This window comes from Camellia sinensis, chromosome 9 (assembly GCF_055761805.1).
Source record: "Camellia sinensis isolate YWXY chromosome 9, ASM5576180v1, whole genome shotgun sequence".
NCBI lineage: Eukaryota > Viridiplantae > Streptophyta > Magnoliopsida > Ericales > Theaceae > Camellia > Camellia sinensis.
Genome location: NC_138969.1, coordinates 76,819,957 through 76,892,045, shown reverse-complemented (window position 1 = coordinate 76,892,045; position 72,089 = coordinate 76,819,957). Strand labels below are relative to the sequence as shown.

The window sequence follows — 72,089 nt, the reverse complement described above, 5'->3', positions numbered from 1 at the left end:
ACAGATTTCCACAATGATAATGATATGCCACATGGAAAATAGTGAGGATAGACGACATGGAACAACTAGGTTATAAATTATAATGCATAAACAAGAATGATTACACATTGGCCTCATAAACTTGCAGATATGAATCATATGGTAAATAAAAATGCTTAATTGCCTTTTAAACTACTTTATCTCTTATCAATTGGAAGTGTGAATTGAGGAATTAGGCTACAACACAATACATATACACACATACATATACTAAGTGATTGTCGAGGCAAAGCTCTTCACATGTCAAAACAAAACCTGGTGGAACTTTCATTACAGTCAACAACTAACAAATACACGGAATCAGAGTGTCGACAATAAATGAAAAATTGTCATAAACTACATTTCTTAGCATAAAAACCTATTCGATGGTTACAATTTTTTTCAACTAAAAGTTTGAAGGTATGGAAATCCCACGGTGATCAATGATTCACTTCAAGAAAGAACTGATGGAACATAGAGAATTGGGATCTCATATCAGACATTCACTTGCCAGTTTGAGACTGACAAAGTCATCAATCTTTATGCAGGTGGTGGCTCCATTACCCATATCAACAATACAAGAAGTTAATGAGAAACATATTTGGCATGAAAATTTTATTTAACCATTGAGAGAAATTCTGCAAGGAAGCAATAGGAGGTGCAACACTTCCAATATATACTCTAATGCCTAATTAGTTGTTCACTAAATCATTTTCTACCCAACAAAGATAATAAATTAAACTATGAGAGAGAATAGCATACCATCACGAGTCCAATTAATTCTACATCTTGAACAATGTATCAAGTCAATAGCTTGATAGGGTTTAAGATCTGTTCGGATTATAAAACTACATCATTGTTGTTCCAAGGACACACAGTCACATAGAGATATAGAGGAACCATTTCAACCCAGTCATTAGAGGAACCGACTGGAATGAGAGAGTCGAAAGAAGAGTCAAAAGAAGCGTACCGTCTCGCCGCCGAACTAGTCTTGCCGCTGCTGAACCAGTCTCGCCGCTGACTGAAACCTTTCCCCTTCAACCCCAGTCTCTCTTCAAACCCTCTATCTTCTCTCTCTCAGATTAAGGTTTGCTCACTATTTTGAAACATTGTGAAATTAAGGGCTCTACAAACCTGTGTAAAATTTAATGTATAAAGAGAAATAGAGAATTGTATAGATATTGATTGTATTATTGATTGATATTATGTAAATGGTTGGTCTCCTTTATATAGGAGATGTGGGTGGAGAGTAGGTGTAGTGGAGTAGGTGGAGTAGGTGGAGTTGTGTAGTGGAGTAGGTGAAGTGGAGTAGGAGTAGGTGGAGTTGTGTAGTGGAGTACGTGAAGTGGAGTAGTTTTAACAGCCCCCCTCAAACTCAAGGAGGATAGGTAAGAACCAACTTGAGTTTGGAGAGAGTAACAAAACAGGAAAGTAAACTGATAAATAAAATAAAATAGAATAGGAGACACTGTATGGTCGTGTCAGACCGTTATTGAAGATAATGTCTGGACAGTTGACGAGGTCACACTGGACCGTTGTAGAAGCTAACCGGAATCAATGTCGGGACAGTTTATGGGGTCATGCCGGACCGTTGTAAAAGCTAACCGGAATCAATGTCGGGACAGTTTATGGGGTCATGCCGGATCGTTGGAAAAGCTAACCGGAATCAATGTCGGGACAGTTTATGGGGTCATGCCGAATCGTTGTAAAATACACTGTATGATGGTGTATATAGGCTGCCCAAATATATACACATGGATATATATATATATCGAGCCCTCAAAAATCGCACCCTCAAAAGGCGCGCCCACTTCATCAAAAGGCGTGCCCGACAGAAAGCGTCGAGCCATCAAAAGGGGCGCCGGACACGCGGCGATGCACGTGACCGACAGAGTGTCGTGTCATCCTCTTCGGCATTGGCTATATAAACCAAAGAGAAGCCTGAGGCTTGGAAGCAGAACAAACTAGTTGAAACCTCTTCGTTCTCTGAGAGCTTTTCTCTAAGAGCTGCAAACCCTGAAACACTCTGTAACCAACCTTTTCTGACAGTACCAGTCGGAAATCCAGTCGGAAATCGCTGCTTCTCTAAAACACTCAGCAACCCAAAACATGGCCTCTTCTTCCCGTGGTCTGCTCACGCTCTTTCCAGACCTCAACGAGTCCACAAGAGAGATAATCGGTGCGGTTGCCCTTGAACCTCAACCAAGCGCCTCTGGTTTTGCTCCGTTGAACTTTCCTATGCGGTCTGTAGAGCAAAAAATGGCAGTGCAATCAGATATTGAGGCCAATCAGTATGCATTGAAGTCATGCGTGGAGACCATGACTGCGGTCACAAACTTGTCGCACCGGCTTCAGAGTAGGACAAATGAGGTGCAGCAGTTAAACGCCCAACTGGCTCTGCTCCAGCGCATGTATAAGGATGTGCGAGCAGAGATATGTGTGCTAAAAGCGGAAAACAAGGAGCTGAAGCGGAAGGCCACCGTGATGTTCCGATTTGGAGGTCCGCCATATGCTGTAGTGGAGGAGCAGGGGGGAGTGAACGTGCTCAGCGGCGTGGGAAACACGGAGGCAGCACCGTCAAGGGCCGCCCAGGACAGAGGCAAGAAGAAGAGACCGGCGACAGAGTAGAGAAGAAAAATCCCGCCTGTGGATGTGGTTGTTTGTTTGTTTTTTTTTTTTGTGTTTTTTTTTTTTTTTTTTTTTTGTTGGTGTAAAATTGTGACCGGGGTTGATCCCGGCATGAAAAAATGACAAGTTTGTGGAATGAAAACCGAGTTGGTTGTGAATGGATTTTTTTTTTTTGGAAGAAAAAAAAGAATAAGATAATGAAAAAGGGGTTGAGGCGCACCAACTGAGGTGTATAATAACGAAATATTGATGGAAAAAAGAAAGATAGAAAAAATAAAATAAAATAAAATGAAGGTAGTGGGAACAGGAATCGGTGAGTGGGGTGCAAAAGGTGAAGGAAAGGGTTGGAAAGTTGACAAAGTGGTGGATGTCCTTGAGTAGAGAGAGAGAAAAAGGGACCAGAGAGAGAGGGAGTGGGTTGATTAAAAAAAGGATTGTGGGTTTGAAAGTGGAAATACGAGATGAATCTATTTTTTTTTTTTTTTTTTTAATGGGTGGGTGGTAAGAGCTTAGTCCATTTTCATTGGAACACGATGAGAGAGACAGGGAGCGAGAGCCGAGAAGGAGCCTGTTTTTAACTTAAAGAGTAGCCCCCTGTTTTGGTTGTTCTTCTCTTTCAACTAAAGAGAGAGCCCATCCGAGCCCGAGAGAGCACAGGCCGCCGTTGCATGCTTCCTCTGTCATTTTCCGTTCCAACACCAGCGGCGAGTAGGGATTGGCCTGGGCACCAGATCGACAATTGTAGTAGAAGGCGCCACGTCTGGAGCAGGGTACAGTGTTCCTCTGAAGCGCACCATAGTTGATGTAGCGTGTTGAGGCTAGGATGCGCCTGCTGACCTCAGAATCGAGCCCGAACTCCTCGTCGTCGGCGAGGCACTCGGCGATGGTCCCCCTGCATCCGGATCTAGTGGTGGGTAGAACCCCCCACCCGACCACCAACTGGTGCTCGTGATCCACACTCGCAACAACGCCGTATGATGAGAAGAAGATCAGAGTGGTGATGAAGCATAGTGTCAAGATCTTGGAAGAGGTAGCCATTGTTGTCGTTGAAGCTTTTTTTGTTGCTTTGGTAACCCTTTGCTATGTGCTGTGCTGTGCTATGAGAGAGAGGTTGGTTCAGTCATTCCGAGAGCAAGCTCGAGTGGGTGTTGCTGGGTTGCCTCCGAGAGAGAGAGGATTTGGGCAATGATGGGAAGGTATGTGTAGAAAATAAGCGGAATAGATTGACGTCCGGCGGACGGCTAAGGTGAGGTTGCCGCCCGCCGGTGAAGCGAAAAATGCTAGGTTCTAAACCTGCTCTGATACCATGTAAAATTTAATGTATAAAGAGAAATAGAGAATTGTATAGATATTGATTGTATTATTGATTGATATTAAGTACATGGTTGGTCTCCTTTATATAGGAGATGTGGGTGGAGAGTAGGTGTAGTGGAGTAGGTGGAGTATGTGGAGTTGTGTAGTGGAGTAGGTGGAGTTGTGGAGTAGGAGTAGGTGGAGTTGTGTAGTGGAGTAGGTGAAGTGGAGTAGTTTTAACAACCTGAAAGGAAATGAAAAAAAATGGGGGGAAAAGGCAGAGGGAAAAAAAAGGGGGAAATTAAGGCCTTGTTTGGTTTGTGTTTCCCAAAAATTTTTAGAAAAAATTCTCTACAAATAAGTTTTCAAAAGTAATCAAACCAAACAAATTTTCTCAAAAAAATTTCTCAAAACTTGTTTGGTTTACAATTTTTCCAAACAAATCTCTCTCTCATACACATCAAATCAATCACTTTTTCCAAAACTCTCTCTCAAAATAATTTTTCAAAACATCTTTTGAAAAAAACCAAACCAAACAATTTTTCGTACTTTTTATCTCTAAAACTCATCTCCCAAACTCAAACCAAACATACCCTAAGTTTGGGCGGGCGGAAAAAGAGAAGGGGGAAATAGTTTTATTTTTATTTTAATTAATTTTTTTTATTTGATAGAAGTAGGGATAATATTTTAATGAAAAATATTTTTCGTTAAAATAAAGTTAATTTTTTATGGTCGATGAATAATATTTTTTGTGACCCATTTTTTTTTGGGGGGGGGGAATAGTTTTATTTTTATTTTTATTATTTTTTTTATTTGATAGAAGTAGGGGTAATATTTTAATGAAAAATATTTTTCATTAAAATAAAGTTAATTTTTTATGGTCGATGAAAAATATTTATTGTGACCCTTTTTTTTTTTGTTACTAAAAATCAAGAGCTAATTTTTTGTGGTAGAGGAGAGGGAGCGGCAGTAGTGGTGAAGGTGGTGGATAAGAGGTGAGGTGGTGGTGGTGGTGATGGCGAAGGAGATTAGTGGTGAAGTTGTGGTCATGATTGAGGAGATAAAGTAGCGGTGGTGAAGGAAAGGTAATAGTAGTAGTAGTAGTGGTGGTAGCAGTGGTGGTAGTGGAGTGGTAGCGATGGTGGTAGTAATGGCAGTCGTAGAGATGGAGTTGCAACAGTGGTAATAATGGTGGTAGTGAAATGACATTTGCAGTAGTGGTGAAGGTGGTAGAGGAGATGGGTGGTGAGAGAGAGATGAGTGAGAGACAGATAGAGAAGAGAGATAGAGAGACAGAGTGATGAACGAGAGAGAGACACACAAAATGGTCGCTAAAAGTGCATTTTCTTGTAGTGGAGAGCTCGATAAATAGAGAAGAGTGGAGAGAAAGAATGAGCAAGATGAACATAATGGGGGAGAGAGACAGACAGGCACAGAGAGAGAAAGAAAGAGAGATGAGTGATGAGTGAGAGACAGACAGACAGACACAGAGAGAGAAAGAGAGAGAGAAGAGTAATGAGTGAGAGAGTGACAGAGAGAGAAAGAGGTATATATATAGAGAGAGAGATAGAGAGACAGACAGATAGAAAAAGAGAGAGAAACAAAAGATGAGCGAGAGATAGACAAAGAGAGAGAGAGAGAAAGAGAGCAAAAAGAGATAATCGAGAGAAAGACAGAGAGAGAGAGAGAGAGAGAGAGAGAGAAGAAAGATGAGCGAGAGAGACAGAGACAGAGATAGAGAGATGAGCAAGAGAGATAGAGAAAGAAGAGAGATAGAGAAAGAAGAGAGATAGAGAGAGATAGAGAGAAGAGAGATGAGCAAGAGACAAATAAAGAAAGAGATAGAGACAGAGACAAAGACAGATAGACAGACAGAAAAGAGTGATGAGTAAGAGAGAGAAAGAGAAGAGAGAGAGAGAGAGAGACAAAGAGAGAAAGAGAGAGAGAGAGTGAGAGACAAAAAAAAATTAAACATGAACTAAAATTGGGCAGTATGTGTTCCCACAAAAAACAATGAGTTTTATTGCCGACTAAATGTGTTTTAGTCACTAAAAATGTATATTTGCCGACCAAATGAGGTAGTTACCAAAGATTAAAAATAAAATTATACTAGCTATTTGGCGACTAAATTTCTTTTAGTCGGCAAAAGTTGGTATATGACGACTAAAATTTATTTAGTTGCCGAAAATAAATTTTTACCGACCAAACTTTTAGTCGCCAAAAATAAAAGTAAATTTTTGTTTTCCATTCAGCGACTTAAATAAATTTAGTGGCCAAAAGTAACTATACAATGACTAAAATACTTACTAGTCGCTGAAAATAAATTTTTGGTGACCAAACTTCTGGTCGCCAAAGATAAAAAGTAAATTTTTATTTTTCAATCAGCGACTAAATTATTTTAGTTGCCAAAACTATCTACAGAGTGACTAAAATAATTTTTAGTCGCTGAAATTAAATCTTTGCTGACCAAAATTTTGGTCGCTAAAGATAAAAAGAAAATTTTTATTTTTCATTCGGCGACTAAATAATTTTAGTTGCCAAAACTATCTATACAGCGACTAAAATATATTTTAGTCGTTGAAATTTAATTTTTGCCGACCAAACTTTTGGTCGCCAAAGATAAAAAGTAAATTTTTATTTTTGATTCCGCGACTATATTATTTTAGTTGGCAAAACTATCTATACAACGACTAAAATATTTTTTAGTCGCTAAAATTAAATTTTTGCCGACCAAACTTTTGGTCGCCAAAGATAAAAAGTAAATTTTTATTTTTGATTCCGCGACTATATTATTTTAGTTGGCAAAACTATCTATACAACGACTAAAATATTTTTTAGTCGCTAAAATTAAATTTTTGCCGACCAAACTTTTGGTCGCCAAAGATAAAAAGTAAATTTTTATTTTTGATTCCGCGACTATATTATTTTAGTTGGCAAAACTATCTATACAACGACTAAAATATTTTTTAGTCGCTAAAATTAAATTTTTGCCGACCAAACTTTTGGTCGCCAAAGATAAAAAGTAAATTTTTATTTTTTATTCTGCGACTATATTATTTTAGTTGGCAAAACTATCTATACAGCGACTAAAATATTTTTTAGTCGCTAAAATTAAATTTTTGCCGACCAAACTTTTGATTGCCAAAGATAAAAAGTAAATTTTTATTTTTGATTCCGCGACTATATTATTTTAGTTGGCAAAACTATCTATACATCGACTAAAATATTTTTTAGTCGCTAAAATTAAATTTTTGCCGACCAAACTTTTGATTGCCAAAGATAAAAAGTAAATTTTTATTTTTGATTCCGCGACTATATTATTTTAGTTGGCAAAACTATCTATACAGACCAAACTTTTGGTCGCCAAAGATAAAAAGTAAATTTTTATTTTTGATTCTGCGACTATATTATTTTAGTTGGCAAAACTATCTATACAGCGACTAAAAAATATTTTAGTCGCTAAAATTAAATTTTTGCCGACCAAACTTTTGGTCGCCAAAGATAAAAAATAAAATTTTATTTTTCATTCAGCGACTAAATTATTTTAGTTGCCAAAACTATCTATACAGCGACTAAAATATTTTTTAGTGGCTGAAATTAAATTTTTGTCGACCAAACTTTTGGTCGCCAAAGATAAACAATAATTTTTTACTTTTCATTTAGTGATTAAATTATTTTAGTTGCCAAAACTATCTATACAACGACTAAAATATTTTTTTGTCGCTGAAATTAAATTTTTGCCGACCAAACTTTTGGTCGCCATAGATAAACAATAATTTTTTATTTTTCATTCAGCGACTAAATTATTTTAGTTGCCAAAACTATCTATACGGCGACTATTTTAGTCGCTGAAATTACATTTTTGCCGACCAAACTTTTTGTCGCCAAAGATAAAAAGTAAATTTTTATTTTTCTTTCAGCGACTAAATTATTTTAGTTGCCAAAACTATCTATACAGCGACAAAAATATTTTTTTAATCGCCAATTGTGTCAAATTTAGCGACTAAATTGTTTTAGTCGCCAAAAATTAATAAACCCTAACTAAAAAAAATTCGTAGCTAAATGTTGTACTTTTACCGACTAACATAATTTTTGGTTGCCAATTCCACAACTTTTGGCAACCAAAATATTTTTAGTCGGCAAAAGTGGTCACCAAAACTGTATTTTCTTGTAGTGTGTATAATTGACTTGATTTTTAATTATTTATAATAATGTGTGGGATTTAGATGGGGAAAAAAATAAAGAAACTGAATTTTTGTGTTTTTGTTTTGAAAGTGTACTTTTGACTTTGTTAGAAAGTGTATATTAAATCACTTTTCGATAGTTTGGATGAATTTTTTAATAAAATAGACCATAGAGTTAAAAAGTCAAAATCACACTGAGACTTTTTGTATATTAATTGAAGTGAAGGGGATGAAATGTAATGTTACTTATGTAGTCGTTTGACAGGCAATGAGCCAATACAAGTCGTTTGACACTATAGAAGGTGCATTTTAAGCAATTAGAATTTAAATTCACCATCTTATACAGAAGAGAAAATAAACCTCAAAGTTGAGTGACTCGCACTTTTGTTAGCACAGCTTTCATCACATGAATGTTCCTTATCATTATTAACATCAGAATAATTCAGCTCCACCTTTTTTTGGAATTTCTCCTGGGCGAACTCTTCTCAGACTGAGAATTTGCAGCAACAACCTTTGTGACGTCAATCAGATGCTGAATGCTTCGCATTGGCCCACATCCAAATTGGCTTGTGAGGTTGTAGTTCTAACTGAAGCTTTTCATTTTCTTTTTAAAGTGCCTCATTAAAAGGCAAGTTTGGGTAGGAACAAGATAGAGTTTTCTTCAAGACCATGGTGTCATTATTTGAGGGATCTGGTCTGAGGATCACATCCTGCACCTTCCTGTCCTCATCATCCATTGTGTATTCACGCTGATCCATTTGAATATACTTCAATTTTTCCTGCCAATTTGAGGGAACTGAAGATTAAAAAACTTAGAAAAGGGTTACATTGACAAATTAACATATACATCCTAAAGCAAATTACAACTAACAGTAAACAGGACATTCAGGTTCCATCAACCCAAAATAAACACGTACATTATATCCAGGTTCCATTAACCCAAAATAAATAAATAAACAAAATCCAGGTTCGATTCTGAATATTTTGGCCACCAAGTCTAGTAGAGTTGACTGTGTGTGTAACACAATATAGCAATATATTCCACGATTGAATCAACAACATGAAAAATATAAGCCATCTTTTTCAAGAAGTCCAAACAAATATTAGAATCCAGAAATTGCAGTTTACAAGAATTGCCACTGTGAAGAACAAAAAATAATATGGTGGTCATGGAGGGGAACACATGGGAAAAGGGGAAAAAAAAAATAGCAAATACGTAGCACTGTTGGCTACCGTGACCATATACCACAGCAAGGGTAAAGTATCAAAACTTAACTATTGGTTCCATCCATTTTCTCCAAAACTTAACCCTTCTTTCCATCCATTTTCTAAAGAGAGGGTGTGCACACCAGCAGATAGATAATAGTAAAATAGTAGTTCATAGTTCACATCTTCCTTGCACCACAGAAAGCGTGCATAAGCCCAGTCCCCAGCAGTTTTAAAAAACACATGCACACTCAAAAAAAAAAAGAAAAGAAGATAATAAGAGTTATCTGGGCAACAGCATGAAATGTGATGCAGCTGTCAAGCCCACTTTATGTAACTCATCAACACTGCCCAAACAAAGGATTGTACCAATGACCATCAAATCAATGCTTTTCCAGCAACAAAAGACCTCATTTCAAGCTTTGCAATGCTGCTGTTTAACCCAATTTGGAACCACCATTTTGGCAACACAATGTGACTCCAATAATTCCAGAGTTAAGCTTAGCACAATAAGCTTAAACAAGTTATTTGAGTCTTCTTTTTCTTCTTCTTCTTCTTCATAAGTTTTATTTTTTATTTTTTTAATTCATATATGATATTATCATGAAGCCCAACGAATTAAAATCATAATTATCACTAACTTGGCCTGCAATGTATGGTTCTGAAGGTTTCTTTCGGGGATGGGGGAATTTTGGGACTTGAAGTTCTAGATACCTGGTTTTCAAGAATTGGGGAATTGAGTTCAACAAGCTCAGTGAGATTTCTTTCTTTTCGTTTTTTTTTTTCCTCAAGATTCTCTACCAATGAAATATCTAAATTTCGAATTTATTAATGTTCTTCTCGTTTCCTACACTTTCTCAGTAACCAAACAAGCATATTAGAAAACAATGACATAATCACACTGTAAAGTTAGTTTCTTTTTTGTTCCTGCATTTTTCCAGCAACCAAACAAAGCATTAAATAGACCACACTCAGAGAGAGAGAGAGAGAGAGAGTTTACTGGGCCTTTGGCAATAGATTCGTCAAACATCCACCGTTGTTCCAAGGGCGCAATGGCTTGGTCTTGGCAATGAATCTGAAATGTCTGATTAGTACTAATGATGAGGGATGTAGGTCGAATGGACGGCTTGGATGATGCTGCGACTGGGAACCCAAGAAATCCACCGTTGCACATTGTTCGCCGCCGTCGCACGCTGCTCGCTGCCGTCGCTCGACACCGTCGATTCGATGCTCGCCGTCATTTGCTGCTACTCACAGTCGAGAGAGAGAGAGAGAGAGAGAGAGAGAGAGTCGTGAGAAGAGAGAGACAGGGAGAGAGAGAGATACAGTTTTTGGTTCAAAAGGTTAGGGATTTTTGAGACTGGGGATTTTTGGTTGAAGGGTAGAAAAACAAGCGCGAAGGGCAAAAAAAGCTGAGTTCAGATATATATATATTTTTTTTTGCGACGTCAAATTTCACCGTCACAAATTAAAATTTAAAGAATAAAACGACGTCATTTAACTAATTTTGTATTTGTGACAGGGGGATTGTGGTCACAAACAATGGCTTTATTTGTGACAGTAGGGGTTGTCGTCGCCAAAAACGTGCATTATTTCCGATTGTTGTTGTTGTTGTCACAAAAACTTGCTTTTTTGTAACAGGGAGTGGTACCATCGTTGAAACTTGATTTATTGGAGATGGCAAGTGGTGCGGTTGCAAAAACTCACTTTTTGCGACTGTAAGTTGTGCCGTCACAAATACTTTCGTGTTATATGCCCCCGTTTCTTGTAGTGATATATCCTTCAAAAAAACAAGTAACTTGTCTAGTTTGGTCAGATTATATGCAATAAATTCCTTGTATCCGAACTAGAATTTTTCAAAACACACACACACACACACACACACACACAAAAAAAAAAATTAAATGCAATTTTAGTTTAAAAGCTAAACAATATTTCCTTCGAAATCAGGTTTGGTCCAATGATATGTATCTCATTGGTAAATTGGTGTGTATCCGAACTGCAAGCATTCCAAACTATGTATCCGAACCAGATTTTTCCAAATCCGACATTGAAAGGTATGTTGTATCAACTAATCTGCGGAGAAGTTTTTCCTCTACACAAGGGTACAACAATTTCTTTACTGCAAATGTTGGTAAGGAAAAAGGAAAAATGAAGGGAAGGAAATATCGTGAAAAGATAACTAATTTTCATATTATAATTGTCCATACAAAGAAATTTCAAATTGGCCTAATTAAAACATAACAACTAAGCATTATGTTTGTTGTCGTTGGCCAAGGTTTGTCCTTGTCATATGCATCCTTCCTCACCCATCCATTAAACTTTGCATGGGAACATGAAAAATCTTTAACACAAAACAAAATCTAGAGATCTTTCTACAATAAGTAATATCAGAAAACGGAACAAAGCAGAAAAGGACTAATATCGTGTAAATCTTTCAACACATCTTTCACAACTCAGGTTAATTTGTTGAAATCACGATAGTCTAGTGACATAGATAAACAAATAGTTAACATAAAGTGAGTAACAATCCTCCTGCTGAAGGTTCAGCAGGAGGATTGTTATGCATTTGGGATTCAGATATTTTCCAGATGTTAGATTGTTGCAGTAATAGAAGGTTTATCATTATCTCAGGTACCTCTTTCAAGTCCTTTGAATGTACCTTGTTGAATATTTATGCACCTAACGAATTGGGTGCAAGGGGAGAATTATGGGAGAGATAGGTAAATTTGAAAGAGAAGATCCCTAAGCCTTGGTGCCTAGCTAGGGATTTTAATGAGATTAGAAGTATGAGTGAAAGAAAGGGGTGCACTAGAAGAGATAGGGGTATGCAAGAGTTGAATGAGTTCATAGACAAATGTGAGGCATCTGATCTACCTCTATTGGGCAGAAAGTTTGCATGGTGCAATCAAGAGATGGGGAAACGTGGAGTAGAATAGATAGGGTCTTAGTTGATCCAAAATGGTTTGAGATGTTTAATTTGAAACTGTGGGGGTTACCTAGAGTGATCTCAGATCATTGCCCTTTATTATTAATGGAGGATGAGAGGGACTGGGGCCCTAGACCATTTCGGGTGCTAAATGCATGGTTTTTACATAGAGACTTTCAAGCTTTTGTGGAAAGTAGGTGGAAAGAGGCTAATGTAGTGGGTTGGGCTGGGTATGTATTGCTAAATAAGTTAAAGACTCTGAAATTATGACTAAAAAAATGGAATGTGGAGATATTTGGGAATGTGACTAACAAATTGAAGACTGCAGAGTCAGATTTGCATAATTTTGATCTCTTGGCTGAGACTAGAGACCTTACTGACTCAGAAAAAGCAACAAGGAGAGAAGTTCGAGAAAAGGTGTGAAGATTGACTAGAATGGTGGAATGGATGTGGCTTCAAAAATCAAGACTTAATTGGACAATGAAAGGTGATAGAAATACAAGACTTTTTCATGTAATGACAAAATGTAGGCAAGTAAGAAATGAGATTAGCTCTATTACAGTGAGGGAGGTGGTGATTGAAGATCCTAGTCATGTGAAGGCTAAGGTACTTGAGCATGTGAATTATGTAGTTTATATTATTCATTAAGGATAGTTTAGTACTTTAGATTATTAGGGATTATTAGGGTTTCGTTTTCATTCTATTGCTTATATATTTTGTAATTCTTTTGATTAATCAATATACACAAGTTTTGTCATCTGTTATCATGGTATGAGAGCAAGGTTACAAACAGTAGCATACCTCGCAGGTCATCATCGACCATCGCAGCTCTGTCTCTCATCGCACATCGCAGCTCTCTCTCCTTCAATCGCAAGGCCATCGCAGCTCTGTCTCTCTCTTCGCAAGGTCATCGAAGCAGCTCTTCTCGCAGCTCTGCCTCTCTCTTCGCAAGGTCATCATCGAAACAGCTCGTCTCACTTGCTGGTTTTGGTTCTGGTTCATTCGGAGACCTAGGTTGGGTATCTCGCTGATCTTCTCTCTATTTTGACCTAGCTCTCGTAAACGGTGAACCTCCATCACTGCTCTCTGGTTTATAGGTTGCCGTGGTTATGAGAAGAGTGCATTGCTACTCTTGACAGGTCATTCATCTCTCTCTCTCTCTCTCTCTTCTCTGCTGCCTTTCACTCTGTTTTGAATGCACTGTAGTTTGGGTATACAATATGGCTGATGATAAATTGCAAGCTATTACTACTAAATTAGATGGTACCAATTATTCTTATTGGTCTCATGTGATGAAAAATTTTATAATAGGTAAAGGTATGTGGAATTATGTTATTGGTATGGCTATTAGACCTGTGGAATCTCAAGAAACTGAGGCCGATGTTGCTAAATGGGATAAGGAAAATGCACAAATTCTTACTTGGTTTCATAATTCAGTTCAAACTACCATTGGTATGAATTTTTCCAAGTATTCTACTTCTAAACAAGTTTGGGACTATTTGAAGACTATGTACCTTGAGTCTAACTTTGCAAAGCAGTATGAACTTGAGATGTCTATTCGCAGTGCTAGTCAGAAAGATAAGTCCATTCAGGAGTTCTACAATGAGATGACTACTTATTGGGATCAGCTTGCTTTGATGGAATCGTCCGATTTGCAGTTACTTGACAGTTATATCAAGTATCGGGAGAAACAACATCTTGTTCAATTTCTCATGGCCCTTCGTGATCAGTTTGAGCCACTTCGGCGAGCTATTCTTCATCGGTCTCCCTTGCCTTCTGTGGATGGTGCTGTCCGTGAGCTTATTGCGGAAGAAACTCGGTTTAAGGTGGCTCATGGTACTCCTGCTTCCCAGTCAGTTTTTGCCACTCCTCCGCTTTTTCCCACCCCATCTTCTCATTTATTTCAAGTTACTGGTAATCCCAAGCCTCGGGTTTCCATGGATGAGTGCAGCTTCTGTCATCAGAAAGGCCATTGGAAACATGCATGTCCTAAACTTTTGCAGCCCAAGGGTCGTTCATCTGGTTCACCATTCGCTAAGCCGACATTTTCAGGATCTCGCTCATCTGCCCCCTTTTCTGCACCAGTTTCTGAGAATGATCCATCTTCCAATATGCAGTCTATGTTTGAGCAGTTCAAGTCTTTCATGGTGGCCAATCCAAATCTTTCGTCCCAAGCCTCCGCTATGACTACCACTCAGTTCGGTTTGTCTGGTTCATCCTCTTCAGGTAATATCCATACTTCGTGGATCTTTGATTCTAGTTGTTCACATCATATGACCCCTGTTGCATCTCTCTTCAGTAATTGTGTCTCTCATTCTTCTATCACTATTGCTACTGCTAATGGTTCTTCTATGCCTGTACACTCTATTGGTTCTATTTCCTGTTCCCATTTGTCTCTTTCTCCTGTATTTTGTGTGCCTCACCTCTCACTCAGTCTTATTTCTATTAGTCAATTATCTGATTCCGGTTTTGATGTTGTTTTCTCTTCTTCTCATTGTGTTGTACAAGACCGAGTATCCAAGAGGCAGATTGGGATCGGGCGTAGAGTTGGAGAACTATATATCTTGGAGAGCTTGCATGTTCCTCTAGAAGTGTCTTCTACTGCATTGTCTTCTTTTTGTTTAAACAATAAGTCATCTTTGTTTTATATTTGGCATTCTAGGTTAGGTCATCTGTCGAGTGATCGGTTGAGGATGTTAGTTAGGTCTGGACATTTAGGCAATTTTCCCATTAGTGATATTTCTGAGTGTCGTGGTTGTAAACTGGCTAAAATGTCTGCTCTTCTTTTTAATAAAAGTAGTTCTATTTCATCTTCTCCTTTTCAATTGGTCCATACTGATGTTTGGGGTCCTTTCCCTATAGTTACCAAAGGTGGTTCGCAATATTATGTAGCTTTTGTGGATGATTACAGTCGGTTTACTTGGGTTTATTTGATGACTCGAAAATCTGATTTTTACAAAATATATTCTAATTTTCACTCCATGATTCGCACTCAATTTTCTACCACCATTAAAATTCTTCGTTCTGATTTGGGGGGTGAGTATTACTTGTCTGAGTTTGAGGAGTATTTAGCTACTCATGGAACTATTCATCAGTCTTCGTGTTCTGACACTCCTGCACAAAATGGTTGAGCTGAGCGCAAACGTCGCCATCTCCTTGATACAGCTCACTCTTTGTTGCTCTCATCTTTTGTCCCTTCTGTTTTCTGGAGAGAAGCTGTGCTCACTGCTGCATATCTTCTCAATCGGATGCCTACTCCTCTTCTCTTAGGCTCATCTCCGTATGAGCGTCTTTTTGGTGTTACTCCCAATTATTCTCTTCAAAGTATTTTTGGTTCTGCATACTTTGTGCTCCTTCCTAAACGGGCGCGCTCCAAGCTTAGTTCTCGTTGTGTCCTATGTGTCTTTTTAGGGTATGGCATTAATCAGAAAGGTTATCGGTGCTATGATCCTGCTACCAAAAAGCTATATATGTCTAGGCATGTCACTTTTTTAGAAAAACTACCCTACTATACTATACCTTCCACCCCTATTCCTATTACTAAGGATGAATTGGTTCATGTTGACCCATTTCCTCCTAATGTCTCTCCTGATGAGTTTGTTTCTGACCTTGAGGTCTCTACTTTGCCTCTTACTAGCACTTCTAATACCTCTCCAGCTACCTCATCTCCAGCTCCCGCTTCTCCTGCTCCTCTTATTGTTTATCAACGCTGCAAAGCACTTCCGAGCTCACCTGTCTCTAGCTCTACTGTCCCTCCAGTTGTTTCTTTGGATCCTGCTCCTTCTGCACATCGCTTCCCAAAGCGAAATCGTCATCCTCCGAACTGGTATGGTTTTGGTAATACACGTTTTTCCCTTTCCTATCAGTCTTTTCTTTCTTGTCTTCATACATATTTTGAGCCCAGGTCTTACAAGGAAGCTTGCCATGATCCCAATTGGATTGCTTCCATGAATGATGAGTTAACTGCTTTGGCTAACACTCAGACTTGGGATTTGGTTCCACTACCTGCTGACAAGAATGTTGTAGGCTGTAAATGGGTCTATAAGGTCAAAACCCTTTCTGATGGGTCTTTAGAACGGTACAAAGCTCGTCTAGTTGCCCAAGGCTTTTCTCAGGAGTATGGAATTGATTACGATGAGACTTTTGCCCCCGTTGCCAAGATGACTACTGTTCGTACTCTTATCTCTGTTGCTGCTGCCCATCATTGGCTCCTGTTTCAACTAGATGTCAAAAATGCTTTTCTGAATGGGCATCTTGTTGAAGAAGTGTATATGCGCCCTCCACCGGGTCTCTCTCACCCTCCTGGTGTTGTTTGTCGTCTTCGCCGTGCTCTATATGGTCTCAAGCAGTCTCCTCGTGCTTGGTATGAACGATTTCACTTTGTTGCCCTTCAGCTTGGTTTTCGCCCTAGTCATCATGATTGCGCTCTCTTTGCTCGACGCACTTCTGTTGGGCTTGTTCTCCTTCTCTTATATGTGGATGATATGATCATCACTGGCTCTGATTATATTACTATTGAGGAGGTTAAGCATCAGTTGTTTCAGGAGTTCGAGATGAAGGATTTGGGGTTTCTTCGGTATTTTCTTGGTATTGAGGTTGCTACTTCTCCTACTGGTTATCTTCTCTCTAAGACTAAATATGCCCGTGATATTCTTTCTCGTGCCAATCTCACTGATGAGAAAATTGTTGACACTCCTCTTGAGTTGCATGCTAAGTTTTTTGCTTCTGATGGCATTCCTCTTAAGGATCCCACTTTGTATCGCGAGTTGGTTGGGTGCCTTGTTTATCTCACCGTTACTCGTCCGGATATCTCCTATGTTGTGCACATTCTCAGTCAGTTGGTTTCTGCTCCTCGTTCCACACACTGGGCTGCCTTACTTCGTACTTTGCACTACCTTCGTGGTACTTTGTTGCAATATTTGCTGCTATCTGCCTCTTCGGACTTGACTCTCCGTGCCTATGCTGACGCTGATTGGGCAGGTGACATCTCTGATCGCAAATCCACTTCTGGTCTTTGTGTTTTCCTTGGCGATTCCCTCATATCTTGGAAGAGTAAGAAACAATCTATTGTTGCTCGTTTCACCGCTGAGGCTGAGTATCGTGCCATGGCTTATGCTACTTCCGAGATCGTTTGGCTTCGCTGGCTTCTTTCTGATATGGGTGTCTCTCTTTCTGATCCGACTCAGTTGTATTGTGATAATCAGAGTGCTGTCCAGATTGCCCATAATTCAGTCTTTCATGAGCGGACAAAGCATGTTGAAATAGATTGTCACTTTCTCAGACAGCATCTTTAGGCTGGCACTATTACTCTCCCTTTTGTTCCCTCATCTCTTCAGTTGGCCGATTTTTTTACGAAGACTCATACTGTTGCTCATTTTCGTTTTCTTCTTGGCAAACTTTCGATGCTTTCTACGCTCACATCCTCAGTTTGAGGGGGGGTGTGAATTATGTAGTTTATATTATTCATTAAGGATAGTTTAGTACTTTAGATTATTAGGGATTATTAGGGTTTCGTTTTCATTCTATTGGTTATATATTTTGTAATTCTTTTGATTAATCAATATACACAAGTTTTGTCATCTGTTATCAGAGCATTTTACAAACCAGTATTCAGAACATCGGGCATCAAGACCTCAATTACGAGGGTCTTTCAAATCGGTGGAAGGAACCATGGAGTATGTTTTTCTAGAAAAAGAGTTCACAGAAGTTGAAATAAGAGCAATAGTAAAGAAATGTGATGGAAATAAAGCACCTGGGCCAGATGGCTTCAATATGTTTTGCTTTCAAAGTTCTGGAAAATTATGAAGGAGGTGATAAACTTTAAATGAATTTCATAAGAATGGGAAATTGGTAAAAGGGATCAATAGCTCCTTCATAACTCTTATACCTAAGAAGGACAACCCAATAGAGCTATCTGATTATAGGCCTATAAGTTTGGCGGGATCAATTTATAAGATCATAGCCAAATTATTGGCAAATAGATTGAAAGCAGTATTGCCCCACATAATCAGTGAAACTCAGTCAGCATTTATGAGTGGAAGGAGCATACTAGATGGTGTATTAATTGCTAATGAGGTTGTTGATGGGTGGAAGTTAACTAAGAAGAAAGGGGTGGTTTTAAAACTAGATTTTGAAAAGGCTTTTGATTCCATTAACTAGGGCAACTTATTCTCTATGTTATCAAAGTTTGGGTTTGGTTCTAAATGGACCAGCTGGATTAAAGAGTGTGTTTCAACTGCAAGGATATCAATGCTTGTCAATGGATCACCAACTGAAGAATTTAGTCCTCAAAGGGGGCTAAGGCAAGGGGACCCTTTGTCCACCTTCTTGTTCAATTTAGCAATTGAAGGACTCCATATTCTTTTAACCAGAGCCCAAGATCTTGGACTGATTAATGGAGTGAAGGTAGGTTCAAATGGTGTTATGCTTTCCCATCTCCAGTTTGCAGATGACTCATTGTTATTTTGTGAAGCCAAGGAGGCAGAGGTAAGAAACTTGAAAAGAGTGCTAAGATGCTTTGAGATCATGTTTGGTCTGAAAATAAATTATCATAAAAGTGTTGTATGTGGGGTAGGTGTATCAGAAGATGTTTTGAAAGGTTTTGCTTCATTACTCAATTGCAAAATCAAATCCTTGCCCTTCACTTATCTTGGGCTGCCTTTAGGGGCTAACCGAAGGAGGAAAGCTACATGGAAACTTGTTTTGGATAAAGTTAGAAGTAGGTTGGCTGGCTGGAAAAAGGAAGTTGTAGTCTTTTGCAGGAAGGTTAACACTTGTAAAAGCAGTAACATCTGCACTACCAGTGTACTACTTGTCTCTATTCAAGATGCTTAAGGGGGTAGCCAAAGAATTTGATAAACTTCAAGCTTCATTTTTGTGGGGTGGGTCAGAACTTAAGAGGAATATTCATATGATCAAATGGGAGGAACTATCCAAAAGGGTGGATCAAGGAGGCTAGGCATTAGGAAAGTTAAGGAAGTGAATAATTGCTTGTTAATTAAATGGTGGTGGAGGTTTGGTTATGAGGATGAAGCTTTGTGGAAGAGAGTGATCTGTAGCAATTACAAGTTAGAGGTTAGAAGCTGGTTCCCATCTTTTGCCTTTTCTGGTAGACACTCTGCTGTATGGAAAGGAATCCTATCTATTGTTGAGCATAACATCTCCTTAAAAGAGTTCTATATGATGAATTGTCATTTAAAGGTTGGGGATGGTAGAATGATCAATTTTTGGACTGATATTTGGTGTCAGGCAGCAAGTTTCAAGGATCTGTTCCCAAGTCTTTATAGGTTGTCCTTAGAAAAGAGTGTATCTTTAAGAACAATCTATGATAGGAAAGCTTTGTCTGGAGAATGGAATCTTGCATTTAGAAGAAGGTTATATGATTGGGAGGAGGTGGATCTTGCAAGACTGTTAAATCATCTTATATTAGGCCCTGAAGTGAGATTAGGGCATACCGATAAGATTGTCTGGTCAGCATCTCCCTCTGGTGAGCTTTCTGTATCATCAGTGTATAAATCTGTTGTGAATAGCCTTGGACCATCTCTGAAAATCAGCAAATTGGTTTGGCTAAATTACATTCCTCCCAAGGTACAAGTATTTGGGTGGTTAGCTTGGAAAAAGAAAGTCAAGACAAAAGAGTTCCTTCATAAAGTAGGGGTACTCAATAGGAATATCTCCACTGTATGTGTGTTCTGTAATAGAGCTAGTGAATCTGTGGATCATGTGCTAATTTACTGCCCTTTTGTTTGGCAGATTTGGGCTAATATGATGAATTTGTGGGATGTTCAGGGTGCTATACCAAGTTCGGTGGATCAACTATTGGTTTGGTGGGCTGGAGGGATAATGAAGAAGTTGGAGTGGAAGATCTGGAGTGCTGTTCCGTTAGTTGTACTTTGGTCTGTCTAGAAGCATCGAAATGAATATGTGTTCAGAGCTGCTAATCCAAATATGAGTGAGCTTTGTGAGTTGATTAAGATTAGGATTGCTTTGTGGATGAAACCAGTATTGAAGGATTTCAACTTTTCAATACAAGATTTTATTTTCAATCTAAGACAAATCAGGAAGTGCTTGGGGAATTGGCAAATTGGTTGAGTGCCCAATTCAGTAGGTGTTCTGTTTTTTATCCTTTATGCTGCTGTTTGGTGCAGGGGAAGAAGGCATATTCTAGGTGAAGTATTGTATCAGTAATGGTGAATGAATGCTATGGTTTAAGTCTGGTGCTTTATTTAGTTATGTATGAAATTGAGAAGGTGAAGTATTGTATTAGTTATTGTGGTTGAATGTTATAGCCTAGTTTGGTGTCCATCATCAGAAGCTATTGGTGATTGAGAATGGTTTGCTGCTGCGGAGTTGAATTCAATCAGCAATATGTGCTGTGGTATTTGAGAGGAACATATCAGAATGGGATCCTCATTGTTGCTGCTATTGGTGTCGTTTTAATATACATAGTTTTGATATACTTAGTTTTGTTGTTGCTAATGCATTGGTGATAAATGATGCTTGGTGAGATGCTGCTTTTGCTGCTGCAGACTACTACTAATGCCAGCTTCATGAATCTGTTCTGATCTGTTCTGTTTAGCTGGGGACTGTTATATGCTGAACTAATGCACCAGCAGAGGGGTTTATGGAGAAATGGTCTTCAAGGGGTGTGTTCTGTTTGGCTGATCTGTTTGTTTTGCTGGGTGTGTTATGTTAGGATGATCTGTTTGTTAGGTCGATCTGTGTTATGGAGGAATGGTCTTCAAGGGCTGCTGTGATTGTTTGTTTATAAATGAATGATTTGTTTGTTTTGCTAATCTGTTCTGCTACTAATGCCAGCCAGCTTCATGAATCTGTTTCTGTGCTTTGCTGAAATAGCAGCTTTATGATCTGTTGGTCTTCAAGGGGTGTGTTATGGTTATGTTAGGCCGGGATGCTGTTTGTTTGATTATGAATTAATGATTTGTTTGTTTTGTTTTCGTCTTTGCTCCTCATGTTGGTTACTCACTAACTTGGAACTTGGAGTTTGTGCTAGTAGATGATTTGGTGTGCATCCAGGTGCCAACCTAGTTGGGATCTGAATGTTTTACTATGATGCTTTTTGCACCCTCCTCCTTATTGATATATGTTTTCATACTCAGTATATTTTTCCATCAATAAAGCTTCTTCTTTTTCGCTGATCAAAAAAAAAAAAAACGTACGGAATTGTGCTGCAATCAATAGTAAAGCCAATGGTTATTCCGCGAAGATCAATTTTACAAAGATCGGGAAATTTCTTAGCTCTACCAACGTTAACCCTAAAGATGGTCCAACTTGTTTAAAACACGCACAAACAGCCCAGCGATCTGCTGTAGAATTAGCCATCTGGTTCAGGTTTTGAGCTCCCTGACAGCACGTCACAGTGATGTCGCTGTTGCCCAACAGGTATTGTTCGCATGGAAGTATTTTCACTATCGCATCTTGGCAAGTGATTGTTGCACACACTAACCCGCCCATATCGTTTCCTTTTTCAAAAGCTTTAAGAACAAGGCTTGGTTTTGATATGTTTCTTGGGACTACAATGTTGAGGAACACACCCTATTTATAATACATTTGGGTGGTGGTTTTTCTAATCAGTGTGAACGCATAATATCAATGAAGTTCACATTTTTTGAACGAAAGTAATGAATTTGATTTAATGCAATGACCCGTTAATTTGTTGGTATAACTGCCAATCATTTGAGGTAATTAACAAAAATAATTAAATGCTAGCATTAAATGCTAATTAAGAATATATAAATGTTAGGAACACACAAATTACAAAATTGAAATACTATTTACACAGAAAATCTATGCATATAATACACAAAAGCTCGCACATGAGGGTGGGTTCCCACATGAAACCTTTGCAAGGTACCTATCTTTATAGGCACAATATCGTGTTATGAGTTCATGGAGGTATTTTCTCAATCTGTTAATAATCCGACCGTTCATATTATAGGATTTATCGGGAAGAAATACCCAAAAAAAGTTTATCGAGTTGAGCGTCCTTGAAAAAAAATCAAGGCAGTTAAACATCTAAAACCCATAAAAATAAAAATTAAAAATTAAAAAAAATTAAAAAAACAATAAATTTGTGTTAAAAAAAATAAATGATTAACATAAATTTTATAATTTTTTTAAAAGCAATTATGGTCCGATTATAGGGACATGCATGTCCGATTAATCTCATTTTTTATATGAATAATATACTCAACAAATCATATAATATGAACAGTTCGGATCATCAAAATAAAATCAAAATGAACCTCAATCAGGGGCTTTACAACGGAGGTGCTATGACAATACCCGCACTGTGCCTGTCCCACATGAGCCTAACATAGGTGAATCCTACCTTCATGTGAAAATTTCTGTATATTCTATGCACAAATTTTCAATGTAACATTGCTAATTACAAAAATGCTAAAAAATGTTATACCACTTAATGAGTTGTAATTAAGCGTATAAATATATATAAATGAACCCCTAACTCTATCAGAGTTGTGAAAGTTTAGCATGGAAAGTACATAAAAAAATTTCACATCAGGTGTAACCCATGCTACACCGAAGATAATTTTCACTCAAATAAAAAATGGGAAAATATTATTCTCTTCGAAATATTTATAATGAAAACTAATTTAAGACATTAATTGTTGCAATTAATACAATATCAAATATTTTATCTCAACGGTTATAAACTTTTATTACAAAATTATTCAATATAATTTATAGTTTATTGTGTTTCCATTTTAATTTTTATATAACTGTTAGTCATTATTCTATTATTATGTGGCTTGATTCAAGGACACACATATATATATACCTACATTACTCTCTTTCCAGCTTTGAACTATTAAAATTACTTTCCATTGTATCCACACACAAAAAAAAAACCCACTAAAATTCTTTCTTTATTTGTCAACAGTAAGTTATACCGAAAATGCTTATAATATCCCGAAACATTTTGATTATATGGTAAGTAAATAGAAAGAGATTTATGAATAAATATTCTTAAATATTTTGAAACATCATTTCTAAATTGGGTTTAGCTTCTTTTTTGTTCACAAAACAACACGAGAGAACTTAAAGGGTGTTGAGCCCAACACATGTCCCATTTCAATTATCCAAACAATTCACTTTTGAGAATTCATGCAGTATAATATTCTTATAAAAAATAAGATGATCGGATATCGGCACCTATATGTTTGAATCAAATTTGTATTACAAAAAATGAATTGTTATTCTTGAAATTATATTTGTCGTCCATTTTTTTTAAAACAAATATGATTTAAAAATATAATTACTAATATCCAATCATCTTAATTTTTTTGTATGAATATTTTACTTAATGAGTCAAAAAAATTAAACAGCTTGGATTACTGAAATTTGTTCCAAAATGGGTTTACCAAACTCAAACACTCTTAAAAGTTAAGATGACAACTTGAGAGAAATCAAACCCTTCTAAATTTACCTCAATGACATGATGTAAAGGTAAAAGCTATCCAGTAAGAGTTTGTGAGGAACATGTCCTGGTGCCAAGGAATGGTGTTCATAAATGCTCTGCTATGGATTGCTGTAGTTCCAACAATTCAGAGGTTAAGCAAGGCAGCCATGGGAGACTAGAACTGGAAGTAGTGGCTGAAGTGGAAGCCACAATGCAGAATGAGGTGGCCATTCATGATGAGGTGGCCTCTCTTTGTAGGAAGGGTGGGGCAATTAGGGATGGTAGTTGAGGTGTGGAGAAGCTGGACGTTTTTTCTCTTTCTGTAGTGGGAGACTCATTTAATACATGCATGGGGAGTCAGAAGGAATTAATAGTATGTAATAGAGGTATTTCCAATGATAGTATAACTGTTTGTCAGAGGAATATTATTGAGAGGAGTGGTAAGGAGGAATGGTTGGTTACAGCTGGTTATCTAAGAAGCCTTAGTGGTAATGGGCCTGATAGGCCAGGCATTAAGATTCAAATTGTATTGGATGAGGCTATTAGAGCAAAGGGTGTGGTTAAGCCCAGTGAAGTTAATACGGGTGTGGGCCTATGCTCTAATGGCAAGGATGTGATTCAGGCCTATGCTAGTGAAAGTTCTCATTTACCTTCTTCACAGCCCATATCTATTTTGGGTAGGGCTGCGGGAGGATTTGGGGTGCCGCACAAACAGATTTGCAAATTAATTGGGAAAAAAAAAGATTTAGCTTATGAAAAGGTATCAAGTTGGGGAAGAAAAGATCCGAAAGGAGGAAAGGGAGCTGTTCGTTGTTGTGGTTCATCTTCAAGGGGAAGTTGGCACAAAGGACCTGTTTTTCAAGTGGCAGCGGCTGTGCTGTCAAGATCAAGTTTGGGTGGTCAGTCTAATCGGGGAAGGGCTCGGGTTACGAAGGAAGCAAAGGAGACTTTGAAGGTGGGTAAATCCTTAGAGATTGACTTCGGCAGCAATGAACATGAAGTATTACAGAGAATCGTGGAGTTAGAGGAGGATGATGCGAGGAGGGTGGCATAGAAGGATGGTGTTATTCACCACTGAATAACATTATCAGGTGGCCTTTGTGTCTTGATTTGTGTTCAGATGAAGCTACTGTTTTTGAATATCAGGGGTTTTGGGAAACCAGGGAAAAGAAGGAAAATTAGGGAGTTACTTAAGGAGTGCAGAGTTGATCTAGCGTTTTTTTAAGAAACTAAGAAGGGTGGCTGTCTAGAGAGTTGGTACACTCGGTTTGGCCTGATGATAATTTTGAATTTTTGAGTGTGGATGCTGGTGGTTCGGCTGGTGGGCTGTTGTGTGTATGGAGACTGAAGGCTTTTGTAATGTCCCATTACTACAGCTCTAGGTGTTTCGTTTTGTTGTCTGGTACTGTCTTCCCTGATTTTCATTGTGTCTTTATAAATATTTATGCACCAAATGATGCTTCACGGAGGGGCCTTTTATGGAATGTCATTAAGAATTTAAGGTCATAATTTCCTGGCCCATGGTGTTTGGGGGGTGACTTTAATGAGATTAGGAGTTTAGGGGAAAGGAAACGTTGTATAATAAGGGATAGAGGCATGTTAGAGTTTAACAACTTTATTGAAGAATTAGAACTGTTTGACGTGCCAATGCATGGATGACAATTTACTTGGAGTAATTCAGAAGATGGGGGCAGGTGGAGTCGGATTGACAGAGTATTGCTGTTCTCTGAATGGATAGAGAAGTTCAAGCTGAAATTGTGGGCTTGCCTAGGGGTGTGTCGGATCACTGCCCTTTGCTTTTGATGGAGGATGAGAGGGATTGGGGACCAAAACTGTTCAGGTTTATCAATGCCTGGCTCTTACATCCAGATTTTATGTCATTTATTAAGAAGTCTTGGGGGGAATCAATAGTTTGTGGGTGGGCGGGGTTTGTGATTGTCATGAAGCTTAGACATCTGAGATTGGTTCTGAATAAGTGGAATAGAGAGGTGTTTGGGAATGTATCTTGTTCATTAAAAAATGCACAAGAGGAGTTGCACGAATTGGATTTGGTGGCTGAATCCGGAGAATTGGGTGATGATGAAGTAGCTAGGCAAAGAGAGGTTAGGAAGCTAGTATGGTCTTTGTCTAAAAGGGAGGAATGGATGTGGCTTTAGAAATCCAAATTAGATTGGACCTTGAAAGGTGACAAAAATGCAAGGTTTTTTCATACTATAGCTTCGAGTAGGCAGTGCAGGAATTTCCTTATGGTGAGTGTCTTGAGGAGCCAAACCTGGTGAAAGGAGAGGTGTTAAGGCACTTTAAACAAGTGTTTACTGAAGATTGGGGGAGTAGTCCACAACTGAGAGGGCAATTTAGATTTATTGGTCAAGATCAACTTGTGGATGGCTTGGATGCTTTTTTTCGGAAGATGAAGTTTGGGCTACTATTAAAAGTAGTGATGGGAATAGAGCTCCGAGACCGGATGGATTTAACTTGGCGTGCTTCCAAAAATGTTGGAGGGTGTTTAAGCCAGAGGTTATGCAATTTTTCAAGGAGTTTTATGACAATGGGAAGTTGGCTTCGGGGTTAAACAACTCTTTTATTACTCTTATACCCAAGGTTGATTGTCCAATTAGTATTTTTGATTACAGGCCAATAAGTCTAATTGGGTCTATATATAAGATTCTAGCCAAAGTGTTAGCTAATAGGTAGAAGAAGGTGGTGCCAAGGGTTATTGGCGAGGCACAATTAGCATTTTTGGGCGGCAGGAATATACTTGACGGGGTTTTAATAGCTAATGAGATTGTTGATTGGTGGGAGGTTAATAGAAAGAAGTGAGTGATTCTCAAGCTTGATTTCCAAAAGGCGTACGATTCAGTTAATTGGGGTTGTCTCTTATCTATGGTGAATGAGTTTGGCTTTGGGGTTAGGTGGAGGGGTTGGATTCAGGAGTGCCTCCAATCTTCCAGATGTTCTGTTCTTGTCAATAGATCTCCAACAGATGAATTTAAGCCTAGTAAAGGTCTTCGACAAGGTGACCCTTTATCTCCCTTCCTGTTTAACATAGTGGGGGAATGGCTTAATACGTTGATGCTTAAGGCCAAGTCTTTGGGTCTACTTTCAGGGGCTATGGTGGGTCATGATGTTACGATATCACATCTTTACTTCGTGGACGATATGATTATTTTCTGTGAGGTTGAGTTGGAAGTGGTAATGGTAGTTAAAAGGATTTTGAGGTGCTTCGAACTGGTCTCTGGCTTGAAAATTAATTTTCATAAAAGCTCTATATGTGGTATAGGTGTGCCTGAGAACGAGATGGAGGTGTTTTGTGATAACCCTGCTCCGTATTATGCTAATTAATCTTAATTGCGTATGTGATTATGTGTTTGATATGATTTTGAGTGCCATTTATATGTGGTTTTGAATTTCTATATGTTCACCGTAGGAATATCTATTCAACTTACTGTTATAAACTGAAAATTGAAGGCCTTATCGGCCATAGAAACTGAAATTAACTACACCATTGTGATTGGCGTAATTTTTAGAGCCTACTGTGAAATTTAATTGAAAATTGATTCGGATCAGATTAATTAGATTAAATTGATGGTGTAGTGCTCAAATTATTTAATATTGATAATTATGATTAATGGGACTTATATAAAAAGGGGCACTATACACTCAACTCCTCTCTTTTATTCATTTTGGCTGAAATCACTCTAAGGAAAGAGAGAGAGGGTCGGCTAGAGAGGGAAAGAGAAAGAATTGGGCAATTTTGGCTTAAGTCTTGAGAATTGGAGGTTGAACTCAAAGAATTAGCTAGAATTTGGGTGTTTAAAGCTCCTAGGTGAGTAAATTCATGGATATTAGCTTGTAACTTTGGGAATTCAAAGTTGAATGATGATAAGGAACATGAATTGAATTGATTATGATGAAAATGAGTTAGTTTTGATAAATTAGAACTCAATATACACATGCATGTAGGAAATTGCCGTGAATTTGTATGTTAGAGCTTGAAATACATGATCCGTGTTGAATCTTTGATTGAAGTTCATGTTCTTAACCATCTCTTCATCAGCTAAGTTGAGAATGAGGGTTATATCTCACATGAATGTACAATTCATAAGAGTATGAGTTTTGAATGCATGAATTTGTTATGTTGGAAATAAGTTTGGTGTAAATTGGGACATGCATGTGATTAATTTGTGAAATTGAGCCTCATAATGTAATAAATTTGGTGTTGGATCATGTGGATACATGTATATGTGAAGTTTGAGCCATAATATGCAAGATATGTTAAGTTGAATGCAAGTTTGAAGCTCAAGAACAATTCTGGATTTTCCAGAATTTGGGATGTCCGCTCGAGTGGGGAAAGCGCCGCTCGAGCGGGAAATACGAGCTCCCAGAAGTTTTGTAGACATGGGTGTCCGCTCGAGCGGGGACATTCACGCTCGAGCGAGGAGCCATGTAGTGGGACTTCCAGCTCGAGCGTCCGAGTTCACGATCGAGCGTAATAATGAGGCAACCAGTACTTTTGCAGACTTAATGGGTCCGTTTGAGCGGGAAAGTCCACGCTCGAGTGGGCACCCCTGTTTCTGAAATTTTGTAAATGTGTTCTGTGTTCCATTTTCCGTTCTCTTTCACTTCTAAGTACTCTTAGGCATGCATTAAACATTGTAAATGAGTTAAAAGGATAAGAATGAAGCCCAAAGATGAATATGTGAATTAAGAACGGATTGAATTGTTTGTGACCCATTGTGTTCATGGAATGTGTAGGGCCGAGCTCCAGGGCAAATCATCCTGCCGATCACTGTGAGTAATATCTTAATAAAGATGTCTGGAGTATGTTATTTGTCCAATTTCTTATTTCCATATAAGTCTTACAAGTTTGTTACATTGAATTGGGGACAAATATTTGTATGACACGAATGAATGGGCCAGAGGCCGTATGACATAAATGAATGATAGTCTGATACGAATGATAGTAAGAAATATGAATGGTTGGGCCAAAGGCTAGTTTGACATGAATAAAAGAATGGTTGGGCCAAAGGCCAATTCGACATGACTGAAAGAATGGTTGGACCAAAGGCCAGTTTGACATGAATGAAAGAATGGTTGGGCCAAAGGCCAGTTCGACATGAATGAAAGAATGGTTGGGCCAAAGGCCAGTCTGACATAAATGAAAAAATGGATGGGTCAAAGGCCGTTTGACATGAGTGAAAGATAAATGGGCCAAAGGCCGGTTTGACATAAATGGATTGGGCCCGAGGCCGTTCGATGTGTTTGGAACCGCAGTCACTTGATCTATATATATATATGCTAGATAGAAATATGAATTGGGCCCAAGGCCGTCTGATGTATGTTCTTCTAATGTATCTTCTTTATTTGATATTATTCACTGGGCTTTTGCTCACGCTCATTCATGTGTTTGTAGGTGAGCCAAGAGAGGTTCAAACCCAGCCTCAGTGAAGTTTGTGTGGAACAACCAAAGTTTTGAAGAGTCAGCCCTTACGTCTCACGCATGAGACTCGTCTTCACCCTTTTTCTACCTTGTTATATTTTGTCATGTTGGCGAGGACTTTGGATTGCAATTGTATATAGTTTTGATTGGCTGACCTATACTTGAATGATCCTGTATGTACAGAGCTTTGTGTTAGTACATATTTTGATGTGAGTTATTAACATGTATATGTATGGTTTGTTATGACGTGCCATATAACCACGGCTCTAAGGACAAAGTTTAAATTTGCTTCCGTTTGGCCCTTTTACTCTGATGAGTTATGTCTTATTTGGTTTGAGGCCATAGGTAATCTCGTGATTACTGGCCAGTTATGTCCTTAACCCATGGGGGCGGGTTCGGGTCATGACATGTTTGCATCTAGATTATATTGTAGGGTTCAGAAATTACCAATGTCTTATCTTGGGTTACCATTAGGGGCAAGCCCTAGGCTTAAGAAGACTTGGAAGCCTATTCTTGATAAATGCAAAGCTAGACTTGCTTCTTGGAAGAGGAAGCTTCTATCTTTTGGAGGGAGGTTAACACTCATTAAGTCAGTGTTGTCTAGTCTGCCTTCATATTATTTATCTCTTTTCAAGATTCCCTCTTCTGTGGCTAAGGCATTTGATAGAATCCGAGAAAACTTTCTGTGGGGGAGGGGAGAGATCTGACATGAAGAGGAAGGTTCATCTTGTTAGTTGGGATGAAGTAACTAAAAGCAAAGACAATGGGGGTCTGGGTATTAGGAGGGTTCAACAGGTGAATGATTGCCTATTGGCTAAATGGTGGTGGTCGTATGGTGCGGAGGATTCACCATTATGGAAACGTGTAATTTGTTGTAGGTATTCTTCGAATGGTGGGAGGTGGTACCCTTTTCTAGAAGTTTTTGGGTCTTATTCAAAAATTTGGGGTGATATTCTCAAGGTTAGTAAATCAAATTCTCATCTTTTCAATATTTTTATGGTTAATTCTCAATTATTTGTGGGTAATGGAAACAGAGTCCACTTTTGGTATGATAGTTGGGATTGTAATCTTTTTATTAAGTCTTTGTTTCCTAGGTTATTTAGTCTATCATCAGAGAAGGAGATCACTCTGAGAGTGGTGATGGATAGGAGGGATGCCCATTCAAATGGCTTTCTCAGGTTTAGAAGAACCTTGCTGAGTTGGGAATCAGATGAGTTGATTAGATTGGAGGCTTTTTTGATCTCTGTTGGGACTGGTTTTTCTGATGGTGCTGACTGTCTACAGTGGATGGCTAATTCTTTTGGGCAGTTTTCGGTCTCTTCCTTGTATTCCTTGTTGATGTCTTTCACTCCTCTTTTGGTTTCTAAATTACTATGGAACAATATTTACCCCCCAAAAGTGTAGTTTCTTGGATGGTTGGCGTGGAAGGGGAGACTTAAGTCTTTTTCATTTTTGCAAAGAATCGGGGTTTTAGGTCTTGAGGCTTCTGTCCTATGCATATTTTGCAAGAGGGAGGTGGAGTCAGTGTCCCATATCTTGTTGTGGTGTCCTTTTGCTTGGGGGGTGTGGTCTTGTCTACTGCAATGGTGGGGGCTGCATTGGGTTATACCTCGAAATGTGGAGGATCTTCTTGGCTGGTGGAGTAGTTTTAGGTGGGGTAAGTTTGCAAATTTGATTTGGCAGGCTATACCATTGGCTGTATTGTGGTCATTATGGAAGCTCAGGAATGAGGTTGTGTTCCAATGTAAGCAAGCACATCTGGAGGAAGTGTGCGATCTGATCAAATTCAGAATTGCCATTTGGGTAAAGGCTCATTCTAGTGATGGTTTTTACTCTGTGCAGGAAATTGTTAATAACGTTCAGCAGTTCAAAGGTCACTCTTAGCTTCTTGGTAATGGATGCTTGCTGGATGTTTTGATGGCTGATTATTACTGGTTTTGTAGTGTCTAGATACTAGTTCTGCTATATATTGTTGTCGGTGTTGCTGCTTGATGGGCAATCTGTTCATTGTTGTTGCTTGTTGGGTGAATTGGTTGCTGATTGTTGCTGTTATGGTGATTACTGGGTGCTGCTGTCTGCTGCTACTGTGATGCTAGTTTTGCTAATTATTAATCTGCTGATGCTGGATTGCTAATTTTGCTTTGCTGCTAATTGGTAATCTACTGCTGGTGGGAAGTAATCTGGTATGGCAGGCAATTTTGGCTCATTGATCTTGGGTGATTTGATTAAGGCGTTGATAGCTGCTGCTGGTTTTATTATGGTTGTTGCATATTTTTTGTATTTTGAATTGGGTGTGCAGTTATAGTTGTTGGGTGTACTTAGGCTTGGGGTGTTTTGTTCTTCTTGTTTCTTTGTGTTTTTTGGGTTGTTGTTGATTGTCCTCTCACCAATCTCGGGCTTGTGCTAGCATATGATTGTGTTGTCTCTCCGGTGCCATCCTAGATGGGATTGTAGAGGTTTAGCTATGATGCTCGTTTTGCACAGCCTTGTTTTATTGTTGTATGTTTTCTCTTGTTTTTGGTTCTTCATTAATAAAAATTTTCTTTTGCTGATAAAAAAAAAAAAAAAAAAAAAAAAAAAAAAAAAAAAACTGTTTGGTTTTGATTTATTTTTTGAAAATTGATAATTTTTTTAGTGAAATTTTTAATTTTTTAAGTAAATTTTTTACTTTCTAAATGCAAATAACTTAGATGTAATTAAAAAGTAAAATATTTGTGAATTTATATTTAAACAATTCTATAAATATATAAGAATACGAAAATGTACTGAATTGTTATATATTTTTTGTGTGTGATGAATTTTTTGAAGATTTTTTCTATAAATATTATACTTTTTAAGTGTATTTAGGTGAAGTGCATCCAAAAACTAAAATAAATAAATAAATAAACAAATCATAAAATATTAAAATATTAAAAATTTTAACTAAAAACAAAAAAAAAACACAAAAAAATAAAAAAATTAATTTTCTAAAAAGTGCGCTTAATTTTCTAAAACCAAACAAAAGTGATTTTTCTATTTATAATGTACTGGCCAAGTTAGACATGTATTATTTATTATTATTATTTTTTTTATCAACAAAAGAAACTTTAGTGATGAAAACCAGATGTACAGAATATAGAGATGAACATTAATAAAGGGAGATGAGTGCTTAAGTATCAAAGCAAACTAGACGATTCCAACTAGGTCTAGATCGAAAAGCAAGCCAATCATCTACTAGCATTACACCATGACTGGAGGGAAATCAACTGAACAAACAAGAAAACAAAGGAAATAAAACCACCCCCAACACCCAAAACACCGATCATAATAGTCCATCTACACCTTCCAAATTTGAACCCTCATATCAAACAATCACCTCAAGCCAATACTTAATCTCTTCAATTTTGGAAATACCATTAATACTTTCAGTAACTTGTTCTTCCTTTTTTTTATTTCTTTGACTAGCATTGTTGGGGTTTGAGACCTTATGAACACCACCACCCTTATGACTCTTAGATAATTCCTCTTTCTTGACCGAATTGCCATTCTCTACCGGAATAGAAGACTTTTCAACAACCTCAATTCATTTCACTACTTCCTTAGGCTCAACAGAGATAAGTGAACTTGGCCCACTTCGAAGAGAAGACTACTTTGTTTTGCGAGGAGATTAACTCTAATCAAGTTTGTTATGTCCAATCCGCCTGTTTACTATCTATCATTGTTCAAGATTCTTGTTGGGGTCGCTAAGGAGATTGAGCAAATACAATCAGCTTTCTTGTGGGGAGGATCCGATCTCAAAAGAAAAGTACATTTGGTCTGTTGGGAGGTAATTGCAAAGAATAAGAATCTAAGTGGGATTAGAACATTCAATGAATGCCCATTGCTAAAACGGTGGTGGAGGTTTGGAGCTGAGAATCAAACACTTTGGAAAGAAGTGATTTGCGCAAAATATAATGTTGAAGATGGAAAATGGTTCCCAACATTAGAAGGCAGGGGATCGAAGATCTAGATTGATATACTTAATGTAGCTCTGTTGAATCAAGACTTGCATAATTTCTATATTCATAACTCTCAAATTGCTTTGGAGGATGGGAGTAGAGCTCACTTTTGGTTGGACAAGTGGATTGGCAATGTATGTTTAAAGGAGGAATTCCCTAGACTATTCTTTCTATCCATGGATAAGCAAGGCGTGGTAAGGTTGTTTTTTGAGAATAGGGGTGCTACTGATGATTGAAACCTAGAGTTTAGAAGAATCTATTAGCTTGGGAGGAGGAGGAGGTCCATAGATTAGTATGTTTGCTTACGGGTGCACCAGCTCTTTGCATTAATAAACCAGATGTATTGAAATGGTCAGCAGATTCATCTAGACTGTTTAGTGTAGCATCAGTTTATAAGTGGCGCGAATCCCTTCTTGGTCATGTTCTGGCAATGGTAGGCTCTATATGGAATAATTTTGCTCCTCCCAAAGTGTAATTTTTTGGGTGGTTGGCATGGCTTGCTAAGGTTAAAACTTCCAATTTTCTTTATAGAATTGGTATACTTGATGGGAGTGTTAATCTTGAATGTGTTTTCTGCCATAATGATGTTGAAACTGTGGAGCATATTCTTCTTGTCTGTCATTTTGTTTGGAGGCTCTGGTCAAACATTGTAAGAAGGTGGGGTTTTAAGTGGGTCATGCCAGGTTCTGTTGATGGGCTGCTACAGTGGTGGTATGGTTACAGAATGTCAAAATTGGAGAAGAAAATCTGGATGGTCATCCCTTTGGCAACTCTTTGGTCTATCTGGAGGCATAGAAACGAGTGTGTTTTTAATGGAATTCAACTAGACTTTGAAGCTCTATGCAAAATAGTGAAAGTGAGAGTAGCTTTGTGGATTAAGGCATCACCATTACATGTGGCAGCTTCTGTAACTGATCTGGTTTACAATTTGCAGCAGGTCAAGTTTTGCCTCAGGACTGGTGGTTGAGTGTGTACCTGGTTTGAGTGTTTATGTGGTTGAGTCTTGTTCTGTTTCTATAGGTTCTGTTTCTGTCCTTATTTGGGCTAAACAATGGATTGAGGTATTGCTGATTTTTTGATTCTTGAATGGTGACAAATTGGCCTTGCTTTTGCTGTGCTGTTCTTCTACTTATACTAGAGCTTGTTATTGCTGATCTGTACTACAGCCTGTGCTGATCTGTTTTGTGCATCATTGCAGATCTGTTTTGTTCTGCTCTGTCTCTTTCATGCTGTCTCTTTGTTGAGTGATCTGTTATCTGTTTCTATGATTATTTGGATTACAAAATGGAGTGAGGCATTGCTGCAAGAGTCTGGTTTTGTTGTTCTGCTACACTACTGGTCCAGTATTGTATTAGGATTGGGAGTTGATTTTGCAGCAATTTTCTGTGCTGAGTTGGATAAAGATGCACTTCTTAAGTCTTATTCTTCTGGTTAATTCTGCTGGAGTGTCTACCTGTCTGTGTTTTTGGGATCATCTGTTGTGTCTATTTGCTGTGTTTAAATGCTGCTGTTGGAGTCTCAATGACTTGGTGTTGTTCTTTGCACTGGTTTGCTGTGTGGGTGATGCAGTGGTTGGTTTTGCTGTTGTTTTTTCATCAGTGCATGTTGTTGATTTTGTAGCAGCATCTGTTCTTGCACTGGGTTGTTGTCTTTGTTGTGCTTGTTCCTTCTTTGGTTGGTTTCTCTCCAATCTCCTGGCTTGAGCTAGCAGATGATTGTGCAGTCTTTTGGTGCCAACCTAGTTGGGATTAGGGAGGTATGTGATGATACTTTTTGCTTTTGTCTTTCCTCTTTGTTGATGTATACCAAGATGTTATTTTGTTTTGTTATCATCAATAAAGAGTTTTGTTTGTTGATCAAAAAAAATAAAAATAAAAAACTATTGGTTTGCCAACTAATGGTTCAACAAACTATTTTTATTGTTGAATATCTTAGTTGTGAAATGTAAAAATTTACGGACCATAATTTTTGTGGCAAAAGTACCATTCACTGACAAAATTTCCATTAGTAACCATTAGATATGTTCTTCAACCAAACTTTCTCACCAAGAGTGTGCTTCACCAATGAAATATTGATCCTGTATCTCATGAGGTTGGTGGGAGTACTTGGTCGGTTAAGTGGGAGAAAAAAATCGTTCTCAACCACCATCTAGTCGATCTTATTAGTAGATGGCATCATTGTTTGGCTCTCTTCCTTGGGCTGGGTATTCTTCACTTCTTTGTTTTTCTTTTGTTTTAGGTTTACTTTTTGTCTGGTGCCTTTTAGTTTCTGTTGTGTGCGTTGCTCTGTGTTGTCTTGTTTAGGTTTACTTTTTATTGTGGAATTACAATTTATATCATATACTTTGTTAATATCTTTTGAATTTTAAAAGGCTTCACATGTAAGGTACTAAATAAATTTTGGTAAGAAACAAATGATAATCCTAACATTATTGGTTTTGAAGATGAAAAAACTAAGAACCTAGGTTTCAAGATATAACAAAATTTGAAGACAAAAAATAACAAATAAAATAAAATAAATCGTAAAGTGTAGTGAACCATTCACTAGTTTCTCCATCTATAAAATGACAAAAACTATGCTGAATGAATAATCAAATAATAAGCTATATATTCTGAAAATCAAAAGAAAATATAATTTCAAACGTGACTTTATTAAATTTGTTAAGTTCAGCTAGCTTAATGAACGATTAAAACATCTCCATCAGACAATTTGCCTGTGTTCTAATTATTTACATGCTTATGTTTAATAGTACTTGATTGATTTTAATAATTCTTCAACAAGTGTTAGACGTATCCATAATTTAACTTCAACTTGTAAATTTTTCACAAATTTCAGCAAGTGTTCAACATAATCTCGGTTTAACTTCAACTTGTAAATTTTTCTCAAATTTCAACAAGTGTTAAACATTATCTCGGCTAACTTCAACTTGTAAATTTTTCACAAATTTCAACAAGTGTTAGACGTATCCATAGTTTAACTTCAACTTGTAAATTTTTCTCAAATTTCAACAAGTGTTAAACATAATCTCGGTTTAACTTCAACTTGTAAATTTTTCTCAAATTTTAACAAGTGTTAAACATTATCTCGGCTAACAAATTTCAATAAGTGTTAGACGCATCCATAGTTTAACTTCAACTTGTAAATTTTTCACAAATTTCAACAAGTGTTAAACATTATCTCGGCTAACTTCAACTTGTAAATTTTTCACAAATTTCAAGAAGTGTTAGATGTATCCATAGTTTAACTTCAACTTGTAAATTTTTCACAAATTTCAAGAAGTGTTAGATGTATCCATAGTTTAACTTCAACTTGTAAATTTTTCACAAATTTCAACAAGTGTTCAACATAATCTCGGTTTAACTTCAACTTGTAAATTTTTCACAAATTTCAACAAGTGTTAAACATTATCTCAGCTAACTTCAACTTGTAAATTTTTCACAAATTTCACCAAGTGTTAGACGTATCTATTTTCCAACTCTCTGCCCCCTAATGTGAACTTAAGTTCCGCTTGGGTTCTCATTATGCATGTATTCCAGAAACGTCGGCAAGTATCTTATCAATCATAAATGTAGAAGAATTCTGCTAAAATTTATTCGTTACTTCGGAAAAAACAAGAAAAATTTAATGATAAAAAAATTTCAGATTACAAGTATTCCAAGGTCTTGGCAATTCTTTGCCCTCATTATCTTCAAGCTGATATGCCCCACTGCCGAGTACCGAGATGATCTCGTAGGGTCCCTCCCAATTTGGGCCAAGCTTGCCCTCTCTGGGATCCTTTTTGTTGCCGACGACCTTTCTCAAGACGAGGTCGCCGACTTGAAACTCCCCTGGGTTGACCTTCTTATTATAAGCTCTGGCAAGCTGCTGCTGGTAAATTTCATTGCTGCCATGGAGCAATTCTTTGCCTGCAGCTGATCTCCTCTGACTTCTTCTATCCTATGTTCTGTTGGGAACTGCAATAGTTGGTGCAATGTTGAGGGAACAGCCCTCATTGTATGCAGCCATGGCCTCCCTAGAATTGCATTATAAGGAGAGGGTATGTCTATTACGGTGAACTCTGTCTGTATCATCCTAGTGCCAGCCTGCACCTTCAAGCTCGTTGTTTCCAGTGGCCACGTCGGTGTTCCATTGAACCCGATCATTGGGCCATTGGATTGCTCCAAATCGTCTGGGTGAAGGCTAAGCTCCTTGTAACACATGACGTCCATGATGTCACAAGAGCTGCCTTGGTCGATTAGGATGCGCTTCACTTAGCACTCCCCAACCTGGAGGGATATTACCATGGCATCATTGTGGGGATGTTGGACCATCTCAAGGTTGTCTTCAGTAAAAGACACTGCTGGTCCTTGGTACACCTTGGCCCAATGTCGTTTTTCCCCGACCTGGTACACGTGCTGCAAGTGTTTTACCCTCTAGGTCTCCCCTCATATTTCATTTTTGTTGACCTTTGAGTGAATCACGTTAATTACCCGAAGTCCGCCTGCCTGCGGTTGTTGTGCTGGGGGGGTGGAGCTACTGGTGCCTGAGGCAATCTTACTTGTTCTTCTCTTGTCCTGCCCTTGTCTACAAGGTCCCTTAAATGGCCTTGCCTAACCAGGTCTTCCAGGTGCGCTTTTAGGGCTCTGCAACCCTGAGTTATATGCCCATCTTCGTTATGGTAAGCACAATGCTTACCAAGGCTTCTTCCCATAAATTCTCCTGGCACCCTAGCTGGTGCTCTGAAATAGGGCTGGGATCGGATTTTGTCCATGTCACACCCTCAAAATTAACCCATTAAATATCATTGACAGGCATTATTTAAAGTAGACAATATATTAATTCATTCATCAGAGTATTACTAAATAAAGCATTACATGTAACATCGAATAAAATGCCCTACAGGCTTACATCTTTCCAAGCCAACACTTGGATACAAAAATATGAGTTCTAACTCATTGCAAGAAAAGCCCTAGGCTTGAATGTTTACATGTACTAATAATTAAAGACAATTAACTAAAAGTAGTCGTCTCCAATCCAGAAGCCAAACCCTCCCAAGCTAAGTCCTTGGAGGTAATTTATCACCTGAACCTGAAAATGATGTTCCCATAAAGGGTGAGCCACAGCCCAGTAAAAATATACTAAACCATATATAAGCAATGAATAAAGCAATAGCATTCAACAGATGGTTAACCAAGATAATCAATTACTTCATTTTACAGTCTGATGACACTATTGTCTAAGATACGTTTTACTCTCCATTTTATCAACATGGCTCAGAACCTGGCCAAACTTATAACAGTGAATCACATATATCATATTCACATCCTTCCAATATCAACAAACAAATGAGACTCAAGCTCAAATCAAACACTTCAAACTTCCAGATTGATACACATTTTAGTGCTGTATCAATAAAACACTTCTATATAAATAAGCACACATAAAAGTGATGCTAATGGAGTCCATCCCCTATCTCCTCCCAAACAAAATCCGGTTTAGAGGTCCATCCCCTATCTTCCCCTAAACCGTGGAGTACATCCCCTATCTCCTCCCACACACAAAACAATGTATGCAAATGCTATGCTCAATCAATACATATATTTTCTGTATCAATGTAATAGTCAAAATTAATGACTTAACCAATGTGATTAGTTTTAGTTATTCCTAATCCACATGCAATGTCTACAACAATCACGACTATCCTCCACCGATAGCCCAAAACAGTTATTTCTAAACTGAAAATAACTATGTCAACAATTCAATAGACAAATGATTCCAATTACCCAATTACGCTATTTCACCAATGAATTCCCCAATTCCATGAATTTAACCATCTTTTCCCAATTCCATGAATTACTTATACAAATTAATTCAATAATACATCTAGGGTTTTTCCCAAAATTTACCAAAGTAACCCCAACATATCAAAATACCAAAACTTAGAACAAAACCTATAAAATGGAGTAGGAAATCCCTACCTTGAAGAAAATAACCCGAATGGAGAAGATAGAGATGTATGCCCAAATTCCAATGTGCTGCAAATCACCAAATGTTCAGATTAGAATGAAGCCCAAGCCGCCCTCTATCTTTCTTAAAAAGAACTCAAGATGAATTCACACTAGAAGTAGATGAACACCTAAAGAGAAGATGAGTTTTGAGGGAGAGAAGTCAGACCTAGGGTTTAGAACCAAAAAGAATAAGAAAAGACTGATCAAAACCCGCTGCTGCGTATATAAACTGGACAGGCTCGCTCGAGCGAAGACTTGGTCGCTCGAGCGACCAGACACAGAGAAACTACGCTCGAGCCAAGGAAACCTTGCTCGAGCCAACAACTCAAAAGCTCGCTCGAGCGAAAGAAAGCTCGATCGAGCGAAGAACTCAAACCCTCAGGTCTGCAACAAGACACACGCTCGAGCGAAGGAACTATAGCTCGAGCGAAGGATGAACTAACTCGCTCGAGTGAAGAAAAGTTCGCTCGAGCCAAGAATGCAAAGCTACAGGTCCATACTGGACGCCATCTCTCGCTCGAGCGACCAAACCCCAGCTCGAGCGAAGAACCAAAACGACATCTCGCTCGAGCGACCAACTCCTCGCTCGAGCGAAAAACCAAAAACCTGGACAGCAACACTTGGTTTCTAAACCCAACCAACCTGAAACAAACCTGCCCAACACATCCTATAATTCCAAATGAGACAATAAAGGATAACAACTACAATTATTCAATGACAGAATCTACGGAACCTAAGTCCGGATACAATAATCAAATGGGAAAAGACCGGGGTCGCTATAACCTCCCCCCCTTCAAAGAATTTCGTCCCCGAAATTAAGCTTAAATTTTTGAAAACAGTTTTTTTTTTTTTTTTTTTTTTAGACAGTACATTAGTAAACATCTTGACCCAAAACTGGTCATCTCATCTCTTTATCAAGAGGCATCTCACAATATACATATAAAACAAGATATATTTCAACCTGTATCATCTATTATGCATTATTCCTTTCAATGTTAACAATTCTCATATCATATTCAATCGCATGATATATACAACCCATTCACAATGTACTTAACAAATGCAATGCTATACTAAACTTCTATAATGAAGCAAGTTTCAAAATACACCCATTTACCAAAACATACTCAACGTTTTACAACTTAAGACATATGTAAAGCTCTTAAGTTCAACAACATTACAAAATCTAAATACAAGATTACAAATGAATAAACATGTCCGGGTATTTTTCGCGGACTTCCAATTCACGCTCCCAAGTGGCTTCCTCCACTCCATGATGTTTCCACAAAACTTTTACCAAAGGGATGGTCTTGCCTCGCAAAACTTGATCCCGCCTATCCAAGATCCGAACCGGTCTCTCCTCATACGAAACATCCTCATCAACCACTAAATCGGTCCAATCCAACACATGTGATGGATCCGGCTCATACTTCCGAAGCATACTCACATGAAACACGTCATGTACTCCGAACAACTGCGGCGGCAAAGCTAAACGATAAGCAGCCTCGCCAATCCTCTCAAGGATCTCAAACGGACCAATGAACCGAGGGGACAACTTCCCACTCTTCCCAAACCTCATCAAACCCCGTCTAGGTGATATCTTCAGAAAGACATGATCACCTGCCTCAAACACCAAAGGTCTCCTCCTACGGTCGGCATACGATTTCTGACGACTCTGTGCTGTAATAAGCCTCTTACGGATAAGCTCAACTTTCTCTGTCGTTTCCCTCACCAACTCCGGACCCAACAGAGGTGCATCACCCACCTCAGCCTAACAAACAGGAGATCTACATGGTCGGCCATACAAGGCCTCAAATGGTGCCATACCGATACTAGACTGGAAACTGTTGTTGTAGGCAAACTCCACCAACGGCAAGTGCCTCTCCCACGATCCACTAAAGTCTAGAACACAACCCCGAAGCATATCCTCAAGTATCTGAATAGTACGCTCGGACTGTCCGTCAGTCTGAGGATGATAAGCCGTGCTAAAGGTCAACTTAGTGCCTAAGGCACTCTGCAAACTCTGCCACAACCTGGCAGTAAAACGAGGATCTCTATCTGAAACGATCGTCACTGGGACCCCGTGCAATCTCACTATGTCCCGAATATACAAGTCGGCAAGATGATCTACTGAATCTCTCACGCGCATAGGAATAAAGTGCGCCGACTTAGTCAACCGGTCTACAACCACCCAAATAGCATCACTACCCCGCTGAGTCCTCGGAAGACCTACAACGAAGTCCATAGTGACATGCTCCCACTTCCACTCAGCTATAGGCAAGGGTTGCAACAAACCCGCTGGCCTCTGGTGCTCGGCCTTCACTTGCTGACAAGTAAGGCACGTAGATACGAAAGCTGCCACATCTCTCTTCATACCCCGCCACCAGAACTGGCGACCCAAATCCCGATACATCTTCGTGCCTCCTGGATGCACCGCAAGGCGTGAATGGTGGAACTCTCGGAGTACTTCCTCTCGGCAAGACTCCGGCACAAACAGACGGTCTCGGTATCTCACACTGAGGTCGGGATACACCGTCAAACCTTTCTCAACCTTTCCACCGGAAATCTTCTCACGGAGAGATTCTACCTCAAGGTCACCTCTCTGAGCCTCTAACACTCGAGTCACAAGCGTAGGCTGAACAACAACAGAAAACAAGGCCTCAGCCTCAACGGATTCACCCAGAAATAAATCAAACTCCCCAAGTGCACCCAACATCACCCATTCTCGGATGGCTATACAAGCTAAGTCACCAACAGGTTTCCTGCTAAGGGCATCAGCCACCACATTGGCCTTTCCCGGATGATAATGCAACTCAAAGTCATAATCCTCTATGAACTCCATCCACCTCCTCTGCCTCAAGTTCAAGTCTTTCTGTGTAAACAAATACTTCAAACTCTTATGATCCGAGAACACCTCGAACCTCTCACCATAAAGATAATGCCTCCAAATCTTCAAGGCAAATATCACAGCTGCTAACTCTAGATCATGTGTAGGGTAATTCTGCTCGTGAATTTTCAACTGACGTGAGCCATAGGCAACTACTTTCCCTTCTTGCATTAACACACAACCCAGACCCTCTCGTGAGGCGTCACAATAGACTGCATAACCCAACCCTCTCTCTGGAATAATCAAAATCGGAGCGGTGGTCAGTCTAACTTTCAACTCCTGAAATGACTTTTCACAAGTCTCACTCCATACAAATTTGACTCCCTTCCGAGTCAGTCTAGTCAACGGTGATGCTAACCTGGAGAAATCTTTCACAAACCGACGGTAATACCCAGCTAATCCCAGAAAACTGTGGATCTCAAATACACTCTTAGGCTGTGCCCAATCCTGCACTGCCTCTACCTTGGATGTATCAACAGACACTCCTTCACCGGATACCACATGGCCTAAGAATTTGACTTCCCTCAGCCAGAACTCACACTTCCCAAACTTGGCATACAGCCTATGGGCTTTAAGTAACTCAAGCACCACTCTCAAGTGTGCCTCGTGCTCCTCCTCAGAAGGTGAATAGATAAGAATGTCGTCCACAAAAACGACTACAAACCGATCCAAGAATTCCCGGAAGATCCGGTTCATCAAGTCCATAAAGACTGCCGGTGCATTGGTGAGTCCAAATGGCATCACCAGAAACTCATAATGGCCATACCGTGTACGGAATGCCGTCTTCGGAATATCCTCCTCTCTGACCCTCAACTGGTGGTAACCTGATCTCAAGTCTATCTTAGAGAAACAACGGGAACCCTTCAACTGGTCAAACAGATCATCTATACGAGGCATAGGGTATTTATTCTTAACCGTAGCCCGATTCAATTTTCGGTAATCTATACACAGTCTCAAAGCGCCTCCTTTCTTTTTAACAAAGAGAGCTGGTGCTCCCCACGGCGAAACACTAGGACGTATAAAGCCCTTATCTAGCAACTCCTGGAGTTGGATTTTCAACTCAACCAACTCAGCTGGGGCAAAACGATAAGGTGCCATCGAAATCGGCGCTGTGCCGGGCACTAGGTCAATGGAGAACTCAATCTCCCGATGCGGTGGCAAACCAACAAGATCCTCGAGAAAGACGTCTGAGTACTCACAAACCACCCTTGGCAACACAATCTGTGTTTCCTCATCCTCACTAATCGAAAGGTTAGCAAGTAGACCACTAAGCTCACTCCGTCCTCGTGGAACATACCCCGGTGGCAACACATCACCAACCCGGTCCCCCAGAAAATGAAAATACTCTCCGCTCACGGTACAACAAGTGACCCTTTGGCGGTAGCAATCAATAACTGCCCGGTATGACGATAACCAGTCCATACCCAAAATAACATCGAAACCCCTCATAGGCATAACTACAAAGGAAAATGGGATTCTATGATAATCAACCTCTATATCACAACCCCTAACGCCTTGTTTCAAAATCAATTCACCCCCAAGAGGTGACACTACACAAATAGGAGATGCTAGCTGTGCTAACTCCAACTCCAAAACAGATGCAAATGCAGCAGACACAAAAGAATGAGATGCACCCGTATCAATCAAAACATTAGCAACCGAGTTGCAAAACAAGAAGGTACCTCTCACAACTGATGGTGCTGGCACAAGATCCTGCGCGGTAACAGCATACACGCGCCCAGACGACCTCTGATCAACTTGCTCAACCCTAGGAGCATAAGATTGCTGCACCGACTGAGACGATGAAGCCCCCCCTGATTGGCCCTCGAGGCCTGACCCGACTAAGCTGGCTGTTGACCTTGAATCGGCCTCAAACCAGATGCACCAGATGTGCCACCCAACTGCGGGCAATACCTCTTCATATGCCCTGGCTGACCACACTGATAACACGAGAGTGGCTGGCCTCTACCCTGACTCTAGCTCTGAGATCGAGCCGAAGAAGATGCTGCTCTCTGAACTCCTCCCCTCTGAGGACAAACTGGAGACTTGTGGCCTACCTGGCCACACTTGAAACAGGTAATGTCTCCCTGACTGCCTTTCCCCGAACTAGCACTCGGTATAGGGAAAGTCGATCTCGAAAAGCTACCCTGAGACTGCTGGGGATTAAAACCCTTCTGTCTCCTACCATCACTCTGACCATCCTGACTCCTCTTGGAGCCCTTCTGTCCTTCCTCCTCCTCCTGCATCATAATTTCCATGTGGGCTGCAGCATCAACCATACGCCCATAATCCCGAATCATAGTTCCCCCAACTCTCAGCTTAAGGCCACGCCTCAACTTCTTCTCAAACTCAATACAACGGCGTTCCTCAGACGCCACCAACTCAGGTGCAAACCTGGACAAACTAGTAAATGTAGCCTCAAACTCAACCACTGAAGAACTCGACTGCTTAAGCTGACAAAACTGGTCTCGCAGCTTCTCCCTAACAGCTGGAGATAAGAACTTCTCCTGGAAAGCATTCAAAAAAGCCTCCCACGTACCTCCTATACGCCCCTTAGTAAATTTCCACCACTGACCTGCATCCCCCTTCAACTGGAAAGATGCCAAGGTCACTCTCAACCCCTCGTCTTCGATGCCAAGCATCTCAAACGTCTTCGTTGTCTGTTCGAGCCATTCATCTGCCTTAAGCGGCTCTTTTGGATCACCCACAAATTCATCCGGATTAGACCGAAAAAACTCCCTCTTCAGAAAGGAAGGTCCTGCATCAGCAGTAACAACCTGAGCTTGATTCTCAGCTCTGAGAATGCCTACTGACTCCCTGAATGCTCCTGCTATCTCTCGAGCTAAAGCGCCCATAGCCCGCTGGCCTACTGGCTCAGCCACATTAGCCTGGCCAATTCCCTCATGAACTGCCGGAATCTCCTCTGGCACAGGCACCTCCTGCCTACCCGGCCTACCACGCCTACCGCGTCCTCGTCCTCATCCTGACATCCTAATAAAGGAAACAGAGACATTAGCACATTAATAAATGTGCCGAAGCTAAACACTCGCGTCCTAATGCAATGGACAATAATAATACATTCCACGTAAGCACATAATCACATAAGCACCTACGAATTTCATTCCCGGATAATGATAGTCCCAAAGTGTTACTATAGTTCCGGTTGGAAGCAGCAGTGATCAAGTGCCTTTCCAACAAGACTACAAGAAACTTAAGGGTCCAGTCAACATCCCAGAAACTACATTCCATACCCATATAATCACATAAACATGTTATCACATAAGCATATAACATTAGACTAAGTCTCTATCAAACGAGACGAACCCAATGTGCTGCTAATCACGTCCCACGTACCCAAAGTATTCAAACCCGGTACGCTCTGATACCAAGTTGTCACACCCTCAAAATTAACCCATTAAATATCATTGACAGGCATTATTTAAAGTAGACAATATATTAATTCATTCATCAGAGTATTACTAAATAAAGCATTACATGTAACATCGAATAAAATGCCCTACAGGCTTACATCTTTCCAAGCCAACACTTGGATACAAAAATATGAGTTCTAACTCATTGCAAGAAAAGCCCTAGGCTTGAATGTTTACATGTACTAATAATTAAAGACAATTAACTAAAAGTAGTCGTCTCCAATCCAGAAGCCAAACCCTCCCAAGCTAAGTCCTTGGAGGTAATTTATCACCTGAACCTGAAAATGATGTTCCCATAAAGGGTGAGCCACAGCCCAGTAAAAATATACTAAACCATATATAAGCAATGAATAAAGCAATAGCATTCAACAGATGGTTAACCAAGATAATCAATTACTTCATTTTACAGTCTGATGACACTATTGTCTAAGATACGTTTTACTCTCCATTTTATCAACATGGCTCAGAACCTGGCCAAACTTATAACAGTGAATCACATATATCATATTCACATCCTTCCAATATCAACAAACAAATGAGACTCAAGCTCAAATCAAACACTTCAAACTTCCAGATTGATACACATTTTAGTGCTGTATCAATAAAACACTTCTATATAAATAAGCACACATAAAAGTGATGCTAATGGAGTCCATCCCCTATCTCCTCCCAAACAAAATCCGGTTTAGAGGTCCATCCCCTATCTTCCCCTAAACCGTGGAGTACATCCCCTATCTCCTCCCACACACAAAACAATGTATGCAAATGCTATGCTCAATCAATACATATATTTTCTGTATCAATGTAATAGTCAAAATTAATGACTTAACCAATGTGATTAGTTTTAGTTATTCCTAATCCACATGCAATGTCTACAACAATCACGACTATCCTCCACCGATAGCCCAAAACAGTTATTTCTAAACTGAAAATAACTATGTCAACAATTCAATAGACAAATGATTCCAATTACCCAATTACGCTATTTCACCAATGAATTCCCCAATTCCATGAATTTAACCATCTTTTCCCAATTCCATGAATTACTTATACAAATTAATTCAATAATACATCTAGGGTTTTTCCCAAAATTTACCAAAGTAACCCCAACATATCAAAATACCAAAACTTAGAACAAAACCTATAAAATGGAGTAGGAAATCCCTACCTTGAAGAAAATAACCCGAATGGAGAAGATAGAGATGTATGCCCAAATTCCAATGTGCTCCAAATCACCAAATGTTCAGATTAGAATGAAGCCCAAGCCGCCCTCTATCTTTCTTACAAAGAACTCAAGATGAATTCACACTAGAAGTAGATGAACACCTAAAGAGAAGATGAGTTTTGAGGGAGAGAAGTCGGACCTAGGGTTTAGAACCAAAAAGAATAAGAAAAGACTGATCAAAACCCGCTGCTGCGTATATAAACTGGACAGGCTCGCTCGAGCGAAGACTTGGTCGCTCGAGCGACCAGACACAGAGAAACTACGCTCGAGCCAAGGAAACCTTGCTCGAGCCAACAACTCAAAAGCTCGCTCGAGCAAAAGAAAGCTCGATCGAGCGAAGAACTCAAACCCTCAGGTCTGCAACAAGACACACGCTCGAGCGAAGGAACTATAGCTCGAACGAAGGATGAACTAACTCGCTCGAGCGAAGAAAAGTTCGCTCGAGCCAAGAATGCAAAGCTACAGGTCCATACTGGACGCCATCTCTCGCTCGAGCGACCAAACCCCAGCTCGAGCGAAGAACCAAAACGACATCTCGCTCGAGCGACCAACTCCTCGCTCGAGCGAAAAACCAAAAACCTGGACAGCAACACTTGGTTTCTAAACCCAACCAACCTGAAACAAACCTGCCCAACACATCCTATAATTCCAAATGAGACAATAAAGGATAACAACTACAATTATTCAATGACAGAATCTACGGAACCTAAGTCCGGATACAATAATCAAATGGGAAAAGACCGGGGTCGCTATAGTCCAGGACTTTGTGGATTGGGATTCGGAACATAGTTATGACTACCTGTGTAGCCTCAGTCCTATCTCTTTGTTGGATCCGTTGTTACCTCAGCCTCGCTTCGGCGAGCCGTTACCTTTCTCTTGCTTTGTCTCCGTAGTTCCTGACATGTCTTCTTCGGCTCTGGCATACTTCTCGATTCTGGCCATGAGCTCTTCCATGCTTTTCGGCAATGTCCTTGCCAAAGACTTTCGTAGTGGACAATCGTCTTTTAGGCCATTCTTGAAAGATACGACCGCCACCTCTTGGTTGCACTCGAGTATTCGGTTGAACACCTCGTAGTACCTTTTTGCGTAGGCCCTAAGGCCTTCATCCTTACTGATTCTCAGAGCCATCAATGTGTCCACCCTTAATGGTTGTAGCTTGTTTGTCATGAACCTGGCCACAAACATGTCGGCCAGGCCTTCCCAGGTCTTCACACTTCTCTTTGGCAGTTTGTGAAACCAATCTGATGCAATCTCCCCGAAGTATGAGGGGAACACTTTGCAGAGCAACGGCTCGTTCCCACTGTACAATGCCATTAAGTTCAGGTATAATCCAACGTGAAAGTTGAGGTCCGACTTACCATCGTATATTTGGAACCTCGGCATACTGAATCTCTTTGGAGCCTCAAATTTGTCCAATTCCACCGAGAATGGTGTTCTCGGCTTAATAGGTGAAGTTACCTCAGAATCGGCATTCTGTTGTTTCCTCTTGAGGTAATCTCTCAAGTCTTCCTTGCTCCGCCCAGGAGCTTGACTATCTCCTGACTTTAGTCTTTTCGACATACTACTCTCAGCTTCGTTGTGGGCCCTTTTCGACCTTTCTCCAGGAGTTGTGTTGAAGCACAGAACCTACCTTTGAACATGCCGATGTTCTCTAAGGTCTACTTCTTTAGTGCGATATGTCCTTCGTAACTCTTCGCTACTCGACTCTCCTCACCCAACCTCCCTGGAAGGCTGGTGAGAGTGTTTTTTGCTTCTGGTGTGCTGAGGGGTTATTGGGATTGGATTCTGCCCTCCCTTCTGGGCATTGGCCGCTGGAATCGGCGTGTCCTGCAGTGGGAATGGTGGCTGCATGACGTTATTTTGCATCATAAAATTGACAACCAATTGCAGGTCTGCCAACATGTTTGCCATCTCTTTCACCTCTTCGTCCCTCCGCAGGCATCTATCCTTCCATACCTGGAGGTCGTCCTCATTGTAGTATCTGCTTCGATCTAGTTTCTTTGGCACGTCGCCATCCTGGCCGACGTCTTTCTTGCCGTGATTCTGGTTCTGAGTCTCCTATTGCGACCATCTTCCTCCACGTTTGGGTCAACGTGCTTACCACTCCCAGCAGGGATTTCATCCTCAACCTTATCCTTCTGTCCGTCACTGGCCATCTATTCTCTTTTCTTTCCACAGATGGTGCCAAATTGTGTGAGTGAATTTTTGACCACACTGCCATACTCAGTATTCAGCTGGAGAGCACTGGCAGAACAGATGGCACTTGACTGACCTGCAACAGAAATAGAAGATTCTGGCGGTGGTTCGTCCACTCGGGAGCACTCCGACAATCAAGTCAGTATATCTCTCGAAGATAATCAATAGTGCTAATCTCACTATTCAAAATATAAATTGCGTACCTTAGACGCATCGAGGGTGCCTCTCTTTTATAGTTAATTCAATCCTAGTCCCCATAAAAGCCTAGCTTCAATGGACTTCTGCTCAGTGCTTATCCTGGACTCTCCAAGAGATAAAGATAAACTCCCTAAGAGTGTTATCCTTATCCATGCTGAAGTCCTTCCTCATTCTAGGACTCTTGTGCCTTATCCGCTTATCCCGGATTCTGATATCTTCGGAGGTAACCTCGGCCTAGCCGAGATAATCTCGACGTCATGACCAGGACACGTGGCACCTCGGCTGACACGTCGGCATCACCTTGGCCACGTGTTGGTACTCATAAAATATATCCCCACAATTAATAATATCCTATACTGAATACAGAGACACCTTTAACTGAGCTTTAACCCTAAAAGCAATTCTCACCTTGATTAATTCACAAAGTTCATTCAACTAGAATAGTTTCCCATGAAAGACCATATCGTTTCTGATTCTCCATATTGACCATATACAGGACATTGGGATTGCCTTCCAAATTTGATTTTCAAATTTGCTCCATTTATAACCCCTCCACCATTGTAGCAGCCCATTAACATTATTAGGTATCACCCAATGCACCCCCCACCAATTCATCAGGCACAACCACACCTACCAAATAACAGGGCACCAGAGAAGTACATGATTGACTTTTATAATTCATTAGTTATGACATTTGTGTTAATCAAGACCACTAATGTCATAACTTGTATATGCTATACACCATTTTAACGGTATGCATGAGGTTGTTGCAATGTGATCATAGAAATAGTTTGTAAAATGTTTTTGTTCTTTGGGATTCGAGGTCGGTGCTGTGACAACAAGGTAGCAAGCACCATTCAGTTTGTTATTGTAAAAGAAGCCTTTCTTCTTTTCAAATTGAATCACTTTGTATTTAAAAAAATAAATAAATAAGAAAGAAAGCTAAATGAGTTTAATTGGGGGGAAAAAAGGTTCATAACTAAAAAATTGAATGAGTTTCATTAGTTGAAAAAAAAATAACTTTGTAGGGAGATTTAGTTGTACAATATTTTTATTTATCTCAATATCACATCTTTGTACAAATAAATTCAAAAGCAAATTAACATTTAAGTAGAAGTACTTAAAACAAATTACACTTTATCCAAATATTTTCAGGAAATTTCAATGGATCCAATAACTTAGATTCTCCATCCCCGCACATGATGAAGCCTCCATGAGAATCTGAGTTGTTATATCAACTGAAATTCTCTGAAATACTTGGATCAAGTGCCATTTATTTTAAGTACTTCTATTTAAATATTAATGCGCTTTTAAAATTTATTTGTATAGAGATGTTATATTGAGATAATTAAAAATATTGTACTACTCAATCTCCATACAAATTTAATTTTTTTCAACTAATCAAACTCAGTCAGTTTTTTTAAGGATAAATTACAAATACACCTCTAAAATTTGTTTAAAATACGGATTCCCCATGCGGTTTGAAAAATTACAAATATTTTCTTGTCATAATTTTTTATTTAACAATATTAACTGAAAAAAAATTCCAACTACTCTACATAAAAATTAATTTTTTGAATTATTAATTGAAATATATTTATAATATCATCAAAAACTATTAATTGACATGATGATTTGTTATTAAAAAGGGTTATTTGTTATGAAATTAGAAACTTCAAAGCGAGGGCGTAATTTTCAGAATCACAAAGGACAATTCGTATTATAAGCAAATCTCAGGGAGTATAATTGTAATTTATTCCTTTTTTTAATTATGATTTTTATTTCAATTAAACTCATTTAGCTTTGTTTTATTATTATTATTATTATTATTATTATTATTATTATTATTATTATTATTATTATTATTATTATTATTATTATTATTATTATTATTATTTTTAACTGCAAAGTGGTGCAATTTGAATACAAGGAAGGCTTCTTTGAAGTCCTATCATAATCTCCAAAATTAAAAAAATATACAGATTTTATTAGATAGAATGTCCATCGAAATCTAATTTAGATAACAAAAATTGTAACCAAATAATGAAATGTGAGTCCTGAGGATTAATATTCTCAGTCATATGCTATAATTTGCCCAATCAAATCGGCCCAAAGAGTAATCTAAAAAATGTAATTATTTGAGAGGTAATCTGAAAAAACTTAACTAGAGAAAAAATAAAATAATAGTCACAAAAAATAACATGAAATGTGATTTTTTTTTTTTTTTATAGATTTGTTTACAAATAATTTACTTTTTAGGTGATCCGAATTAGGTATATTTAAAAGGGATAATTGGTGAAAAGTCCACACTTATGGGACCATATTTTATTTGGTCCAATATTTAATATTTATTTTGATCAAAATGACATGTTTAATGGAATTGTTTGCTGAGAAAGACAAATTATTATTTTGAATGAATTTTTTCCAATTTTCTCCACCGTCGAACCACTGTCGGACCATTTTCAGCAATCCGAAAGTTCATCAAAAAATTCACCATCACTAGCAGCATCAGTGGTGGTGGTAGTGGTAATATAGACAGATTTGTAGATTAGGTGGACATAAATGTGATGCATGAACAATTAAAGGGATGACACATAAACAAATAAGTGGATAGATGTATGATGGTCCAAGCCTAAACCTGACCCACTTGTCTTTGTTTGATCGATTGTGGATACGATTTTATGGTTTTAGAGTTGGATCTCCTCATTTGAATTATTGTTGTTGTGGTCATTGTTAGGAGGATTTTGTTGAGTTTTTCTGTCCATAGAAAAAAAAAATTATGAACGACATATCTTCCAAAACAGTTAACAAACTCCATAAAAACACTAAAAACAATTCCCCAAAAAAGGGGAAGAAAATGATGTTCTCATCAACAATCGGTTTTAATAGGTGTGTCATGATCAGACCATCTCCTGGCTCTTTGGACCGTCATCATCCATGAACTTCTTCCACACCGGATGCTGCTTCCACACCCTTTCCACAATGGAATCGATCGGAACGCCCTTCGTTTCCGGCACCAGGAACACCACAAACAATCCCATGACCAAAATCCAAGCCGAGAAGAAAAAGAATATGAAGGCTCGCATGTGACAGAGCATCGATAAGAAAGCTTGAGCCACAAGGAAAGTCATCAACATGTTGGAGCTGACAGCGAAAGCAAAACCTGAAGTTCTAGTCTCGAGAGGGAAGGTTTCGCTAGGAATCAGCCAACCAAGAGGTCCCCATGACCATGCAAAGCACATAACATACAAGCACACCAGCACCACCACAACCACAGCGAGTCCTTTGTCCATTGTCCCAGTAGTATTCAAGTGAGTGAGTAGAATTGCACCAATTGATACCTGAAATTGGATTCAATTAATTAGTACAAGCACTAAGTGAGAAGAATTTAAATGTAATTACAAAGAAGTGAAATTAATTTAGTACCTGGCAAATGAACATTTGGACACAGGCTTGGAGAAGCAACTTTCTTCTTCCAATCTTATCAACAAGATAGATTGAAACAAAAGTACTTGCCACATTCACTGTCCCAGTAATCACCGCAGACAACAACGAAGCATCGTTCTTGAACCCCATGGTCTGAAACAGAACCGGTGCATAGAACATAATCGCATTAATCCCAGTCATCTGCTGAAATATCTGCAACATAATTCCTATGACTAGTGGTGGCACGCTCGAGCGCTTCATCAGTTTCTTGAAAGGTTGCTTCACTTCCTTGGCTATCTCACATGCCCTTTTCACTTCTTCATACTCATCATCCACGTTGTCCACGCCTCGGATTTTCTTGAGTGCTGCTTTGCCTTTAGTGTCCTTGCCTCGTTCGATAAGGCTAGCCGGTGTTTCGGTGAGAATCATGGAACCGAAGAAAAGGACAAGGCCGGGAATGCCAGCTATGGCTAAGGAGACCCTCCATCCAATTGGGTGGAGGGTGGAAGTGAAATAGTTGACAACGCCAGCTATGAGAATTCCAATTGTGACAAATAGTTGGAAGAGAATGTTGACTGCCCCTCTGTGTTGGACTGGTGCTATCTCCGATAAGAACACTGGAACAGCCTAGAATCATAGATAATAGTTAGGGAAAAAAAAAATTTCCTTATTTATCATAAACTTTATGTAAAATAAATATAACTCAAAGGGTTGATTAAACATTAAAAATTTGAGGACAAAATCTAAAATTTTGTCAGTTAACTTCAGCTCTGTGATTAGTCGAGGGTGGACAAACTCACCTAGACACTCTATTCTTAAAATATAAAATTTATTTTAGGCACAAAATAATATACCTCATTGCCAAATCCAACTCCAATGCCAAAAAGAATCCTGCCAAGAATGAGCATCCATTTGTGCTCAGCAAGAGCACTGAACCCAGCTCCTCCAATGAAAAATAGGGATGCTACTAGAATTGTGGGCTTGCGACCAAATATACGACATGCCTTTGATGCACCAAAGCTTGCAACCAAAGCAGCAAGGTACAATGATGATGTGAATAGCTGAAGCAACTGATCATCATATTTGCAGTAATTGTCTTCCTTTGCATGAAGTTTCCTCTCGTGAACTTTTGGAAAGAATTTTATTAAGAAATCATCCATCGCAGTCACACCACCTATAAAGTCAAAGTCAAAATAATAAGATTCGATTGTTTACTCGAATGAATTAGAAACCAAACACATAAACGAAAAATGATCATTGACACTCACATATAAATAATAATTTTGCAACAAACATCAATAAACCTTTATGAATCATTACTTAATAATAATTGTTTCAATTATTTAGTGTATAACTTTTAGACTTCCTATTTTAAAGCATATAATAAAATATATATATATATATATATATATATATATATATATATGATTTTCTAATCAAAGAATTATATCAATATAGTTGAGGGCATTACCTGAAATTCCAATATCATAACCAAACATTAGGCCTCCAAAAGCTGCGACAATCCAACAAGCAACCACATATACAGTGATTTTCGATTTGAATACTTCTGCATTAGCCATCTTTGCTTCTCCAAATTGAAAAACACACACTCAAAATTATTAATCTTCTTCAAACAAGAAATCTCACGGGAGAGAGAAGACAGAATGAAAAAAACCTCACAGAAGAGAGAAGATAGAATGAGATAAAGAAGGGTAATTGGATGCTTTTATAACAATGAATTCCCATTAATTTTGGGATTTTGAGATGGATAGGATTTGGGAAATCTTAGTAGCTTATTTTTGCTGGAAAATAGTTCCAATGGTCAAATCTCTTATCCTTTCTGACAAGGAATAACAATGAATTCCCATTAATTTTGGGATTTTGAGATGGATAGGATTTGGGAAACCTTAGTAGCCTATTTTTGCTGGAAAGTAGTTCCAATGGTCAAATCTCTTATCCTTTCTGACAAGGAATGTAATTGTTTTTCATGTGATCCATCGTGTGAGATATTTAGTAAACTTCTTAATAGGTCCTATTTTTGGGTTAAGGATCAGTCTCTTTTATTAATAGTACTTAATGGATAATAAATCTTAAAAATAAAACATCTAAAATTTTGATACATCTTTTGGAATCTCTACCATTTTTCATTCTTTTTTAGTAATGCTAAAGATCCCAAAAAAATTATTAAATTTTTTATCAAATGCCTCAAATGGGTGTGGGACTCACATGTTGAGATTTCAAAAACTGTATTAAAATTTTTAACAAATGTGTCACATGGATTGAGACACCGAAAAGGTGTACCAGAATTTCTACCAAATTTGCCCATGACAGATTTGGTTGAAATTTTAGTACATCTTTTGAGGTCTCTAAGATTTTCTTTCTCTTTTGATGTGGGTCCCACACTGATGTCACATATTTGGTAAAAATTTTAGTGCATCTTTTGAAATCTTTTGTATTTTTTATTTTTTTTTTTAGAAACCGTTTTTTCATTTAATAAGGTCAAACATGTTTGAAAGCAGAAGTAAAGTGGATTTATTAAAAACAGTTATAATAATTATTATTTGCTTTTATATATTTTTTAGTTTCCCTTATGTTATTTTGGATTGTCATGACATGACTCATATTTGTAAAATCCGAGGAGGGAAGAAAACAAATCTTTCATGGTAAAAGATTCACTATATAAAGTATTTATTATTTTCACAAACAATTAAGAAATTTGATTTCCTCACTCGCATGAAATCTTACATTCGTATAAAAATATTAAGAGTAAATAATACCAGTAGTTCTTATACTATCATTTTAACTCCTATAATTTCAATTAGCTTATTTTTTAATTTAATTTATGATTTTGTCTCAATTTAATTCAATTGATTACAATTTCTAGTATTTTTCTTATGAACAATGTGCATATAAGCGACATTGGCCATGCTTTTATAGATAAAATTAAAAACTTGTGTAATTTAGTAAGTTGCATCCATCCACTCAATGCTTTTTTTTTTCAAAAACCCTAATCAGCGTTATAATTATACCAAATTGATATAAAATCTAAAATTAAGAATCAAAATTAAACTAATTGAAATGAGAAAGACTGAGATGACACAAGACAAAATGTAGACACTACCGAGAAAATTTGTCCAAATATTATCCATGAAATAATAAAAAATAGTTGAACCCCTAATATTTTAAAAAATAAATTACACCGACACCTATAAATTTTCCTTTGACACTTAAGAAATTACGCTGCACCCTAAGATTTCAATTTCCATTACAATTTTTTCCCCTTCTGTCAATCCCCATTAGGAGACTTGGCAATTCTGGATAACATCATAAATAAAAACTATCAAAATATCAATTATAAGCCTCAACCCAAATGATGAAGACTTTGGATGATTTGGTAATGTAATTAGTACCTTAAATTGAAGTTTGGGGACTTCTATTTAGGTCCTAATAGGTGAACTTATTGACCAATAGGTCCTGTGAGAATTCATGGCATTTTTTACCAAACACTATTAAAAAATATCACTAGTTTTTAATTTTTAGCGACAATTTAAAAATTGTTAAAAAAATGTCACTAATTATAAGTTTTAGTGACAGTTTAAAAAAATAGTCACAAAAAAGTCACTAATTTTTAACTTTCAACGACAGTTTAAAAAATTTGTCACAAAAAAAGTTACTAATTATAAGTTTTAGCGACAATTTATAAAAAACTGTGACAAAAAGTCCCTGATTGTCACTACTGCTACTTTTGTTGTTGCAGGAATTTTGACTATGTTCTAGTTACACATTTCATGTGCACCTTGAAAGGAAGAATGGGAACTTGTATCAAAAGTATTTGGATTGATTATATTGATTGAATTGATCACAAATTGATGCATTAGAATGAGTCATTAAAAGGGTTTATACAAGAACACAATTCACAGAAATAAGAAATAAAAGTGGTCATGTATATAATTAATTATAGAATCATGTTTTGAAACTTTTATATAATTCAATTCTTAAAAATGTATTGAAACAAGGGAAAAGAGAAATTCAAGGACAAACAATCTTTGGTTATCTTCAACCACTTTTGTCCAGTGTATGCATTGACTAACATTATATTGCATGTGTCACTACAAGAATTCGCACTTTTGCCGACTAAAAATTTGGTCGGCAAAAGTCCATTTTTAGTCGGCAAAAGTTATCCGCAACTAATTTTTTTGGTCGCCACTTTGGTCGCCAATTGAGGGTCGTAGAAAGTAATTAGCGACTAAAAAATATTTTAGTCGCGAAAAAATTATATTTGCCAACTAAATTTTTAGTCATGAAATATATAATTATTGCGAGTAATCCATTTAGTAGCTAAAACACTTTAGTCGCGAAAAGTCATATTTTTCCGACCAAACATGTTAGTCGCCAATTCGCACATTCAACGACCAAATAGTTTGGTCGGCAATTGTCGCCCATTTCCACGACCAACTAATTTGGTCACCAATTGTCACATTCCGCGATCAAAACAATTGGTGGGCAATACATTCCACGACCAAAAATATTGGTCGGCAATATTCACTACAAGAAAATCGCATTTTTCGCGACTAAAAATTTGGTCGACAAAAGTTAATTTTTAGTCGGCAAAAGCTATTCGCGACCAATTTTTTTGGTCGCCACCTTCGTCGCCAATTGAGGGTCGGCAAAAGTAATTAGCGACTAAAACTTTTGTTAGTCGGGAAAAAGTTAAATTTGCCGACTAAATTTTTGATCGCTAAATATATCATTACTGCGACTAATCCATTTAGTCGCTAAAACACTTTAGTTGCGAAAAGTGACATATTCCCGACCAAACATGTTAGTCGCCAATTGACACATTCCACGACCAAAAAATTTGGTCCCCAATTATCACATTCCACGACTAAAAAGTTTAGTCGCCAATTGTGGCATTCCACGACCAAAAATTTTGGTCGCCAATTGTGACATTCTAGGACCAAAACGTTTTGGTCGCCAAAAGGAATGTTTGCGCCAACATGCAATAAAATAAACTTATAATTCATAATAATATATCCAATCTATTCAATACAATCTGTAATTTACAATAATCAATCAAACCAACAATTCACCTGAATCATAAACATTCAACAAACTATATAAATCATCAAACTCTAAACCTGTTTAATTAAAGTCAGCAACTATTATAAGTTTTCATCCACAACTAATTCCAAACTACATATTCGTTCAATTAAAAATCCGCTTGTAATCTATATAATCATCCAATTCACATCCACTTAGCATTAAAATTTAAAACATATTCCTTAAGTGAAGAGTAGAACTCCCTTCACAGAGCATCAATAGCTTTCATTGATTGAGCAGAAAGAAAATTCTTCCAATAGTATTCATATCCAGCTACGTCTCTTTCAACTTCTTTCCAGGCCTCATAAGCCCGAACAAGAGTAGAACTCCCTTCACAGAGCATCAATAGCTTTCATTGATTGAGCAGAAAGAAAATTCTTCCAATAGTATTCATATCCAACTACGTCTCTTTCAACTTCTTTCCAGGCCTCATAAGCCCGAACAAGAGCAAGGTTATCACTGTAATCACGTGAAAATTGTGTTTTTGCTGCTTCTGCTAGCTGCAAAGAGAAAGACACACAAATCAATTAGTGAAACTGATAAGATAAGATACTCAATTTTCTAGCAAAAGCGATCTATTAGTGAAACCACAACTAAAATACCCAATTAACAACTATAGACATAAAATTATAATAGCATAAAAAATCAAGAAAAATCATGATGGATCCGACTATTAAAGTTATAATAGCATTGAGCTGCTAAGGGGGCAGGAAAAGGAAACAAAATTACACTGTGGCACATTGTCAATGAAGATTTTGAAGTAGAAAAACATGAATCATCCATTATAATTTTGTAGCTGTTGGCATGAACACAATGAATGATAAGAATCCACCACCCACTTTATTTTTACCTAAATTATATATATATTAACTTGCTGTGCTGAGTAGGGAAAAAAATTTACAATGATGATATGACATGATTATGGATGCATGATATATTTCTCAGTAATTAAATTTTTATAAGTATAATAACAAATCTCACTACATGTAAATGTGACAGGTACACATTATATCAAAATAGAGCATAAGCCAGAGCTAGCCACTGCAACCCCAGCTGCAGCAAGACCAGGCCAGGTCAACACAGCGAGGTTACAGTACCAGCCGCAGCCAGAGCAGCTAAAGTCAGAACAGAAAGGGATGTAGCTTCAGTCATGCTCACGTGTTATAAAGAGAACTAGCATAACTATTTCAAGTAGTTAGGATGTTAGAATTAAACCATGGTTAGATTAGTTTGTTATGATTAGATTAAATATAAAAGCACTGAATCTTTGTAATCAATTCATCAATCATGGTTTTTGCTGGGTTAAAGGAATTGAGCCTAACAAGTGTAAGGATAATATGGCTTTGAGTACAATAAGAAAGAAAGTTTTTATGGAAAAGAAAAACTCCGTAAAGATTGAAACCTCAAGAGATATCTCAATTTTGACACCTTCTTTGGCTCCTACAGCTTGATGAATCCCCTCAAACCATCTCCTTTTCTCTTCAACTCTCCCTGTCAACTACAGAAATGTCTTGTTGTGCTAATGTGAGTATTCTGCTCAACTCTCCCCTAAGACCATTTATGTACTCGGTTCAACCGTTTCATAATTGAAGTCCTTCAGAGTATCCAAACTACAGGTGCTAAGTGTCCTAATATAACGCATCAAAACCTATTCAAACAATAAGTTCCTAAAATTAACGAACAGTAGCAAACACCAATAGCCCAACAGTGTGATAGACAATGTAACTAATCAAAAAGTAAATGGCAGTACTACAAGAAATCAAATAGTAGCAAGTTCATCTAAATATTTCTTGTCTAGTAAATGGCAGTAATTAAAATTGAATATGCATTTCAAAAAGTTATTAAAGTTTAAGATACACTCGAAATATTCCAAGGGACAGTTCATCTAAATAGAATTACTTGTAGTACTGAAGGTAATCTACGTTTGAGCAGATGTTGAAGACGTTGTCAACCTAACTATTAGCAGTTATGAGGGAGAGTTACTTAGGGGACCTTAGCAAACATTAGCAGACGTAGTCATGCTGAAGGTAATCTACCTTCAGTGATGAGGGAGAGTTAAGTTGTGGGGTGGCTGAGATAGATGGGGTTGCAAGGGAGCAGGGGGAGAGAAAGAGAGTGAGAAGATGGAGTGTGATTCCTTTTAGAAAAATGTGATTCAATTAAAGAATACTGGTGCTTGGATATAAGTAATTATCTACGTTTAAGGGTATGATAGATATTTTAGTATAAACGTGATGGCCACTATTTTCCATCCATGAGATTAACAAACTGTACGTGTTAAAGTGTTAAATGAATTTAAATTTTGAGGTATGTACAGTGTAATCATGCCAAGACTATGAAGCTATCTATATTTCTAATTACTTGAGGGAGGTCTACATAATTTACCCTATTATTTATCTCTTATTAGTTAAGAAGTACGCACATGAATATGTGACACGACACAGACATACGGACACACAAATTTTTAAAAGATGCAGCGCACGACATGTTGGGGACATGTTCAAAACATATAATTTTATATATTTATTATATATCATATTTTTAAATACTTAATATTTATTTTATATCAAATATTTAATTTTATCAAATTTATTAAGTATGCTATTTTAATAAAATAAATTTTAATTTTAATTTTTTTTTTGAACTTTACCAATCTGATCCATATCAGAGAGAGGAGGAGCATGTATTATACATTTCTAAAAGCAGACACAAAATAAACCATGAAATAATGTTTCACTGCTCAGTGAATAAGAAAGATAATCATTATTTATGTCCAACCTAGTTGATTTTGTGCTATTAAGGGGAAAAAGAAGAAAAAAATCAATCCTGTAGTTCCCCACACCTTCCCACTCCCTAAGTTTGTCGGTTATAATATTACTAACATGCAAAGAACCCAATTACAAAATTTAGCCAGCAAATGATGTTCCGTGTTACACTAAAATGTTCTTACACAATTCAACAGATCCTCTGCAGATGCAATATTTCCTTTCTCAGTCTAAAACTAGCAAAATTTCTGGGAAAAACAATTATTTATTAGAAAAATGATTTGGACCCCCACGACCCCCACTGGCCTGAAATTGGCCAGTTTTTTTTTTTTTTTTCCTTCTCCAATCACCAACCCCCATGTGTGTGCGGGGGTGGTGGGGAGAGGGGGTATCAATCACTTCCATATTTAATACATAAATGTCCACTGTGTTTGAACGTTTCAGAAAAAAAAATCCAAAAAATCAAATCTGAAAATTTAATAACCAAATTTTGAACAGAAAATCAACTAGAAGCAGCTCAAGAGAGAATCTACACAACACTGATTACCTGTTTACCATCAGGGCTCCAGCTAACAGCGTAAATGCTGCCTTTATGACCATCCTCTAAGGACAGCTCTCCAATTTTCTCTCCAGTTTTCGCATCATATATTATACCCTTCTTATCAGAGCTTACCGTAACGAACTTGCTACCATCTGTACAAAACTGTACACAACTGACAAAATTTGAATGATCCCTGCATATCAATAACATCACCTTTTTGTAAAGCATAAACTTTTGAAATGCATATTCAATTTTAATTATTGCCATTTACTAGACAAGAAATATATTATACGATGAAAAGGACAACAACTAGAAGTTCATCTAAATATTCCAAGCAGAAATCTAAACAAGAAATATACTTATTTAAGATACACTCTTAGACAATTATAAGTTCTCCGTCCCACAAACAGCATACTGCATTCTCAGAAACTGAATTCAGCTTTGGAGTAGATAATGAGAGACCCCTAATTGAAGTTTCCTTCAAAAGGGACAGTTCTGGTAGGGAGCTATAATTTCAGAAAAGCAGCGTTCAGGTGGATATGCACCAAATCAATTATGTGATGCAATACTGAAAATGAAAATTCTGCAGGACTAGTTCCATTATTTTCTTTGATCATTGAATTAGGGAGGACACTTGTCCTAAATTTCCTTATTTTTCTCATTGAATATTGGGAACAATCTTGCACAAGGCTGAAGACTGCAAAACTGATTCAACTTGAGATTAAAACAGTTATTCTTATCTATTTAGGGCTATACAGAGTCCTTCATTTATGTCTGCTACAGGTGCATTTGGATGAAAAATGCCTAATGAATTAACAAATTCTCCTAACCCCATTGCATTTCACATCAAACAAATCAAATATTTGCATAAACAAAATCGAATCAACATATATATTTTTTGTGGATCAATAAGCACACAATCACATGAAATCAATTCTTAGAAGCCAAATCGTCTATATAACTTGTAACTTGTAAGGGTATATATAAAGTATAGTATTAAAAAAAAAGAAACCATTTTTTACTTTTCAAATTCTTGACCAGGGAGATAAAGTGGTTGATGCATCACATGATAAGACCACAACACCAAAAGACATGATAAGGCAGGATGAGAAAAAGTCACAGGGAACCATGTCATTACTAGACTTTATAGTCATTCCAAGGGTACATGTCATTACTAGGCCAAGTGCTTAAAGTCAATAGGGTTTACAGTCCCATTTTTTACTGCTGATGGTCTAAACATAAAGCTTGTCAATATTTCATGTCAATGGTTACACATAAATTACAGTAGTTGTAGGCCTACAATGTATGAAGTTAACATGTCATACTACTGAATATGCTTCAGAAGCCTTACGGACATAGCAGTTGTCAAATAGAGATCTAAAACTTTAACCATTCAAGGCAGTTTAATGTACTATTTGCATCACCAAAATATACCGGAAAGAGTGGATCATCATCTGAATCACACAGCGGAGGTCGCGTTCCTGCCTCACGACTTAAGTAGCAACTGTTGTTCAAGGGCTTCTGCCAAATTGCAATATACCCCTCCTTCACAAGATTCCAACAAACGTGGGTTGTAAGATTAATCATCTCTGAAGATGAAGGAAGACAAACGATCAGTAAACTGAACTTCTTGTTTGATGTGCTGCACATGTTACTCCTATTTAGACCACCAATAAAATGCAATGGAAACACATCATTTGGATGCACTGGAAGATTGACCTTCATTAAACAAATTATGGGGCACCCAGATGAACTAACATATTACATGCTTTAGGACCTTTCCCTGCCATTTTATCTAAGTACCATAACCAGTTTGCAAATTTTTTGTTCTCCAAGCTGGGGTAGTTACCAAATTCAGATTCCTTAATTTTTTTCTAAGTTATAAACAATTGCAGAAGTCACTCTGTAAGCAATTGGGATTCAACAGTGAGATCAAATGCAAACTAAGGTGCACAATTTTTCATATAAGGGTATAACAGAAAGCTGTGCAAACATTCGAAACTCAAACTCAAAAATGCTTACCGACTCACTAAAGTGAAAATAACTGTTCATCTTATTTTATAAACAAATTCTGCTTAGTCATGCCTTCCCACTGCTCTTCAAGGGCTAATTCATGCTTATAAACAGGCTGTGCTGCCCAAGCAAAGTATCCTCCTGCACGTAGCATCCTGTTGACCTCGAGCAGCAAAATTCCATCTTTGCCACAATGAAAGAAACAAACAAAGGCATGATAAGAATATGTCCCACAAATGAACATCAACAATTTTCCCATATAATATCTACTACTCTTTCCAGATAATAGATTTCCACAATGATAATGATATGCCACATGGAAAATAGTGAGGATAGACGACATGGAACAACTAGGTTATAAATTACAATGCATAAACAAGAATGATTACACATTGGCCTCATAAACTTGTAGATATGAATCATATGGTAAATAAAAATGCTTAATTGCCTTTTAAACTACTTTATCTCTTATCAATTGGAAGTGTGAAATGAGGAATTAGGCTACAACACAATACATATACACACATACATATACTAAGTGATTGTCGAGGCAAAGCTCTTCACATGTCAAAACAAAACCTGGTGGAACTTTCATTACAGTCAACAACTAACAAATACACGGAATCAGAGTGTCGACAATAAATGAAAAATTGTCATAAACTACATTTCTTAGCATAAAAACCTATTCGATGGTTATAATTTTTTCAACTAAAAGTTTGAAGGTATGGAAATCCCACGGTGATCAATGATCCACTTCAGGAAAGAACTGATGGAACATAGAGAATTGGGATCTCATATCAGACATTCGCTTGCCAGTTTGAGACTGACAAAGTCATCAATCTTTATGCAGGTGGTGGCTCCATTACCCATATCAACAATACAAGAAGTTAATGAGAAACATATTTGGCATGAAAATTTTATTTAACCTTTGAGAGAAATTCTGCAAGGAAGCAATAGGAGGTGCAACACTTCCAATATATACTCTAATGCCTAATTAGTTGTTCACTAAATCATTTTCTACCCAACAAAGATAAAAAAAAGAGCAGCCCCCTGTTTTGGTTGTTCTTCTCTTTCAACTAAAGAGAGAGCCCATCCGAGCCCGAGAGAGCACAGGCCGCCGTTGCATGCTTCCTCTGTCATTTTCCGTTCCAACACCAGCGGGGAGTAGGGATTGGCCTGGGCACCAGATCGGCAATTGTAGTAGGAGGCGCCACGTCTGGAGCAGGGTACAGTGTTCCTCTGAAGCGCACCGTAGCTGATGTAGCGTGTTGAGGCTAGGATGCGCCTGCTGACCTCAGAATCGAGCCCGAACTCCTCGTCGTCGGCGAGGCACTCGGCGATGGTCCCCCTGCATCCGGATCTAGTGGTGGGTAGAACCCCCCACCCGACCACCAACTGGTGCTCGTGATCCACACTCGCAACGACGCCATATGATGAGAAGAAGATCAGAGTGGTGATGAAGCATAGTGTCAAGATCTTGGAAGAGGTAGCCATTGCTGTCGTTGAAGCTTTTTTTGTTGCTTTGGTAACCCTTTGCTATGTGCTGTGCTGTGCTATGAGAGAGAGGTTGGTTCAGTCATTCCGAGAGCAAGCTCGAGTGGGTGTTGCTGGGTTGCCTCCGAGAGAGAGAGGATTTGGGCAATGATGGGAAGGTATGTGTAGAAAACAAGCGGAATAGATTGAGGTCCGGCGGACGGCTAAGGTGAGGTTGCCGCCCGCCGGTGAAGCAAAAAATGCTAGGTTCTAAACCTGCTCTGATACCATGTAAAATTTAATGTATAAAGAGAAATAGAGAATTGTATAGATATTGATTGTATTATTGATTGATATTATGTACATGGTTGGTCTCCTTTATATAGGAGATGTGGGTGGAGAGTAGGTGTAGTGGAGTAGGTGGAGTTGTGTAGTGGAGTAGGTGAAGTGGAGTAGGAGTAGGTGGAGTTGTGTAGTGGAGTTGGTGAAGTGGAGTAGTTTTAACAACCTGAAAGGAAATGAAAAAAAATGGGGGGGAAAGGCAGAGGGAAAAAAAAGGGGGAAATTAAGGCCTTGTTTGGTTTGTGTTTCCCAAAAATTTTTGGAAAAAATTCTCTACAAATAAGTTTTCAAAAGTAATCAAACCAAACAAATTTTCTCAAAAAAATTTCTCAAAATCTGTTTGGTTTACAATTTTTCCAAACAAATCTCTCTCTCATACACATCAAATCAATCACTTTTTCCAAAACTCTCTCTCAAAATAATTTTTCAAAACATCTTTTGAAAAAAACCAAACCAAACAATTTTTCGTACTTTTTATCTCTAAAACTCATCTCCCAAACTCAAACCAAACATACCCTAAGTTTGGGCGGGCGGAAAAAGAGAAGGGGGAAATAGTTTTATTTTTATTTTAATTAATTTTTTTTATTTGATAGAAGTAGGGATAATATTTTAATGAAAAATATTTTTCGTTAAAATAAAGTTAATTTTTTATGGTCGATGAATAATATTTTTTTTGACCCATTTTTTTGGGGGGGGGGAATAGTTTTATTTTTATTTTTATTATTTTTTTATTTGATAGAAGTAGGGGTAATATTTTAATGAAAAATATTTTTCATTAAAATGAAGTTAACTTTTTATGGTCGATGAAAAATATTTATTGTGACCCTTTTTTTTTGTTACTAAAAATCAAGAGCTAATTTTTTGTGGTAGAAGAGAGGGAGCGGCAGTAGTGGTGAAGGTGGTGGATAAGAGGTGAGGTGGTGGTGGTGGTGATGGCGAAGGAGATTAGTGGTGAAGTTGTGGTCATGATTGAGGAGATAAAGTAGCGGTGGTGAAGGAAAGGTAATAGTAGTAGTAGTAGTGGTGGTAGCAGTGGTGGTAGTGGAGTGGTAGCGATGGTGGTAGTAATGGTAGTTGTAGAGATGGAGTGGCAACAGTGGTAATAATGGTGGTAGTGAAATGACATTTGCAGTAGTGGTGAAGGTGGTAGAGGAGATGGGTGGTGAGAGAGAGATGAGTGGGAGACAGATAGAGAAGAGAGATAAAGAGATAGAGTGATGAACGAGAGAGAGAGACACAAAATGGTCGCTAAAAGTGCATTTTCTTATAGTGGAGAGCTCGATAAATAGAGAAGAGTGGAGAGAGAGAATGAGCAAGATGAACATAATGGGGGAGAGAGGCAGACAGACACAGAGAGAGAAAGAAAGAAAGAAGAGTGATGAGTGAGAGACAGACAGACAGACACAGAGAGAGAAAGAGAGAGAGAAGAGTGATGAGTGAGAGAGTGACAGAGAGAGAAAGAGGTATATATATATATAGAAAGGGAGAGATAGTGAGACAGACAGATAGAAAAAGAGAGAGAAACAAAAGATGAGCGAGAGATAGACAAAGAGAGAGAGAGAGAGAGAAAGAGAGCAAAAAGAGATAATCGAGAGAAAGACATAGAAAAAGAGAGAGAGAGAGAGAAGAAAGATGAGCGAGAGAGACAGAGACACAGATAGAGAGATGAGCAAAAGAGATAGAGATAGAGAAAGAAGAGAGAAAGAGAGAGATAGAGAGAAGAGAGATGAGCAAGAGACAAATAAAGAAAGAGACAGAGACAGAGACAAAGACAGATAGACAGACAGAAAAGAGTGATGAGTAAGAGAGAGAAAGAGAAGAGAGAGAGAGAGAGACAAAGAGAGAAAGAGATAGAGAGTGAGAGACAAAAAAAAATTAAACATGAACTCAAATTGGGCAATATGTGTTCCCACAAAAAACATTGAGTTTTATTGCCGACTAAATGTGTTTTAGTCACTAAAAATGTATATTTGCCGACCAAATGAGGTAGTTACCAAAGATTAAAAATAAAATTATACTAGATATTTGGCGACTAAATTTCTTTTAGTCGGCAAAAGTTGGTATATGACGACTAAAATTTATTTAGTTGCCGAAAATAAATTTTTACCGACCAAACTTTTAGTCGCCACAAATAAAAGTAATTTTTTGTTTTCCATTCAGCGACTTAAATAAATTTAGTGGCAAAAAGTAACTATACAATGACTAAAATACTTACTAGTCGCTGAAAATAAATTTTTGGTGACCAAACTTTTGGTCGCCAAAGATAAAAAGTAAATTTTATTTTTCAATCAGCGACTAAATTATTTTAGTTGCCAAAACTATCTACACAGTGACTAAAATAATTTTTAATCACTGAAATTAAATCTTTGCTGACCAAAATTTTGGTCGCTAAAGATAAAAGGAAAATTTTTATTTTTCATTCGGCGACTAAATAATTTTAGTTGCCAAAACTATCTATACAGCGACTAAAATATATTTTAGTCGTTGAAATTTAATTTTTGCCGACCAAACTTTTGGTCGCCAAAGATAAAAAGTAAATTTTTATTTTTGATTCCGCGACTATATTATTTTAGTTGGCAAAACTATCTATACAACGACTAAAATATTTTTTAGTCGCTAAAATTAAATTTTTGCCGACCAAACTTTTGGTCGCCAAAGATAAAAAGTAAATTTTTATTTTTTATTCTGCGACTATATTATTTTAGTTGGCAAAACTATCTATACAGCGACTAAAATATTTTTTAGTCGCTAAAATTAAATTTTTGCCGACCAAACTTTTGATTGCCAAAGATAAAAAGTAAATTTTTATTTTTGATTCCGCGACTATATTATTTTAGTTGGCAAAACTATCTATACAGACCAAACTTTTGGTCGCCAAAGATAAAAAGTAAATTTTTAGTTTTGATTCTGCGACTATATTATTTTAGTTGGCAAAACTATCTATACAGCGACTAAAAAATATTTTAGTCGCTAAAATTAAATTTTTGCCGACCAAACTTTTGGTCGCCAAAGATAAAAAATAAAATTTTATTTTTCATTCAGCGACTAAATTATTTTGGTTGCCAAAACTATCTATACAGCGACTAAAATCTTTTTTTGTGGCTGAAATTAAATTTTTGCCGACCAAACTTTTGGTCGCCAAAGATAAACAATAATTTTTTATTTTTCATTCAGCGATTAAATTATTTTAGTTGCCAAAACTATCTATACAGCGACTAAAATATTTTTTTGTCGCTGAAATTAAATTTTTGCCGACCAAACTTTTGGTCGCCATAGATAAACAATAATTTTTTATTTTTCATTCAGCGACTAAATTATTTTAGTTGCCAAAACTATCTATATGGCGACTAAAATATTTTTTAGTCGCTGAAATTACATTTTTGCCGACCAAAATTTTTGTCGCCAAAGATAAAAAGTAAATTTTTATTTTTCTTTCAGCGACTAAATTATTTTAGTTGCCAAAACTATCTATACAGCGACAAAAATACTTTTTTAATTGCCAATTGTGGCAAATTTAGCGACTAAATTTTTTTTAGCCGCCAAAAATTAATAAACCCCAACTAAAAAAATTTCGTAGCTAAATATTGTACTTTTACCGACTAACATAATTTTTGGTCGCCAATTCCACAACTTTTGGCAACCAAAATATTTTTAGTCGGCAAAAGTGGTCACCAAAACTGTATTTTCTTGTAGTGTGTATAATTGACTTGATTTTTAATTATTTATAATAATGTGTGGGATTTAGATGGGGAAAAAATAAAGAAACTGAATTTTTGTGTTTTTGTTTTGAAAGTGTACTTTTGACTTTGTTAGAAAGTGTATATTAAATCACTTTTCGATAGTTTGGATGAATTTTTTAATAAAATAAACCATAGAGTTAAAAAGTCAAAATCACACTGAGACTTTTTGTATATTAATTGAAGTGAAGGGGATGAAATGTAATGTTACTTATGTAGTCGTTTGACAGGTAATGAGCCAATACAAGTCGTTTGACACTATAGAAGGTGCATTTTAATCAATTAGAATTTAAATTCACCATCTTATACAGAAGAGAAAATAAACCTCAAAGTTGAGTGACTCGCACTTTTGTTAGCACAGCTTTCATCATATGAATGTTCCTTATCATTATTAACATCAGAATAATTCAGCTCCACCTTTTTTTGGAATTTCTCCTGCGCGAACTCTTCTCAGACTGAGAATTTGCAGCAACAACCTTTGTGACGTCAATCAGATGCTGAATGCTTCGCATTGGCCCACATCCAAATTGGCTTGTGAGGTTGTAGTTCTAACTGAAGCTTTTCATTTTCTTTTTAAAGTGCCTCATTAAAAGGCAAGTTTGGGTAGGAACAAGATAGAGTTTTCTTCAAGACCATGGTGTCATTATTTGAGGGATCTGGTCTGAGGATCACATCCTGCACCTTCCTGTCCTCATCATCCATTGTGTATTCACGCTGATCCATTTGAATATACTTCAATTTTTCCTGCCAATTTGAGGGAACTGAAGATTAAAAAACTTAGAAAAGGGTTACATTGACAAATTAACATATACATCCTAAAGCAAATTACAACTAACAGTAAACAGGACATTCAGGTTCCATCAACCCAAAATAAACACGTACATTATATCCAGGTTCCATTAACCCAAAATAAATAAATAAACAAAATCCAGGTTCGATTCTGAATATTTTGGCCACCAAGTCTAGTAGAGTTGACTGTGTGTGTAACACAATATAGCAATATATTCCACGATTGAATCAACAACATGAAAAATATAAACCATCTTTTTCAAGAAGTCCAAACAAATATTAGAACCCAGAAATTGCAGTTTACAAGAATTGCCACTATGAAGAACAAAAAATAATATGGTGGTCATGGAGGGGAACACATGGGAAAAGGGGAAAAAAAAAATAGCAAATACGTAGCACTGTTGGCTACCGTGACCATATACCACAGCAAGGGTAAAGTATCAAAACTTAACTATTGGTTCCATCCATTTTCTCCAAAACTTAACCCTTCTTTCCATCCATTTTCTAAAGAGAGGGTGTGCACACCAGCAGATAGATAATAGTAAAATAGTAGTTCATAGTTCACATCTTCCTTGCACCACAGAAAGCGTGCATAAGCCCAGTCCCCAGCAGTTTTAAAAAACACATGCACACTCAAAAAAAAAGAAAAGAAGATAATAAGAGTTATCTGGGCAACAGCATGAAATGTGATGCAGCTGTCAAGCCCACTTTATGTAACTCATCAACACTGCCCAAACAAAGGATTGTACCAATGACCATCAAATCAATGCTTTTCCAGCAACAAAAGACCTCATTTCAAGCTTTGCAATGCTGCTGTTTAACCCAATTTGGAACCACCATTTTGGCACCACAATGTGACTCCAATAATTCCACAGAGTTAAGCTTAGCACAGTAAGCTTAAACAAGTTATTTGAGTCTTCTTTTTCTTCTTCTTCTTCTTCATAAGTTTTATTTTTTATTTTTTTAATTCATATATGATATTATCATGAAGCCCAACGAATTAAAATCATAATTATCACTAACTTGGCCTGCAATGGATGGTTCTGAAGGTTTCTTTCGGGGATGGGGGAATTTTGGGACTTGAAGTTCTAGATACCTGGTTTTCAAGAATTGGGGAATTGAGTTCAACAAGCTCAGTGAGATTTCTTTCTTTTCGTTTTTTTTTTTTCCTCAAGATTCTCTACCAATGAAATATCTAAATTTCGAATTTATTAATGTTCTTCTCGTTTCCTACACTTTCTCAGTAACCAAACAAGCATATTAGAAAACAATGACATAGTCACACTGTAAAGTTAGTTTCTTTTTTGTTCCTGCATTTTTCCAGCAACCAAACAAAGCATTTAATAGACCACACTCAGAGAGAGAGAGAGAGAGAGAGTTTACTGGGCCTTTGGCAATAGATTCGTCAAACATCCACCGTTGTTCCAAGGGCACAATGGCTTGGTCTTGGCAATGAATCTGAAATGTCTGATTAGTACTAATGATGAGGGATGTAGGTCGAATGGATGGCTTGGATGATGCTGCGACTGGGAACCCAAGAAATCCACCGTTGCACATTGTTCGCCGCCGTCGCACGCTGCTCGCTGCCGTCGCTCGACACCGTCGATTCGATGCTCGCCGTCATTTGCTGCTACTCACAGTCGAGAGAGAGAGAGAGAGAGAGAGAGAGAGAGTCGTGAGAAGAGAGAGACAGGGAGAGAGAGAGAGAGATAGGGTTTTTGGTTCAAAAGGTTAGGGATTTTTGAGACTGGGGATTTTTGGTTGAAGGGTGGAAAAACAAGCGTGAAGGGCAAAAAAAGTTGAGTTCAGATTTTTTTTTTTTTTTGCGACGTCAAATTTCACCGTCACAAATTAAAATTTAAAGAATAAAACGACGTCATTTAACTAATTTTGTATTTGCGACGGGGGGATTGTGGTCACAAACAATGGCTTTATTTGTGACAGTGGGGGTTGTCGTCGCCAAAAACGTGCATTATTTCCGATTGTTGTTGTTGTTGTCACAAAAACTTGCTTTTTTGTAACAGGGAGTGGTACCATCGTTGAAACTTGATTTATTGGAGATGGCAAGTGGTGCGGTTGCAAAAACTCACTTTTTGCGACTGTAAGTGGTGCCGTCACAAATACTTTCGTGTTATATGCCCCCGTTTCTTGTAGTGATATATCCTTCAAAAAACTAGTAACTTGTCTAGTTTGGTCAGATTATATGCAATAAATTCCTTGTATCCGAACTAGAATTTTTCAAAACACACACACACACACACAAAAAAAAAAATTAAATGCAGTTTTAGTTTAAAAGCTAAACAATATTTCCTTCGAAATCAGGTTTGGTCCAATGATATGTATCCCATTGGTAAATTGGTGTGTATCCGAACTGCAAGCATTCCAAACTATGTATCCGAACCAGATTTTTCCAAATCCGACATTGAAAGGTATGTTGTATCAACTAATCTGCGGAGAAGTTTTTCCTCTACACAAGGGTACAACAATTTCTTTACTGCAAATGTTGGTAAGGAAAAAGGAAAAATGAAGGGAAGGAAATATCGTGAAAAGATAACTAATTTTCATATTATAATTGTCCATACAAAGAAATTTCAAATTGGCCTAATTAAAACATAACAACTAAGCATTATGTTTGTTGTCGTTGGCCAAGGTTTGTCCTTGTCATATGCATCCTTCCTCACCCATCCATTAAACTCTGCATGGGAACATGAAAAATCTTTAACACAAAACAAAATCTAGAGATCTTTCTACAATAAGTAATATCAGAAAACGGAACAAAGCAGAAAAGGACTAATATCGTGTAAATCTTGCAACACATCTTTCACAACTCTGGTTAATTTGTTGAAATCATGATAGTCTAGTGA

The 72,089-nt window shown here is 37.8% G+C and overlaps 3 protein-coding genes across 3 annotated transcripts; 1 reads left to right on the top strand and 2 right to left on the bottom strand.

Moving 5' to 3' along the window:
* The first annotated feature begins 13,478 nt into the window (after nt 1-13,478).
* LOC114307903 (retrovirus-related Pol polyprotein from transposon TNT 1-94) lies at nt 13,479-15,389 on the top strand. The gene has a single exon (XM_082889150.1). The coding sequence runs from the start codon at nt 13,479-13,481 to the stop codon at nt 15,387-15,389; it is 1,911 nt and encodes a 636-aa protein (XP_082745276.1).
* Nucleotides 15,390-42,830: 27,441 nt separating this feature from the next.
* LOC114296937 (sugar transport protein 8-like) lies at nt 42,831-54,045 on the bottom strand. The gene is made up of 5 exons (XM_082889149.1): nt 53,937-54,045; nt 53,320-53,639; nt 52,466-53,092; nt 51,966-52,380; nt 42,831-42,856 (listed from the first exon to the last, which is right to left on the bottom strand). Exons 1-5 carry the CDS (start codon nt 54,043-54,045, stop codon nt 42,831-42,833), a joined length of 1,497 nt encoding a protein of 498 aa, XP_082745275.1.
* Nucleotides 54,046-57,897: 3,852 nt separating this feature from the next.
* On the bottom strand, nt 57,898-61,090 carry LOC114297814 (uncharacterized). The gene is made up of 2 exons (XM_082887129.1): nt 60,878-61,090; nt 57,898-58,065 (listed from the first exon to the last, which is right to left on the bottom strand). The coding sequence occupies exons 1-2, from the start codon at nt 61,079-61,081 to the stop codon at nt 57,898-57,900; spliced, it is 372 nt and encodes a 123-aa protein (XP_082743255.1). The 5' UTR covers nt 61,082-61,090.
* Nucleotides 61,091-72,089: the final 10,999 nt, after the last annotated feature.

Coding starts and splice junctions, on each gene's coding strand:
- LOC114296937 (XM_082889149.1), bottom strand. CDS start 54,045: ATGGCTAATGCAGAAGTATTCAAATCGAAAATCACTGTATATGTGGTT. Junction 53,640..53,936: donor TTATGATATTGGAATTTCAG/GTAATGCCCTCA, acceptor TTGACTTTATAG/GTGGTGTGACTGCGATGGAT. Junction 52,381..52,465: donor TCCAAATGTTCATTTGCCAG/GTACTAAATTAA, acceptor ATCCAATTTCAG/GTATCAATTGGTGCAATTCT.
- LOC114307903 (XM_082889150.1), top strand. CDS start 13,479: ATGGCTGATGATAAATTGCAAGCTATTACTACTAAATTAGATGGTACC.
- LOC114297814 (XM_082887129.1), bottom strand. CDS start 61,081: ATGTTATTGATATGCAGGGATCATTCAAATTTTGTCAGTTGTGTACAG. Junction 58,066..60,877: donor GGAGCCCTGATGGTAAACAG/GTAATCAGTGTT, acceptor TTCTCTTTGCAG/CTAGCAGAAGCAGCAAAAAC.